At 41.4% G+C, this 60,948-nt stretch overlaps 2 protein-coding genes and 1 non-coding gene across 4 annotated transcripts; all 3 read left to right on the top strand.

Annotated features, from left to right (window-relative positions):
• The first annotated feature begins 11,219 nt into the window (after window positions 1-11,219).
• rpl21 (ribosomal protein L21) lies at window positions 11,220-19,961 on the top strand. 2 transcript variants are annotated; one of them, XM_080197392.1, is made up of 6 exons: window positions 11,220-11,326; window positions 11,956-12,034; window positions 15,333-15,394; window positions 16,678-16,790; window positions 19,101-19,251; window positions 19,831-19,961. In XM_080197392.1, the coding sequence occupies exons 2-6, from the start codon at window positions 11,968-11,970 to the stop codon at window positions 19,918-19,920; spliced, it is 483 nt and encodes a 160-aa protein (XP_080053518.1). In that variant the 5' UTR covers window positions 11,220-11,326; window positions 11,956-11,967; the 3' UTR covers window positions 19,921-19,961. The 2 variants fall into 2 exon arrangements, with proteins under 2 accessions (XP_080053518.1, XP_080053519.1); XM_080197393.1 differs by having other exon boundaries at window positions 11,272-11,296.
• On the top strand, window positions 18,002-18,132 carry LOC145349577 (small nucleolar RNA SNORA27). Its single transcript, XR_013888100.1, has one exon. It is a non-coding gene; the product is annotated as a small nucleolar RNA SNORA27 (small nucleolar RNA).
• Window positions 19,962-39,666: 19,705 nt separating the features above from the next.
• Window positions 39,667-46,417, top strand: LOC145349398 (ras-like protein family member 11A). Its single transcript, XM_080197924.1, has 4 exons — window positions 39,667-39,903; window positions 44,193-44,249; window positions 44,338-44,414; window positions 44,727-46,417. Exons 1-4 carry the CDS (start codon window positions 39,783-39,785, stop codon window positions 45,192-45,194), a joined length of 723 nt encoding a protein of 240 aa, XP_080054050.1. The 5' UTR covers window positions 39,667-39,782; the 3' UTR covers window positions 45,195-46,417.
• The last annotated feature ends 14,531 nt before the right edge of the window (window positions 46,418-60,948 follow it).

The raw sequence follows: 60,948 nt of genomic DNA on the forward strand, positions 1-60,948 counted from the left end.
TCCAACGGAGAAAGGAAAGGGAATGGCTAGCTAATAACTGACCCCAAGACTCCTGGAATGAAGGTAGCTCTTCATTTTTATTAAATGAAGATGACAAAACAGAACATCAGGAGAGGAGAATCTAGTGGTTGAGCTGGTGAAAAGTAAAAAGGCTAAAGGTGCTGTGAAAAGACAGGGAATGGTGCAGACTTGGTTAGAAAAGGAAAGGATTAAAGGAAATTATGTAAGTAAAGCAGAGTGCAGGAAGCAAGGATGGATAAAGTAGAAAAGGATGGCAGATGAGATGATGAGGATAGCAAGCCATGCTTTCCCCACAGGGGATTTAAGCATGCAGTCCTCCTGAATTGGTAACCAGTCTAGGGGCGAATCTGAAAACTTGGGATTCAGGTGAAATGTAAAAAGATGGGAATTTAAAGGGAAAGGAAGGAACAAGGACATTCTCAGTCATTAGAAAGCATGAAAGGACTTTACACTCCATTGGTGGCTATTGTCAAAAGTTGAAAGCGGGGCAGGGAGGAGAAAATGAATAAAAGATTATAACAATAAGGAGATACAAAATGGAGACGGACTACAATCGAGTGAGAAAACATTCTACCAGCTGACCCCTCACCTTGCAACATAATGGGTGAAATGAAAGTGGTGTTGTATGAGGAAACACAGCAGCTTGCTTGAAAAGAGGTGCTCATACATTTGAAATAAGTCACTGTTACCATTGGTAACAAATCTGTTCCACTTGTTAGCTTAGATTCCCTTGTAGATGATCCAATACCTGTGAAGATAGTTTGTTATGTTTTGTAGCAGTCACTGTAACAACCTGACAATTATGGGATGAATTAGACAATAGAGTCAGAGGTTTACAGCATGGAAACAGGCCCTTTGGCCCAACTGGTCCATGCCACTAAGTTAGTTACAATTCCTCATATCCTTCTATACCATCTTATCCACATAACTGTTTAAGAACATAACATAAGAACATAAGAAATAGGAGCAGGAGTAGGCCATCCAGCCCTTCGAGCCTGCCCCGCCATTCAATAAGATCATGGCTGATCTGTCGTGGCTCAGTTCCACATTCCCGCCCTCTCCCCATAACCCTTAATCCCCTCGCTTATCAAAAACCCATCAACCCATGTCTTAAAAATATTTAGCGAGGCAGCCTCCACCACCTCAATGGGCAGAGAATTCCAGAGATTCACCACCCTCTGAGTGAAGAAGTTCCTCCTCAACTCCGTTCGAAACCGCCCGCCCTTTATCTTGAGGCTGTGCCCCCTAGTCCTACTGTCCTTTCTGAGCAGGAAGAGTCTCTCCACCTCTATCCTATCCATCCCATTCATCATCTTATATGTCTCAATGAGATCTCCCCTCATTCTTCTAAACTCTAACGAGTACAAGCCTAGTTTATTCGGCCTCTCCTCATAGCTCAACCCCCTCAACTCCGGTATCAGCCTAGTAAACCTCCTCTGCACTCCCTCCAAGGCCAAAATATCCTTGCGTAAGTATGGCGACCAAAACTGCACACAGTACTCCAGCTGCGGCCTCACCAATGCCCTATACAGCCACAGCAAGACCTCCCTACTTTTATATTCAATCCCCCTCGCTATGAAGGCCAGCATCCCATTCGCCTTCCTGACCACCTGCTGCACCTGCAGGCTGGGTTTTTGCGACTCGTGCACAAGGACCCCGAGGTCCCTCTGCACCGTTGCCTGCTGCAGTTTTTCTCCACGCAAGTAATAATCCTTCCTACCAAAGTGGACCACCTCAGACTTGCCAACATTAAATTCCATTCGCCAGTTCCTGGCCCATTCGCCCAGCCTATCTAGATCCTTCTGCAGACTCTCCACACCCTCCGCACAATTTGCCGTTCCACCAATCTTGGTGTCATCAGCAAATTTCGACACCATACACTCGGTTCCCTCCTCCAGATCATCTATATAAATGGTAAATAGCTGAGGCCCCAGCACCGACCCCTGGGGCACTCCACTAGTCACCAATCGCCAATCCGAATAGCACCCGTTGACCCCCACTCTCTGCCTCCTATTTGACAACCAATCCTCTATCCACACTAACATCCTACCCCCAACTCCATGCCCCCTTACCTTCTGCAATAACCTCTTGTGAGGCACCTTGTCAAACGCCTTCTGAAAATCAAGAAAGACCACATCCACCGGCTCTCCTCTATCCACCGCCCTAGACACATCCTCATAGAACTCCAATAAATTTGTCAGACACGACTTCCCCTTAACGAAACCGTGCTGCGTCGGCTCTATCAAGCAATTCCCCTCAAGATGCCTCGCTATTTCCTCCTTGATGACGGATTCTAACATTTTACCTACAACAGACGTTAAACTAACTGGCCTATAATTCCCCGCCTTTTGCCTGGCACCCTTCTTAAACAACGGCGTAACATTAGCCGCTTTCCAATCTTCCGGCACTTCCCCGGAATCCAGCGACATTTGGAAAATAACCACCAAGGCATCCACTATCACCTCCGCCATTTCTTTCAGAACCCTCGGATGCATTCCATCCGGTCCTGGGGACTTGTCCACAATCAGTCCCTCCAGTCTGTCGAGCACCACCTCTCTAGTAACAATAATGTCATTGAGACCCTCCAGTCCTACCACCTTCCCATCGCTAACACCCGGCAAATTATTCACGTCTTCCTCCGTGAAGACCGAAACAAAAAAGTTATTCAAGACCTCAGCCATTTCCCCATCCCCTACCACTAAGTCCCCCTTCTCATCCTCTAAGGGTGCAACGTTCACCCTAGCCAGCCTCTTCTTTTTTATATATTTATAAAAACTCTTGCTATCCTTTCTTATATTAAGCGCTAGCCCAGCTTCAGTTTCTTCTACCCTTCTTTATCAACTTCTTTGTCAATCTTTGTTGACTTTTAAACCTCTCCCAATCCTCTTCTCGCCCACTACTCTTAGCTACTCTAAACGCCTCTGCTTTTAATTTAACACTTTCCTTCACCTCCTTCGTCATCCACGGCTTATTACCTCTCCTCCTACGGTCCTTTTAACCATCGGAATAAATTTCTGCTGAGCACCAAGATCTCCTTAAAGATCCTCCACTGCTCCTCAGCAGACCTACCTTCCAACACGCTCCCCCAGTCAACATTCGCCAATTCTTCTCTCATCCTACCGTACTCCCCTCTGTTCAAACAAAGGACGCGTGTCTGGGAACCCACTTTCTCCTCCTCCATCTGCACCAGAAACTCCACCATACAAAATTCTACCATCGTCCACTACTGCTTCCAGCAGCTCATTCCAGACACTCACCACTCAGTGAAAAGATTGCCTCTCTACGCCCTTTTGGATTTTTCCCCTCACCTTTACCCTATGCCATCCAGCTTTAGACTCCCCTACTTTTGGGAAAAGATGTTGACTATCTACCTTATCTATGCCCTTCATTATTTTACAGACCTCTATAAAACCCTCCTGCGCTCAGAAAAAAAAAGTCCCAGTCTATCCAGCCTCTCCTTATAGCTCAAACATCAAGTCCCAGTAACATCCTAGTAAATCTTTTCTGCACTTTTTCCTCGTTTAACAATATCCTTTCTATACTGGAGTGACACAGTATTCTAAGTGTGCCCTTACCAATGTCTTGTGCAACTTCAACAAGATGTCCCAACTCCTAAATTCAATGTTCTGACTAATGAAACCAAACATGCGGCATGGTAGCACAGTGGTTAGCATTGCTGCTTCACAGCTCCAGGGACCTGTGTTTGATTCCTGGCTTGGGTCACTGTGTGGAGTTTGCACATTCTCCTCCTGTCTGCATGGGTTTTCTCTGGTGTTCTGGTTTCCTCAGTCCAAAGAAGTGCAGGTTAGGTTGATTGGCCAAGCTAAAATTGACCCTTAGTGTCCTGAGATGCATAGATTAGAGGGGCTAGCAGGTTCATGTGTAGGGATATGGGGGTAGGGCCTGTATGGGATTGTGGTCAGTGCAGACTCGATGGGCCAAATGGCCTCTTTCTGCATTGTAGGGTTTCTATGATTCTATGCTGAATGCCTTCTTCACCACCCTGTCCACTTGTGGCTCCACTTTCAAGGGGCTATGAACCTGTACTCCTAGATCTCTGTTGTATAGCTCTTCCCAACACCCTACCATTACCAACCCCTATTCGATCTACCAAAATGCATCACCTCACATTTATCTATATTAAACTCCATCTGCCATTCATCAGCCCACTGGCCCAATCGATCAAGATGTTGTTGCAACCCTAGATAACCTTCTTCACTATCCACTATGCCACCAATCTTGGTGTCATCTGCAAACTTACTAACCATGCCTCCTAAATTCTCATTCAAATCATTAATATAAATAATAAATAATAGTGGACACAGCACTAATCCGAGGCACACCACTGGTCACAAGCCTACAGTCCGAAAAACAACCCTGTCTTACGTTGTTAAGCAAATTTTGCATCCAATTGGCCACCTCATCCTGGATCCTGAAAGATTTAACCTTATGCAACAACCTACCATGCAGTACCTTGTCAAAAAGGCCTTACTAAAGTCCATATAGACAGCATCAATTACACTGCCCTCATTTACTACCTTGGTTACCTTTCCAAAAAAAAACCTCAAATTCATGAGACATGATTTTCCACTCACAAAGCTATGCTGACTATCCCTAATCAGTCCTTCTCTTTAAATGCCTGTAGATCCTGACTCAGAATACCTTCTAACAACTTACCTGCTACAGATGTTAGGCTCACTGATCTGTAGTTCCTAGGCTTTTCCCTGCCCTTCTTAAATAAAGCCACAACATTTGCTACTCTCTAATCTTCAGGCACCTCACCTGTGGCTATTGATAATTCAAATATCTCTGCTAGCGGACACACAATTTCCCTCCCTAGCTTCCCACAGTGTCCTGGGATACATTTCATCAGGTCCTGGGGACTTGTCTACCTTGATGCACTTTAAGACTTCCAGGACTTCCTTCTTTTTAATATGTACATTCCTCAAGACATCACTATTTATTTTCCCAAGTTTCCAAATATCGATGCCTTTCTCAACAGTAACATTGATGAGAAATATTCATTTAGGATCTTGCCCATATCTCGTGGATCCACACATGAATGACCTTATTGACCTTCAAGAAGTCCTACGCTCTCTCTAGTTACTCTTTTGCCCTTTGTAAAAGCTATTTGGATGCTCCTTTGCCAAAGCAAACTCATGTCTTTTTTTGGTCTCCTGATTTCTCTCTTAACTCTACTCTGACTACCTCGCTACTCTTCAAGGGATCCACTTGATCTCAGCTGCCTATTCATGTCATATGCCTCCTTCTTCCTTTTGACCAGGGCCTCAATATCCTGAGTCATCCAGGGTTGCCTGCTTCTAACAGCCTTACCCTTCACTCAAAAGGAAATGTGCTTACCCTGAACCGTGGTCAACATTCTTTTGAAAGCCTCCCACTTACCAGATGTCCTTTTGCCTAATACCAACAAAATTGGCCTTACACCAATTTAGAATTTTAGCTTTTGGGTCAGACCTATCATTCTCCATAACTATCTTAAAACTAATGGAATTATGGCCACTGGTCCCAAAATGATCCCTCACTAACACTTTTGTCACCTGCCCTTGCTTATTTCCCTGGGGAGCCTGTAGCATAATCCTATCAAAGACATCGCTCCCTTCTTATTTCTCTGTTCTACCCAAATTAAGTGGATGAACCCTTGGATATATCCCCTCAGTACTGCCGAGGTGTTATCCCCAGTTGAAAACTCAACTCACCCTCCTCTCTACTGCCTATTCTATTTTTCCTATAGCATCTGTACCCTGGAACACTGAGTTACCAGTCCTGCTCCCCCTTAGCCATATTTCAGTAATAGCTATAATATCCCAGTACTATATACCCATCTATGCCCCGAATTCATCTGCCTTGCCTGACAAGCCTCTCGCATTGAAATAAATGCAGTTTAATCTAGATTTCTCTTGCTCTTTGCCCTGATTTCAGACCATCTGTTCTGCCATGTTTTGATTACTCTCCGTGTTTTACTTTGCCTAGTCTTACTGGACCCATTCACCGAGCTCTCCGCAATCTCTGTACTTTATACTGTGGCTCTTTTTGATTTTTGTGTTTGGTTTCACTGCCTTCTAATTTTCCCCTTGCTGCCTTTTGTTTCTGTCTCCACTTCCTGCATTGGCTCCCACACCCCTGCCATATTAGTTTAAACCCTCCCCAACAGCACTAGCAAACACCAACCAACCTTCCTCCCCAGGACATTCGCTCCACTCTTGTCAGATGTGGATCATCCGATTTGTATTGATCCCACCTCCCTCAGAACCAGTTTCAACGTCCCAGGAATTTTGGATCCCTCCCTCAAGCCACATATTTGTCTTAGCTATCCTGACATGCCTGCACTGACTAGTACATGGCACTGGTAGCAATCTTGAGATTAATACCATTGAGGTCCTACCTTTTAGTTTAACTCCTAACTCCCTAAATTCAGCTTATAGGGCCGCATCCTGTTTTTTTTAAACCACTATCATTGGTGCCTATATGCACCACAGCAGTTGGCTGTTCTCCCTCCCCCTCCAGAATGTCCTGCATCTGCTCTGAGATCCTTACACTGGGAAGGCAGCATACCCTCCTGGAGTCTCATATGTGTCCACAAAAATATCTGTTTATTCCCCTTACAGACGAGTCCCCTATTACTATGCTTTGCCACAATTTTTGCCTTCTTACACTTCCTCTGTCTGGTGGTCACCCATTCCCTATCTCTGTGACCAATTTATTTGAATTTGGCTTCCTCAGCATCATGGATGCTCCAAAGTGAATTCATCCGCAGCTCCAGAGCTGTCAAGTGGTTTAATTGGAGCTGCAATTGGACACACTTCTTGCACGTGAAGGAGCCAGGGAACCAGAAGAATCCCTAAAATTCCCATAATCGCAGAACAGAAGCATAACATGGGTCTGGAATGTCCTGCCATCACTTAACCCTTAAAATTAACTTAACAATAATGACAATGCCAAGAGAAAAAAAAGACAAGGGAAAAACTACTCACTAGTTAATCACTTACCTACTGTCTGTGATGGCACAGTTCAATTTATTTCTACTTCTCACTGGCCCTCAAACCTCCCTCATAGGTGCGCCTCTCCACTCGAAGTGGAACGCCTCTTTCCCCTCAGCACCGAATTCCCATTTGGCTTCAAATTCCCGATAGCTTACTCTGGCTGTAGTCTCTCTCCCATTGGCTTGCATAAGCTCACTGGTCGTGTGCTTACTAAAACCACTGCCTTATATACAGCTGAAGTGAGCTGAAATGACTCTCACACCAGTTTAAGTGTCCACATCTATTGAGGCTCTAATCAGGCTTCAGCTGATTGACAAATAACTGCCACCTAACTAACTGGGTCAGTTGCCTATCAACCTTTAAACTAGACTATTTAATTTAAAGAGAAACACTTAACTACTCAGCTCCAAATTCCTGATGCCCCCCACACTGGCTGAATCTCATTCTGGCTGTAGTCTCCCTCCTCCTGGCCTGCGCGAGCTCACTAGTTTATTTTGTACAATACCATTTAAATGACAACATGCGATGATTGAGTATTTCTGAAGAACCATTAGAATCAAGGTTGGACAACTCTTTATATACCATTCTTGAAGGTCTTCAAGGTCTGATATCACAGCCTACCCTGCACTAATACTCTGACAAAGCAAGGTATTTGCAGCTCAGTTTGTAAATTATAGTATGTGCGTATGGTGGGTGAACACAATATCTTTGGTGCAGGATTTCCTGACTTGTATCCCTCCGTTGGTCAGCCTCTTCTCCCAAAAGGATTCCCATTGAAACTCACATCGTGGCATTAATTGATCTATAGGTGAATAAAAGCAAGAGCAGACCAACTGCTACTATTGCTTAAGTTTATTTATTAGTGTCACAAGTAGGCTTACATTAACACAGCAATGAAGTTACTGTGAAAATCCCCTGTTACTGAAAACCTAAAATGTTGAGAAGTCTCAGATGTAGGGATGCCAGCATTGGACTGGGGTAAGCACAGTAAGAAGTCTCTCAACACTAGGTTAAAGACCAACAGGTTTATTTGACAGCACAAGCCACAAGCTTTCAGAGCACTGCCCCTTTGTCACGTGAGTGGGAGTTCTGTTCACAAACAGGGCATATATAGATACAAACTCAATTTACAAGATAAATTTACAAGACCCACCCCCACAACTTGCCTGGGCTTGCAAAATCTCACTAACTGTCCTGGCTGGAGACAATACACATCTCTTTGGTCTGTGCTTGACCTTCTCTCCCCTCAGATTGTCCGTACATTAAAGACTTGATTACCTGAAAAGACTCGCGTTCCAACCATTATCTTGTAAATTGAATTTGTATCTATGTATGCCCTGTTTGTGAACAGGACTCCTGCTCACCTGATGAAGGGGCAGTGCTCCAAAAGCTTGTGGCTTGTGCTACCAAATAAACCTGTTGGTCTTTAACCTGGTGTTGTGAGACTTCTCACTGAAAAATCTCAGCAGGTCTGCAACATTTGTGGAGAGGGAAACAGTGTTACTTTTGGAGTCCAATAAGACTCAGCCCTGGTTGTACTTCAGGGTCTAGGTTAATTTATAGAAAGTAAATGAAATCTTCAGCCTCTGCTGGAGGAGTGTTCCCAATCAAGAGGCAGGCAACTTTTAGACGAGTCTTTGGGGTTTGCTGCAGTAGCAAGTAGAGCTGCTGGGAAGCTAGCTTTTTGGAAAATCCTTAATTTAGATGATGGCGTATAGGCCCCTCTCCAGGTTTGATCTCAGTGGCCACTCTTTTTCTCTGATTCTGAAGTTTAACAGCAAGCCCCCACACCAAAGTTCTAAAAAGTGTAAGTGGCGAGAAACATAGGTACAGACCACATTTCCCTCATGTGTGCTTCATCATTCTCTCACCTGCGTATGTGGGATTTGAGTTTGTTTGAAGGTTCTGGTACATGGAATAGTGGGAAGGTGATAGCATTGCAAAACACATGAGCGAGTTGCTTTCCACTTCTAGATTTACTGGGAAATTGACGACGGTGGTGGTGGTGGGGAAAACGACACAGATAGTTTTGTGTCTATGAACATGTGACAATGATTCAGTCAAGTAGCCACTCTAAGTTGTCAGTGTGGATTGCTTCAATTCAGCAAATGAAATATTCAAACCAATTTAAAAAAAATAGTTCAGTAGGCAGCTAGGAATGTTTGCAACAAAAAAAAAACTTTAATTTTTTCCAAACCAAATTATCTGAAAATGATCAGATTACGCTATCAATTTCTTCCTGCCATACATACAGCATTGGCCCATCTTCTCTCACACCTATGAATTAGCAATTTTACTTGGACTTTGGGGATCTCCATTATGAGGGAGAGCTACATTCTGAGATACTAGCTTTGAACAACATGAAAAGCCAAGGCCTTCTCAGGCAAATGCAACTAATCCCATGGTATTATTTCAATAACAGAGAAGGTGAGTTCTCTCATGTCCAGGCCCATATTTATTCCTCACAAACATGACACAAACATTATCTCATTGCTATTTGTAGGAATTTGCTGTGTGCAAATTAGCTGCTGTATTTCCTACATTACAACAGTGACTGTAAAACGTTTTGGGAGTAGCTTGACGTGAAAGGTACGATATAAATGCAAATATCTATTTTTCTTGGGTAGAATTAGACAGGATTCAGACTGATATCTACTGGCACCTTGCAGAAATATGGTTTTTCCCTACATGGCTGTTCTGCAGTAAACACTTGGGCCAACTGCCTACAATATTCTTCTTTGAAAATACCTCTTTGAACGATGACTCCTTGTCACCTAGAACAGCAAGGTAGCATGAGAACATCACCACCTTCCAGTCACACAATCCTGACTTGGAAATACATTCCTGTTCTTTCATCATTGTTAGCAAGAAATCCTGGTACTCTAACCCTAACAGTACTGTGGGAGTATTGAGTTCACCACACAAAACTGCAGTGGTTCAAAAAAAAAGCAGCTTATCTGTTCTTTCTCAAAAGGCAACTCATGGAGATGGCCAATAAATGCTAATCGTGCCAGTGATGCCCTTAACCCAAAAAGATTTTTTTTAAAAAGTGCATGCACATTTGATAAATCAACTGTAAGGGCAAGTCGTGCTTGACTGCAATTTCTTGCACCCACAGTTGAACACTCTGTCTCATGACACTATTTATGCTTTTGCAATGAAAATTCAAAGAAAAAGACTTCTTTTGCAACATTAATAGATTCATTTTAAGAATTTGAAACAAATTTTCCTGCATTCATATGTACGCAAGTTTAATTTTACCTCTTGCATTGTTCAGTTAAACAGCTAACAGCAATTAAGGAGATAAGTAAAGATGTGATTTCCATTATTGTAAATGTTCAAGTGTTAAAGAACTGTACAGAAATCTGTCAGTATTGGAAAAATTGACACATGACAGAAAAATGTTACTTTTAATTAGAGAATCCTATTTTGAACTTTGTTGGATGACTTAGATCATCTGAAACATGTTGTAATATTAATTAACTTAGGTCTAACCAGATCCATCCCAATTAATCACCAATTCATCCCATGTCATTTGCTTCTGAAATCCTTATTTCTATCTTTATTGCCTTTCAAATAGACTATTCCAACACAATCCTCGTTAGCCTCCCACATTCCATCCGCCATGAACTTGAAGTCATCTAAAACTCTGCTACCCATATCTTAACTGGCTCCTAGTTAAAGCAGTGCCTCGATTTTGAAATTCCCGTGTTCAAATGCCTCCGTCAATTCATCTATCTTTAACCTCTGCAACCTTCTCCAAGCTTCAGACATGTACACACTCCTCCAATTTTCACCTCTGATTTTAAACCTTCCAGAACCTCTACACGTGGTGACAGTACTTTTGACTGCCTAACTCTAGAAGACACTAAATTGTCTCTAAGTCCCTCCCCTTCCTCCTACCTTTTTGACCAGGTTTTTGATCCTCTGTGCTAATATCCCTTTGGGCTTGTTTAATTATACTCCTGCCTGTAAAGTGCCTCAGCACATTGCTTCAGAAACACAACTGGGTAAACAGCCAACCTCCAGTCACGTGACCGTCAACGGTACAGGTCCTTCGAGCTATTACGCCACGCCGTTTAAAAACTGTTCGCCGAGGTCCGTGAATATTTGTGTAGTTGCTAAACGAATGCAATATTGATGAGTTAAATGGATTAACGTGGCGCTGAATGTTTGCTTTCTGCTCAGGCCCTAGGTTAGACAGTTGCTGGTGGCCATGTTAAGGTGATTGGGGTCCTGGCTCTCCCTTTTCGCCGAGCTCCGCCATCTTGCAGGTAGTGAGGCGCTGGGGCTGCGCTCCGACGGTGAGTAAAACACTGCCTCACCCGGCTCTCGGGGCTCGCACACGGCTGGCTCATAGTGTTCGCAGAAAGCGGCTTGTGACGGAATAAATTCTGTTCCGTGTTGGGTTTGTTTCTCCACACGCGTTCGAGGGCCAGGCCGCTCCTGCGCCCGCTTGTCCGCCACATGGCCACCCAGATCAAGGCCGCAGTGTTTAACGTCGTCTTAAACCGGGATTGAGACAGTGGTAGGGATGCTGCCGGGGTCTGGGGCTGCAGGTCAAATTCGGCTGGGTTTGAAGCGTTGCGAAAAGAGTTGGTTTTAAGCGATAGGCTTACAACGCGTCATCTCCACGTTTATTGATCCATTTTAATCAACGACACCGGTTGAGTGATTAGGATCTGGAATGCACCCCCTGACAGTGGTGGGAATTCGGTCCAGGTCTCTAAAAGCGATTTAAATAAGTAACTGAAATCCGGGACTGCAGGAAATCGGAGGGGGTTTGGAATAGAATGAGTTCTTTTGGCAGAGAGCCAGCTTGAAGGGCAGAATGGTTTATACTTAATCTATGAAGTAACCCCTCGCCCCCATCGTTGTATGTATACTGACGGTCATACAGGAACCTAAGTCAGTAACACTAGTTTCTCTTCAGTAAAGGTTCAAGATGACGAACACCCGGGGTAAGAGGAGGGGAACTCGATATATGTTTGCAAGACCCTTCCGGAAACATGGTAAGAATTCTTATTTTTTTAATTGCAGTCACGGATTTTTGTCAAAATTTACATTATCGATAGGGAAAGATAGCTGTTAAATTGCTGTACTAATCTGCTACTGGACTGTGAATCAGCAATCCTGTTGTTTTATTGGTAGGTTGAATTTTGGACGAATCCGTTTAATCCTATCTTTCATGTAATGAAGTTAATAGATAGTAACTGTAGATTGTGAATTTGGGCCCATAAGAACATAAGAAATAGGAGCAGGAGTAGGCCTTTGAGCCTGCCCTGCCATTCAATAAGATCATGGCTGATCTGTCGTGGCTCAGTTCCACATTCCCGCCCTCTCCCCATAACCCTTAATCCCCTCGCTGATCAAAAACCCATCAACCCGCATCTTAAAAATATTTAGCGAGGCAGCCTCCACCACTTCAACGGGCAGGGAATTCCAGAGATTCACCACCCTTTGAGTGAAGAAGTTCCTCCTCGACTCCGTTCTAAACCACCCCCTCTTTTATCTTGAGGCTGTGCCCCCTAATCCTTTCTGAGCGGGAAGAGTCTCTCCACCTCTATCCTATCCATCCCATTCATCATCATCTATGTCTCAATGAGATCTCCCCTCATTCTTCTAAACTCTAACGAGTACAAGCCATCTCTGTACTGTTCATTTTGCTATTGGAAGCAGATCAAGAAAGGGTTCCCGCATGAAGGGGTAGTTGACTATGCTTCTGTTTCTGGTGTAAGATATTAGTGTGATGGGTTGATTATAATTCCATTAATGATGTTGATATATGGATTTCTTGTGATAGCTGGTGTTCAATGACGAATGAATTCCTATGATTGTCTAAGACAAAATGAGAAAGTTATTTCACTGGCACAGAGCAAACCAGAATTGTTTATGGGGTGTGAGTGAGAACTTGAAGCTTTACTCTTTTAAAGAAAAGTACCTTATTTTGCCTTCCATGCATCACAACATTTTACAACCAATTGACTACTGCTTGGAATTGAGTATGCTGTCCTGGAGGAACTCATTCATTCTGGGCCTATGAGAAACAAGTGGATGGTGGCAAGATGTTCAATTTGGGAATGAGGAATGTCAAAGCAGGACCTAATCCATTTGGCGTGTACACTTAGCAAAGATCACTGGATTGTTCCAGGTCATTACGACTTATGCAACTTTTTAAGAAGTTGTTTCTTTCATCCATCTCATGTTCAAAACCTTAAATCTGTGTCCCCTAGTCCTTGAGCCATCAACAAATTGGAACCGTTTTTCATGGTCTACCTCAGTGGTTCCCAATGAAAAACACATTCCTTAATATTTTGAATTAAACCAAAACTAGCCTTCGTTTTCAACTCCAATTAGCCTCCTATGTGTGTGCCAGCTGGGAAAGAGCCATATGTGTGGTTTAGATTTTTGATACTAGTCAGGCCCATGTACATGTAGCTGAAGACAAAGGTCCCATGTGCCTGCACAAAAAGCAAAATTTCAAAAGGGTGCAAAAACCTTATTAGAAGTGAGATGGAGTGTTTTGGAAGAAAGAACAGGTGACGGGTCAAGGGGAATTAAAAACAAAGTTCTCAGTAAGGGAAGACAACAGAAAATAGGTATGCATGAAAGGTTTAATAGTATAGAGGTCTGCCATAACAAATGTTAGAAACCACTGGTCTACCTTGTCTAAATCTGCCATGTAATCTTGTATGCCTCTATCAAAACACCTCAATTTTCTTTGCTCCAAGGAGAACAACCCCAGCTTTGAAGCTAAAATTGCTTATGAGCCATTTTCAAAAATCCCTCCTACCCTCTCTCATGGAGCCTCTGATTCTTTCTCAAAAGGTTCTGGGCAGAATTGGACAGACTGTTCTAGTCATGGTCTAAACTAGAGTTTTCCATAGACTACGTTAATAGGATCTGGTTCTCTGATATCCTTCAGGTGAAGTAAATCTACTGTTCTAGCCTACGTGAGATTCCAGATCCACAGCAAAGTGGTTGACTCACATGGAGAGGCAGAGAAGTGCTGGCCCAGCAAACAATACTCACATCCCACAAAATTTTTTTTGAAAAAAAGCAGAATTCGGCTATTTGGCTAGTATGTTCTGCCATTCAGTAAGATTGTGGCTGGTCGGTTTTGAATTCCACGTCTCTATCTATCACCGGTAACTTGATTCCCATACCTAACTAGAATCCTACCTATCTGCTTTAAAAATATACAATGACAGTCTGCAGAAGCAGAATTTCAAATTCGCACAGCCCTCTGGGAGAAAAAAGTCACTAACTTGGTCTTAAAATTTAAGGGTCAACCTTTTAAGTGGTGGCATCTAGTTCTCGACCTGCCCACAAAAGGAAACATCTTTTCTGTGGTCACTTTAGAATAGAAGAATCATAGAATCCCTACAGTGCAGAATGAGCCATTCAGCACATTGAAACTATGCCACCAAAAATCCCACCCAGGCCCAATTCTTGTACCCCATGTATTTATCCTGCATTCTCCTGACACTAAGGGACAATCACGCGTGGCCAACCTAACCTGCACATCTGCGTGCTCTGGTCTCCTCCCATAGTCCAAAGAGGAAACCCACGTAGATGGTCACCCAAATCTGGAGTTGAATCTGGGTCCCTGGTGCTGTGGGGCAGCAGTACTAGCAACTGTGCCACCTTGTCAAAACTGAAGTACGTAAGATTCTGAACAATCAGATCACCCCTCATTAAGTCTGTCTGACACATCACTCATTCCAGGTATAAGTCTAGTTGAGTTCTGAACTGTCTCCAATGCATTTACATCCTCCTTTAAATCAGGAGACCAAAACTGCACACATTTGCAAATGTGGTCTCCCCAATTCCTTGTATAAACTGAAGATCAACATCCTGACTTTTATATTCAACTTGTCTCATAATAAAGGATAGCTTACCATTGGCCTTCTTAATTACTTGCTGTACGTGCATGCTAACTGACCAGTGCAATAGAATGCCTAGATCTTGCTGCAGCTCTGAATTCTGCAGCCATTCTCAGTTTATGTAATACTTGGCTTTTCATTCTTCCTGCCAAAGTGAACAACTTCACATTGAAACACATGATCAGTATCCAAATCTTTGCACCTAACTTTGGGGAACACCAGTGTTTACTATCCTCCAGTCAGGAAAAGAACTATTACCATGGCTTGCTGTTTTCTGTCCTTGAACTATTTTTTTTCCCATATGCCTTAACTTCATTCACAAAATTATATCATAAGCTCTTTGAATAAATGGAATATGCAACATTGACTTTATTAGATGAAAGGAATGAGTTGTTGACTTAAAATGGATTTGTTTTTGTTTTAGGGCCTGTTCCTCTTTCCACTTATTTCCGTATTTACAAGAAGGGCGATATTGTTGACATTAAGGTATTTATTAGACATGTGGCCATACATTGAGTACTTTTTGGTGAAATTATAAGTGAAAACTTGATGTTTAAGCATAAATATTAAGTTTAATGTATCTTAAAATAGGATGTTCTGTTTTGTTATTAATGTTGTGTGACTACACGAGTAGTTTTCCATACGAATGGTGGTGATTCATCCCTGAAAAGCCATAGATTTCTGCAGCTGACACCTCATTTCTCTAAGCATCTAATTAAATTAATTCATGGTCTCTATCTAATAAATCTTGTGATCAAGGGGAAGGAAATCTGCCATGCTTAACTGGCCTGGCCTGCATGTGACTCCAGATCCACAGTGTGGTTGGCTCTTAACTGCCCTTTGCAATGCCATAGTAAGCTGCTTGGTTCAAGGACAATCGGGGATGGACAACAATTGCAACATCCACATTAAAATTTTACAAATCCGTGCAATATGTTGATCACTTGTGATCAAATTCTCAATTTTAATTTTTGAACTCAAATTTCTACTCATTTTATAATATACATCTGTAGGATCTCTGCAGAAGCAGTAGTAATTGTGAAAGTAAGTTCTTTGGCACCTTGCATCGAATCTACTCATCCTGATCTAACTTCCAATATTAAGTCTGAATTTTTGGTACCCAAACTTAATTAGCAGCCTTTTGAGTGTCTTGGTCTAGTGCCATTTTGGAAATCTACATTTCTTTTCATGGTCCATATAATCCGTCTGCAGAAACCATTATGGGGTATATAGAATAGGGTTGACCCCTTTTGGAGCCATATTTGATGCTGTTAAGTGGGACTAATGCAAGTTTGGATCTTTAGACTAATCAAGTTCTGTGCATATAAGCTTCAGGTACATGTATTTTATCAAATTACTTTCTGAATAACATGGCCCCACCCTTGCCATTTTATTGCTTTACATTTTAAATGTGTTCTTTGAAGTAACGTAAAAATTGTACAGCTATTCTTTCCTCCTATTGACTTGTACATCCTGTGCTGCTTTGGGCCCACCCATTGGCTACGTCTTCCCTCTCAAATCACTTTGCCCCTTCACATCCCTCTTTGCACACCTTGCATAAAACCTATGCCTAGACTTGCAAATAACTGTATTCAATTAGAGAAGTGGGTTATCTTCAGATTGCATTTCCAAAACTGAGTGCAAGAGAAAGCTAAAAAAAATCTTCATGTCTAGTTGTGTTAGAACACTTTCCTATTTGAATTGCATTGAACCATGCTTAGAATTGATTTCAAAACTCAGTAAGGACTTAATTGTCCCTTTCCCCTCAGGGCACAGGCACTGTACAAAAGGGTATGCCCCACAAATGTTACCATGGCAAGACTGGAAGAATTTATAATGTTACACAGCATGCTGTGGGCATTATTATCAACAAGCAAGTCAAGTGAGTATAAGCAGTTAAAACTTTGCACTTGTGCTGTGCTTCAAGTATGGGAAATGGTTTGGAAACATTGTAAGAGGTCTGGTCAAGAAATGGACACCAAGCTATGAAAGGAGACATTTGGATGGCTGAGCAAACAGTGGTTTGGCAGAGATGCAATTGCCTGCAGAAAGAAAAAGCACTGGAGGTCACGATCAGGAAGTGAAGGGTTTAGAAGAGTTGCAGGGTGTTAAGAGAAAAGAAATTAGAATTGGAATAAGATTGCATTTGATTAGTGAAAGTCACTAATGGATGAGTAGCAATAATAAATGGACTTTGTATAAGATGGTACTTGCACAACAGAGCTTTGTATGAATGAAGTGTGGGAAGGCCAGCAGGAAAACATTGAAAGTCACGAGGATATCAGATGTTGACAGGCTGAGATGAGGCCAGTAGTGAGCAATTTTAGAGATGGATGTATGTGATGGTGGTCATGATGATGATTTTCATAACTCAGTTGAATAGAACAGTTGAGGTTGCAAGTGATGTAGTTCACTCTGAGATGAGTAGTGGAATGCATAGAGTTTGTGAAGACTGCAAGATCGCCATCCCGATATCAGAAGAACATGCAGCTTGTTTAATGCTTGCAGTTAGGCAAACATTGTCAAGGAATGATGGAGCTGGCTATTAGTTGGCATACATGTGAAAGTTGACTTTTTTGTATTATGCTGCCAGACAAGGGCAAAGATCTTGATAGTGGTACCAGGAAAGGAGTTAAATGCATTGCTGGTGATACTCTGGCTACACCACCTTACAATCACATCACAGCAGTGCTGTCCTCTGGCATTTCATAAAAGCATAATCAGGCAAAAGCTGAGTTGGAAACTAAACAAAAAAATGAGGGAAATACAGCATTCTATAAGGCTGGAAGAGGCAAGAGTTTTGCATGAGCTTCAAGTTTAAGAAGAGTAGCGAATGGAAGCCTTGTCAGGAGATCAATAAAATAACCAGTGACAGAAAAGTTTCAGCTGCACGTAATCATTTAGCAGGGTTGGTGGTGGGTAGTTAAATTCTGAATTGGTTCTGTGTTTCATTGGAGGGAATTACAAAACAATGACTGACATCCATGTTAACTGAAGGATTGTATCGTTTACAGTACAACAATGTGAGGCAAATGGACCAGAGTCATGGAATTGTGACTTGAGCTGTTTTGATGCTGTGTAACCAGTTTTATGCCACCCTTCTTCACTTTGCCATTAAGACATGTGGTGTCTTTATTGGTCATTAAAGTGGGGTACAGGAAAAAACCCTTTTAAAAACCCAAGCAGATCTCTATTTGACTTGGTTCCTGTCAAAGGGGATATTTAAGAATATTGGAAAAATTAAACCTTGCTGCAATGGCTTTGTCTTTACACCTAAATTGTGAAACCTTTTGATAAATCATCTTTTACAAAAGATACTTGAATTTTTATTTCAGAATTGTAATATTATGAAAGCACCATAAGGCTTAGTGAATGAGACTTTTTAGTGCTCATACATGGAGTACTTTCATTAAATGGCCTGCATTACATAAGTCATTACAGTAACATTCAGGATACTGTGCAAAAACATCAAATGAACTGAACTTTAATCGTATTTTATTGCAATCATCCAAATGGAAATGCTATCAAAAGGATGACCACTACTTCAAAAGGCAAATAAACAAGAACAGTAAGGAGTTCATTTTCATGCCTCACTGACCTTGATAAGTTAGATGCTAGGACACCAGCTGTGATGACCATTACCTTGGTTTTGGTAGATTTGCATCTTTGTGACGTACCCAATGTTTTGTTTTCAGGGTTATTGGCCACACTGATCAATGTTTTCCTGTCAAGATTGTTTTAGTTACTTTATATTGCGTTGAAGTTGATTTTTGAAAGTCACAAGTCACACATTGCCCATTTTGAGTGTATAATTGAATTGACACACCAAATATTTCCATCATATATTCTATCAAATGATAAATTCTAATATAGTACCAGATACATTTGTATCTGATCAAAGGCTTCTTCAAAATATTGACGTTTTTGTAAAATGAGTAATGCCTGCATTGAAATTTAATTTGAGAAGGCCTTGCACTGAATCGTCGCATTGGAAATTGTCACATGGGTTTATAGAAATCTAGAGCTACGTTAGTTTAAAGCTGATCAATGGATGAGACAATCTAAATGTAGTTACATTACCTTTTATAAATAAAGTCCATTTTTTTACATTGATAGACTAGAGGGCTCCAGGTGTTTGAATTTCAGATGGTTTTTAATGGTCCTGAATTCCTTGCTTTGAATTGCATCCTAGGGGCAAGATACTCGCCAAAAGAATTAATGTGCGTATTGAGCACATCAAGCATTCAAAAAGCAGAGACAGTTTTCTGCAGCGTGTGAAAGCGAATGAAGCAGCAAAGAAAGAAGCTAAAGAGAAGGGGACCTGGGTTGAGCTGAAACGCCAGGTAAAGGACTCTAGGGTGACCTCAACTTTAGGTGATCACCCAGAACACAAGTGGAATATTGTCTGTGTCAAAAGTCAGGTGCCGAAGGGCGTAGCCATCTCACATACTCATTACTGAAGTCTGTTGATTTTTATAGTTCAAAGATGTGTTTGGGAGAGTGGCAAATGAACAAAAGCTAAAATATACAACTGTCAACCTTTTTCCTTTTAAGCCTAGCTGGAATATTAACTTTCCCCAGTTTCTTTACCTTTGTTTACTGAAACACTCCACTTCAGGCACTGCACAGACAAAACAGAACTCTACTCGCAGCTAGTTTAGACCTGAGAATGTCTTTGAATAAGCACTTGGATGTTAAAGAGGGCGGGGGTGCAACAAGATGTTCATTGCTCAATAAAAATAGTTGAACAAATGGATGATTTTTGAAACAGATTGATTTACGTTTTGGATATACTAATTTTATGTCCCTGATTATCAGGATTTTTTTTGGTTTTGAGCAGAATTGATTTGTTTAAGGTCAACATGGCTAAATATCAGAATAACAATACCACTTAACTAACGTGCTGATTTTCTACTTTGCAGCCTGCTGAGCCCAGAAAGGCACACTTCGTACGAACCAAGAACAACAAGCCACAGTTGCTAGAACCAATTCCATATGAGTTCATGGCATAATTGTGATACCAAATCAAATAAATTTACTGTCAAATATTGTATTCATGTTCTGCATTCTTTGTAAAACTTGCACCCCCAACTGTTGGGGCATAAGAGTTTGTTGGAACTTTAGAGGCTATCAGTTGTACGAGCCGAACTAAAGACCAAAGCAAATGAGCACAGATGCTGGAAAATCTCATCAAGCCAGACAGCATCTGTGGAGAGAGTAGAACTAACATTGAGTTTGGATGACTGTCAGAACCAAAGGTCATATAGACTTTATTCTCTCCACAGAAGCGGTCAGTGCTGCTGAGATTTTAGCATTTTTGGCTCTTTGGGTTGCTGTGCCATTCATTAAGATCATGGCTGATGTTGTAAGTCAACATTTTGTTGCAGTATCCCTGTACCCCTTGATTTTTTTTTAAAACAAGTAGAAAAGGTATAATATTGGCACTGAATGTATTCAATGACAGCCTCCACAGACCTCTTGGGCTATGAATTCCAAGTATTCACAACTCCGAGTGAAGAGATTCCTCCTTATCTCAGCCTAAATGGCCTGCTCATTATTCTGAGACTGTCCCTTAGTTCTAGATCCCCAGCTAGTGGAAAACATTCTTGTTGCTTCACCCTATTGAGCCCCTGTGAGAATTGTTTGTATGAGATTATCATTCTTCAACTCCATAGAACAGAGGACAGTATGAATTAGTCTGACAGTCGTACTGACTCATACCTTGCAATGTCTCAGGCACTACCCTCAACAGTGCTGTCCCAGCAGCAGAACCAATCCAGCAGAAGGAATGGCATAGTGATATACAGATGCAAGTCCTCAGCAGTGACTCCAGACCCCACAAAGTCAGAAATGGGCATGGAAACCTGCTTACCACATGCCTGTTCAGAAAACCATAAGCCTTATGTCTCAACCTTTTTTAAAAGGTTCTACCTTCACTTTGATGCAAGGCATACGAACTGGACAAGCTCTGAAATTTGGGAGTAGCGTCCAAATTTATATTAGCCTTGACACCCCAATTTCTGCCTGATTAAGACTTAAATTTCTTGCAAACTGCCATCAGTTATTGAAAATGTTGTCAATCAAGTTTTTTTACATAACCGATCTCACCCCATGATGCTAGAGTTTTGGCCTTTGGTGACAATGATCAACATTTGGGCAGACTGATGCTGATAGTCACTGGTGTGGATTTAGTTCCCAAAACTTGGTGTTCCTCCCCCAAAAAAATAGCTGTTCTACTAATGAGGTTGAACGTCACCTTGAAGGTATTTAAATATTTGCTCCTCCTTGATAACAGAAACACTGCTTTCTACTTCCATGCTTAATGGAAGACCATTTACCAGAGGCACTATTACTCAGTGTTAGTGGCGTAGATGGGTCAATTTGTAAGGAGCAGCCAGAAGGGCTTGAAATAGTATGTAGATAGTCCTAACTAGGGAAGGGGCTGTACTGGACTTGCTATTAGGGAAGAGCCTGACCACCTGGTCAACATTTCAGTAGGGAACAGCTTACTCTAAGTAAGCTTACAGAAGTGGTGGAGGCTGCCTCGCTAAATATTTTTAAGAAGCGGGTTGATGGGTTCTTGATAAGAGAGGGGATTAAGGGTTATGGGGAGAGGGCGGGAAAGTGGAACTGAGCCACAACAGATCAGCCATGATCTTATTGAATGGCGGGGCAGGCTCGAAGGGCTAGATGGCCTACTCCTGCTCCTATTTCTTATGTTCTTATGTTCTTAGAACTTTATCTATAGTACCTTAAAGCTTAAAGATAAATAGTCCTCAGGTGAAGGTACTAAATTTGGGGAAGACTACAACAATATTAGTCAAAAACTGAAGAATGTAGATTGGGGGCAGATGTTTGAGAGCAAATCAATGTCTGGCACATGGGAGGCCTTCAAGTGTAAGTTGATAGGAATTCAGGACTGGCACATTCCTGTAAAGATGAAAGATAAGTATCAAAAGTTTTGGGAATCTTGGATAAGGAGAGATTGTGAGCTTAAGTTGTAAACAAACAGGAAGCATTTGCCAAGGCTGGGAAACAAACAAGGAGTCAGGAAGGCTAAAAGGAGTAACAACGTCATTGGCCAGCATGATTAAAGAAAAGCCCAAGGCTTTTTATACATATACAAAGAGACAGAAGGTAGCCAGGGAGAGGCTTGGCCTGTTCAAGAATGGGAAGGAATCTATGCATAGAGCCAGAGGAATTGGGTGAGATACTAATTGAGTATTTTGTGTTAGTATTCACAAAGAAAGGATTTGGTGGATGATGAGTCTAGGGAAAAGGTGTGTAGATAGTTTGGGTTATGTTAATCAAAAAAAGGAGGTATGGGGGGGGTCTTGAAAAACATTAAGGTAGATTTGTCCCCAGGGCCTGATATACCTCAGAATACTGAGAGGCAAAGAAGGAAAATGCTGAGGCCTTCAGAGAAATCTTTGTATCCTCACTGGCTACAGGGGAGGTCCTAGAGGATTGGAACACAAGAAGTAGGAGCAGGAGTAGGCCATTTGGAGCCTGCCCTGCCATTCAGTAAGATCATGGCTGATCTGAAGTGGATCAGTTCCACTGTTATTGGAGAATAACCAGTGTTCCTTTGTTTGAAAAAGGTGGCATGGATAATCTAGGTAATTACAGGCCAATGAGCCTTACATCAGTATTGGGAAATTATCAGAGAGGATTCAAGACAGGATTTATTCCCACTTGAAAATAAGTGGATGTATTAGTAAGAGGCAACATGGTTAGTGAAGGGGAGGTTACGTCTCACTAACTTGATCAAGTTTTGAGGAAGTAACGAAGATGATTGAGGATAAGACAGTGAATGCTGTCTACATGGACTTCAGTAAGGCATTTGAATGGGAGTTCTCGTTCATTTCTCATCTCTTTAGTATATGAACATTTGAGCCCCGTGCAACTCTCCCGTTGATGCCTAAAACACAATTAATTTAGTCATACAATAAAGTTCTGTTTAAATGGAATTCTAGAGTGACAACGAGTTATGAAGTATTGATTTAACACAAGATAACTATTCCAATATACAAATTTGTGGAAGTCATGTCCGATCTTCAGCCCTTTTCATCAGCTAATCTGAACCCTTGAGTGGGGCTTGCGATATGAATAGAAACTAGTGTAATGCATCTGACCTGTCACCACCGTCTTTCCTTGCACCATCATCCGTTTTTTTAAAAATTTAAATCATTCCTATCTATCACAGAAAACTTCCTCTCCTTTACCTAGCTCTGCGTTTGCTTAAGACCTGTAGCATTTTGCAGTCTGAGAAAAGATCACACTTGAAACGTTGACCCTGTTACTCTCCGTACAGATTTGACCTGAGTATTTTCCAATATTTGTTTGTCGTTCACATTTCCAACACCTGCAGTATTTGCTGAAGCGGTGTTAAAAACTGGATAAGAGCAAATTACTGCGGATGCTGGAATCTGAAACCAAAAGAGAAAACGCTGGAAAATCTCAATAGGTCTGGCAGCATCTTATCAAAACGTGATCTGAACTCGAAACGTCAATTCTTTTCTCTCTTTGCAGATGCTGCCAGACCTGCTGAGATTTTCCAGCGTTTTCTCTTTTGGTTTGCTGAAATCGTTATGTGTGTATGGAGAGGGTAACAACAGGCTGTTTAGCCACACTGAAAGACTGTTCTTGGTGCTATCTGGTCATTTCATTCAGCTCCGTGTTTCCCGCTAGTTCGGAGTGTTTTGTGCAGATATATTTTAACTCAGAGTTGCTGTCAGATTTACAATTAAAGACAACGTGTGCTCGACGAATGCATATTCTTCAAAATGTCAGTGAAAATAATTAAAAACGTATTCAATGTTACATTGCTGTGGATAGGAAAACAACAGAGGACCCCTTACCATCCGATGAGCATCTTTCCCAATGGCTGCGGTAACAGTTCTGATCTCTGTTGGAAGCAGACACTTTGAACGATCACTTAAACTGATCACATTCAAATCAATACGTTTTCGCTTCTCTGACAGGGTGCATTTCCTTACTCATCCCAGGTTAATTAATTAATTAATTACATTCTGCCGCTCGTAACCAAATCCCCGAGCAATCCGATTATTAACATTTTTGATTTCATTTCATTAGCCTTTTTCAGAAAGCAAATAATATGAAGCCACATGCCTACACATACACGAATGCACTGAAAACTGCTGCTATCGCTGAGTAATCGCCAAAGGGAAGACACATCGTTGGAGTAAATTTCAAAAGGATGCATTACATGATTTCCAAAGTCTTGAACTGTGTTACGCACCGCATCTTAACAATTTATACAATCGATTATTCGTCACTAAATGAGGAAATTGATTCTGACCGTAAATACGCCCACATTCATGCGTAGGATTTGCAATTGCCTGCAGATTTTTTAAAAAATCTTATTGGCTGAATATGAGTTTTAAAAAATTCAAGGTTTGCCCACCTGATGCATTCCTGGATGTAGTGCGTAGTCAGCAAGTTCTCGATTTTAAACTTAGCTGTGAAGCGGAAGGGTTTTATGTTTCAGACCGAAAATTAAAACAACCATCATCACATTCCTTCCCTTGCCCCCTATGTACGCTGAACGGCATGTTCTGTCTGTATAGCGCGTAAGAAACAATACATTTCCCTGCGCCCAATATGTGTGACGATAATACATCAAATTTTAAAAAAAACATTGAAACAAAAAACCATTTGCAATCCGATCAACGTAATCTATTGATAGTGATCTCACGTTTGGTGAAAATAGTAAATGAGTTGTCTTCCTTTCTCTCTTAAATGTGCACAATTGTATTTTCTTTCCCAATGGGCCAGTTTAATACATATGGATTATTGGGAATTCATATTGTCTAACCATTTATCAAAAATGCTTTATCTGATACTGTCATCATGTTCCTCTTTGAAGACAGCTGTTATCAGATACCAATCCTTTCACTAAAAATATATCTTCATTTCAATTTGATGAGCGCAGTCATTGTTAAGGAAATGAAATCAAATCTACAGTGCTGCTATCACCCATATCTATAAAATAGTACCATCTATGTGTTCAGAAATGATCAGCAATTAATTCCCTACCCCAAACTAAGGTTGATCTCTGATTTTGTTTCCGTATACTGCTGTCTACCTGATGCTGGTAACTTGTACTCGGGTAAGGTTTACAAGCCACCTGCTACTGAAAAGGTAGTTTTCATAAGCAGTCCAAACTTCACATTAAGGTGCTCTTGCACCTGCTGTGTCTAGGTTAGCATATCCAGGTTTAACAATCACAGGATATGGTTTATTGGAGATAATCTGGGCTAGAGTGTTCTCCTGTCTCTCCCAAAGGTGCAAAATACCATGCTGACACAATGCATATAGGTTAAATCTACATGGTTACCTTTACCTGTTAATTTAATAACACAGGTAAACCAAATATTACAAGTCATTCAATCAAGGCAACACAATTAGAATCCATTTGAAAAAGGCATAGCTCTTCAGAATGTATTTCTACAAAATTTATACATTTTCATAACAAACTGTTCCACATGAATGGTGCGAATTTCCACTTTGCCCATTTAGAACTAAAGTTTAGTCCGCTGAGTCCTGACTTTTGCCATGGGATGTTTTCATGTCATAGCCATTTCCCTGGGAGATATATATATAGTAAGCTGAGTATTTCAATGATAATGCCCAACTCCTCATTACTGCTCTTCTCTAAATGGCTCAGTATCAGTTCAATACATTCTAGTGTCAATCTATATATGTCGGTTAATATTAAAAGTAATTTTTCCAACTATTAAACCATTTTGAACAGTTTCTGCACAAAAACCTTGAAGCAAATAAAAAATGTCTTGTTTGAAATAAATGTTTCCCAGGATTTGACAATTTAACCGATTATATTGATTAGATACTGATGCCATTTAAGAATCTAGTCCTGTCAAAGATAAGGCTAGCTGAAATACCAATTTAAAATCAGATTTCCCTTAAATTATATACATCACATAAAATAGAATACAGAAATATCTCTCTCTTGTCACACAGGCCATTGGGCAAGAAGCATATTGAAGCTTTAACAAGAACTATATTTGTCTCCAATGTCAATGTGACAGTATAACATGAAGAAGAGTAAAGAATTGTCTGATAATCCATTTAAACAGGCATTTTCTTGGATTTTAGCAAATGGCTTCATCAGGGGCCAAGTTGCTAAAGGCACAAAGCCAAACTCTGCCAAAGCTGAGTTAGTCTGTTACAGCCAGGGTTAGAGCTTGTACACACTAATTAACATTTATTGCTGGAGTTAGATTAAAACAAGATTTGGCTATTATGTGATGTCCTTTCAGATTAGTTGGCTACTCATTGTTCAGGCTCACAATGGAAGAGCGGACATTCAAATGAGGTGCCAGTTAAACTCCAAGCAAAACTTCAGAAAAACAGCGTATAAATGAAGAACAGAAGTAGGCCTTACACCCTCTCTTCTGCCATTCAACAAGACCATAGTTGATCTGAACTCCACTTTCCTTAGTCTTGATAACCTTTAATTCCATTGTCGATGAATAACCTATCTAAATTAGCCTTAAAAATATTCAATGACGCTGCCTCCACCACTCTCAGGAAGAACACACTCATGAAATAAGAACAGAAAAAGCTGGAAGAACTCAGCAGATCTGGCAGCATCTATGGAGAGAGAAACAGTTAACATTTCGAGTCCTTATGACTCTTCATCAAAATTAAAGAGAGAGAAATGTAATGGATTTTATATTGTAGTAGAGTAGAAAGTCAATGATAGTTGGGAACTAGAAGAGATTGCAACACAAATGCATAGGGCTCGAGATAGAGGAAGTATTAATGGCAGTTTGAAGGGCTAAAGGAGAAATCAGAGACTGAACGTGTACTACCTAATCCAATTAGAGACTGATCACCCACAGTCTAAACTAATCAGAGTCCAGGAATGCCACTGATTAAGAGGATGGGCTATGTGTCAGAATGGATTAAAAAGCAGTAAGGCACATGGAGTGTGAAGATGAAGAATTTAGGAGGAGAGGCTGCATGCCTGCCATGAGCAGAAGAAGAAAAACAGAAGTATTAACCCACACATCAACTGCGTCCAAGGCCAAACTGGGAGGGCAGACCTGCATGTTCAGTATTACTTGTTATTACTTAATAAAGGTGTCCTGAAATTATGTTACCAGGCTTTCTCTGATTGTTCAAATAGTCAACGTCTCAAAAGGACAAATTAATATTAAGTCACAGAACTAGAGTTTAAACATGCAAAAACTTACAACCCCTCAGTTGCTTTGGGCCATCACCATTTCTAGATTTTTACCATTTAGAGAGTACCTATTATATTCTATATTTAAAGTGGACTATTACATATGTGCCTACATTGAAACCCATCTGAAACAATTTTGTCCTTTCAGTTAATGTGTCTATATCTCTTTGTAGTTTTATTCTTTCATCCACATTGCTTACATTACCATCCAACTGTGTGTATTTGGCAAATTTCAATATATGTCTTTTCATTCTGTCATCTACACTCTTAATAAATATGATGAATAGTTGAGGTTCCTAACACAGTTATATTGTCTAAAAGCTATGGAATGCCCTCACTAAACCTTTCCATCACCCTCACTTACTTTAAAACTGCATTTAAAACATACTCCTTTGACCCAGACCCTTCTAACATCTCCTTCTTTGGCCTGACATCAATTTTTGTCTGATTACACTTAAAGATGTTTTCTCCATGAGGAAGTGCAATATAAATGCAAGCTGTTTCTGCACTTTCGTTTATATTGCCAGTATTTTACTGTCATAAAAATTTTACGGGGAAGTGTTTGCATAAAATGCCTAATTTGCAATGAGTGATATAAACAACTTTAACATGTCATATCAGATGATTCACTATTGTAGTTCTGTTTAATTTCAGTATGGTCTACTTAAGTTGGGGAGGGGGGTGGCAAACATAAGTGCACGCAATCTGCATGTTGTATTACTAATCTGTTTCAGGATTTATTCATGAGGTGCTTTAAAATAATTGAAAGTTGATACAAAATAAGTGTAACTGTGTGTGAGATAATTTTGAAGGTCAATTGCTGTCTAATAAATATGCCTTATTATTTATGTTCTTTTTGATTTGTTCTTGGGCAAAGCCAGTAATTATCACTCATCCCCAATTGAGAACATGGTGGTGAGCTGCCTTCTTGAACAGCTGCAGTGCATTTAGGGTAGGTACACCCACAGTGCAGCTAGAAAGGGATTTCAAGGATTTTGACCCAATATCAGTGAAGGAAAGATGATATAGTACCAAGTCAGGATGGTGAGTGACTTAGAGTGAAACTTGCAGGTGGTGATGGTGCTTCCATGCATCCGTTACCCTTGTTCTTCCAGATTCTGATGGTGCTGTTGAAGAGTCCTGGCAAGTAGCTACAGTGTATCTTGTATATGGAACACATTGTTGATGGAGAGAGTGTTTGTTTAAGGTGGTAAATAGGGTGCCGATCAAGCAGGCTGCTTTGTTCTGGAAGGTGTTGAGCTTCTTGGATGTTGTAGGAGTTGCACTCATCCAGGCAAATTAATGTTCCATCAACTCCTGACTTGCACTCTGAGATGGCAGACAAATCTTGGTGAGTAAAGAAGTGAGTTACTCAATGTCAAATTTTGAACCTCTCAGCAGCTCTTATAGTCACAGTATCTATAAGGCAAATACAGTTAAGGTTCTGGTCAATGGTAATGCCCAAGATGCATGATGGAGGATTTAATGATGGTAATGTTGCAGAATGTCAAAGGAAGATTGTTAGATTCTCTTTTGTTGGAGATGATCATTTATTACCTGGCACTTGTGTGATGTGAATGTAACTTGCCATTTATCATCCTAAGCCTAAATATTATCTAGGTCTTGCTGCAAGTCTCACAGGTTTCAATTTAGAGACCCAGTAAACATCGGCAGTGAAATTAGTGATTTTATTGCAACAATACTTCTTTAAATAAACATCCCATGCCTTTTCACTCTTCTCATGCATCTCCTCAAGCCTTACCTATTTCATTCTTTTATCACCACATCCCATTCCTAAGATGTGCACACAACCATAAATAATTGATAAAAGATTAACAAACTATAGTTTTGAGTAACTTACCTAAGGTGAGTAGGTAAATCCTGAAGGATCCTATGTACACCCTAAACAAATGAAGGAAACAATCCCCCTCACCTGTTCCATCTCCCTTCCCATCTCCAATTCCACTGCTCTCTGAAAGTCTTTGACCTGCTCCTGTGTCATCCTCTCATCTCCCTCCCTTTTCTGATGTCTCTGTCACTCTCATGCCATGCCCCCATCCAATATTTTCTCCCACATGTCATGCCATCTCCTCCTCACCCACTCCCTCATTCCCCCGTTGTCCCCTGTTCTTCCTCTTCATCCCCTTCCAAGTTGTCACCATCCCCATGCCATCTGTTTAAGTCACAGGTAGATAGATTTCTGACCAATAAGGGAATTATTGGGGAGCAGGTGGGTAAGTGGAACCACTATCAGATCAGCCATGATCTTATTAAATGGCAGGGTAGGCTCGAGGGGCTAGATGGCCTACTCCTGCTCCTATTTCTTATGTTCTTATGTTCTTATCTTCACTCTCCACTTGTTGTCACCTGCTATGATCCAGGCTAGAAACGCCAATGTTTTTTATCAAGGTAGCCTAGACCCTAATTTTTTACCTTTGAATTTGGCATGGCTGAGCATGAGGTGTTTCACTGCAGATATGATTCAAGTGATCCACTAGGAAGCTTTTATCAAACAAAGTTTATTTAAGAACACAGTTAACATATAGTTTAAAAAAAGCAGCATAATTTTTACCAGTCACAAGAAACAACCTTGAGATGGTATAAACCTTAACAGCTAGCAATGATATTATAAGCACTTTGGAGATAGTGACCAGAATTTGGTGACCTCCATTATTGCAATGGAGAGAGATAGCGTCACATGGCAAAGCAAAGTTTATAATTGGGGCAGGGGTAAATATGATGCGATTAGGCAAGAATTAGGGAGCATAAGATGGAACAGAAACTGTCAGGTATGGGCACAAACGAAAAGTGGAGCTTGTTCAAGGAACAAATACTGCGTATCTTTGATAGGTATATCCCTGTCAGGCAGGGAGAAAATGGATGAGTGAGGGAACCGTGGTTCACAAAGGAGGTTGAATGTCTTGTCAAGAGGAAAAAGTAAGCGTACGTATGGATGAAAAAACAAGGTTCAGTTGGGTCGCTTGAGGGTTACAAGGTAGCTAGGAATGAGTTAAAAAAGGGCTTAGGAGAGCTAGGAGGGGGCATGAGAATTCCTTGGCAGGTCAGATAAAGGAAAACCCCAAGGCTTTTTATTCTTATGTGAGAAATAAAAGAATAACCAGGGTGAGGTTAGGCCAGTCAAGGATAGTAACAAACCTAGTACAAGGAACTTGTGCATGGAGACAGAAGGGATAGGTGAGGCATTGAATGAATACTTTTCTTCAGTGTTCACTATGGAGAGGGGTCATGTTTTTGAGGATGAGAGTGTGATATAGGCTGATAGGATGGAGGAGGTAGATGATCTGAGGGAAGATGTATTAGCAATTTTGAAAAACCTGAGAGTCGATAAGTCCCCTGGCCCAGATGGGATACATCCTAGGATACTTTGGGAGGTAAGGGATGAGTTTGCGGCGCCTTTAGCTTTGATTTTTGGGTCCTCACTGTCCACGAGGATTGTGCCAGAGGACTGGAGAGTAGTGAAAGTTGTTCTTCTCTTCAAGAAAGGAAGTTGAATGACCCTGGTAATTATAGGCCAGTTAGTCTTCGGTGGTTGGTAAGTTAATGGAAAGGATCCTGGGGAACAGGATTTATGACCATTTGGAAAGATGCAGCTTAATCCGGAATAGTCAGCACAGTTTCATGAGGGGTAAGTCCTGTCTCACAAATTTGATTGAATTCTTTGAGGACATAACTAAGTGAGTAGACAAAGATAGAGCAGTTGATGTCATATACATGGATTTTAGTAAGACGTTTGATAAGGTTCCCCATGGTAGGCTCATGAAGAAAGTAAGGATGTGTGGGATAGAATGAAATTTGGCCGATTGGATAAGTAACTGGCTGTCTCATAGAAGATAGAGGGTTGTGGTGGAGGGAAAATTTTCAGACTGGAGGCTAGCTACCAGTGGTGTACCACAGGGATCAGTGCTGGGTCCTCTGCTATTTGTGATTTTTATCAATGACTTGGAAGAGGGGCTGAAGAGTGGGTTAGTAAATTTGCTGCTGACACTAAGATTGGTGGAGTAGTGGATGAGGTGGAGGGCTCTTGTAGGCTGCAAAGAGACATTGATAGGATGCAGAGCTGAGCAGAAAAGTGGCAGATGGAGTTTAACCCTGATAAGTGAGAGGTTATTCATTTTGATAGGACAAACTTGAATGCAGATTACAGGGTCAACAGCAGGGTTCTGAGGAATGTGGAGGAACAGAGAGATCTTGGTATTTACATCCACAGGTCTCTGCAGGTTGCCACTCAAGTGGATAGCGCTGTGAAGAAGGCTTATAGTGTGTTAGCATTTATTAACAGGGGGTTTGAGTTTAAGAGTCATGGCGTTATGCTGCAACAATACAGGACCTTGGTGAGGCCACATTTGGAATATTGTGTCCAGTTCTGGTCACCTCACTATAAGAAGGATGTGGAAGCATTGGAGAGAGTGGAGAGGAGATTTACCAGGATGCTGCCTGGTTTGAAAAGTAGGTCTAATGAGGAAAGGTTGAGGGAGCTGGGATTTCCCTCTTTAGAGCAGAGGAGGATGAGAGGCGACTTAATAAAGGTTTATAAGATGATGAGGGCGATAGATAGAGTGGACGTGCAGAGATTATTTCCTCAGGTGGATGTAGCTGTTACTAGGAGGCGTAGCTATAAGGTTCATGGTGGGAGAAATAAAAGGGATGTCCAAGGTAGATTCTTTACTCAGAGAGAGGTTGGGGTGTGGAATAGACTACCTGCTGTGATAGTGGAGATGGACACTTTAGAAACTTTCAAGCAGTTATTGGATAGGCACATGGAACACACCAGACTGATAGGGAGTGGGATAGCTTGATCTTGGGTTCGGACATAGCTCGCAGAACATCAAAGGGCCTGTACTGTGCTGTACTGTTCTATGTTCTGCGCTCTAAACAACACCCACAAACATATACTACTTTCTAAGCTTGGCACAAAAAGCAAGTATGCTCACGTGATGCTGGTTTTTGCAGCTTTCCAACATTGCCTGTGAATTCTTCTTTTGAATATTGGATCAAATTTCTGAGACTTGCCAGTCCTGAATTTGCAGCGCACCTCTGGAGAGAGAGGGAGACAGACACACTACCTTCTTCAGTAGCTTCTAACAGCAACTTACAGAGAGCAAAATTTTGAACTCCAAAGAGAGGGGGAAAAAAGCCACTGCTTTCTGTCTCACATCCAAATAGCATCTGAGAAAATTGAAACTAAAACCCTGCACCTTTCTATGGGGAAAAAACCTGTCTTCAGGCAGCACCTGACCTGTCAATCATGCTCCATCCAGGAAAAAGGTTCATAAAACCCCAGGATACTGCATTAGTCCAGATTAAAAATAAACAGGATGACCATTATATTGCTTCAGTAACAATTAGAGGGCATGGATACAGACAGTGAGGCAACAGTAAAACACCAGCGTTTATTTGAACAACCTGTAGAAAAATATGAGTAAAATACATTTCTTAAAGGCACAATATCATCACACATCTCCCTCCACCCTTTCATTTCCCACCACCCATGCAGTCATATACCCCTTCGCCTTCCTGATGGGCATCAGTAAGCAGAACGAGGGGACAGCCAGAGTCTGGGGTCTATATAGGAAACTGGGAAATGATGGGGGCTGGGAAATTTGATGGTTGGGGAAAGGTGGGGGCTTGGGCTAATGCCCCAAGCTTTCCACTAGGACTAGAAAAGTTAGAAATGTACTAGGTGGCTTAAACAGGGAAGGTTGGAAAAAGAACAAAAAAGGGAAGGTCTGTGATAGAGCACAAGTTAGGAGATGTCAAATGACAAAAAAGGGTGGTGAACAGAGCCAAAGGGAATAGCAATGGGATAAGTAAGGAAACAAGAGACATGTTAAGAGAAGGCATGAATAGCCGTTACCATCGAAAAGCAAAGACTATAGAAAGACAAGAAAGAATTAGACCAAAGCAAGCAAGTTTCAAGTGCAGACTTGATGGGCCAAATAGCCCCCTTCTGCACTGCAGGGGTTCTACATATGCCCAAAATTATAACAATATTCCACCTACAACAGAAAAACAGTCTTGCACAAGTTCAATGTTATTTCTTCATTTTTGTATTCGAAGCATCCAGGCACAAAAGCCAAATGTTGCATTATCTTTCAGATGATTAGATATACCTCTTGGGGCTAAAGGGATCAAAGGATATGAGGGAAGGGGGGATCTGGATGTTGATTTAGATGGTCAGCCATGATCAAAATGAATGACAGAAAAGGCTTGAAGGGCTGAATGGCCTACTCCTGCTTCCAATTTCCGATGTTTCTATGTCTAAGTCTCTTGTCATTTTTAATGAACTGTATATTTTCGCACCAGCTTCTGTGCTCCTACTCCAAATTACAATTATACAGTTTGAGGTTGATTTTTTTCTTAGTCTTACTCCTAAACGGTATTGTTTCATGTTATTCTAATCTGTTCAATGTCTGTTTGTTCATCCTGCCAGCCTATCTCCTCCTGCAATGTTTGAAAATTCTTTTCATAGTTTGGCAATTTTATGTCATCAGCAAATCTTGTTCCCTCAATTTTTAAACCCAGATTATTGACATATATCAAAGAAATAATAATACTTCGAACAAATTTCAGTGGAACACCAGTCTGAGAAGCTTTATTTTGCTTTTATGCCTCAATTCTTACCTTGGAAATATTTTTACGTTCATGTGATATAGTCTCCTTAATTTCCTGAGCTACTATTTGTTTCATAAATCCTCTTGTAAAGTTTATTAGTCACAAGTGAAACTTACATTAACACTGCAATGAAGTTACTGTGAAATTCCCTGAATTGCCATATTCTGGTGCCTGTTTGGGTACACTGAAGGAGAATTTAGCATGACCAATGCACCTAACCAGCACGTCTTTCAAACAGTGGGAGGAAACCGGAGCATCCGGAGGAAACCCATGCAGACACGGGAAGAATGTGCAGACTCTGCACAAATAGTGACACAAGCCAGGAATCAAATCCAGATCTTTGGCACTAACTACTGTGCCATCGTGCTGCCCCACTGTGATGTCTTATCGAATATTTCTTAGGAAAATCCATTTGGAATATAGGTAATGTGTTTCCTTTATCTGTTACCTATTATTATTAATTCTATGAGTTTGATCAAATATATTTTGTTTTTATATATGTGTGCAACCCCGACTAAATCAGTTTCTTCAGGCATTGATCAATTTCATTATATACCACCGACACGAAGGATTTTGTGTTTTCATTTTCTAACAGCACATTGGATAAGCCACCCACGATTTTCCATCCACTAATATTTAAAGCTCAGGAGATTTAAGTGAGATACAGTAATTAAAACACTCTCACTTCATTTCTGCAGCAACAAGTGAACTTGTAAATTCACTGCTGCTCATTTGACCAAATTGGCCCTGAATTAAAATGGAGGCCACTGTTTTGAAATAGACAAGGATAGAATGTGTTCAAAAATGTTAGCAGGGAAGTGAAGGTTAGAGATGGGGTGGTCATTGGAGAAGATGGATGGGTCAAGGATAAACCTTTAGAAGAGGAAAGTGATAATGGAACTTTGGAAAAGGAAAAGGACAGAAGTTGAAAGAGAGCCATTAATAATATTTGTCAAAAGATCAGTTATTGACTGATAGGGTATTGAATTGGCAAAAAGTGGCTCTCATGGAAATTACTCAATTGGGGGAGGTGATGGGAGGGAAACTGTATGCTGATGATGGGCTGTGTGCATGGGAACTGTGGGAGACAGAGTGTAATGAAGGCAGAGACTCTCTCATAAATAATCTTCATCTTTATCTTTAAATTTGGGACTTTCCTCCAAATAAGGCAACTCAGTTCCCTCCCAATCAATTGTTTTTTTCTCCTCTCTATTCATAAAATCATAGAATCCCTACAGTGCAGAACAGCCCATCGAACCTGCACTGGCTCTCTGACAGTGCATCTTACCCAGGTCCCCTTGCCTACCCAATCCCCACAGCCCTGCACATTTCCCATGGCAAATCCATCTAACCTACACATTCTTGGGTTGCTGGAGTCAGTTCTGCTCTTTCAATCACTTGTACTTCTTTTTCTACCCATCTTATCCTTTCTGCAACCACCTCAGATATACACATGCTGTCTGAATCTTGTGCCTTTAATTTCTTTAAATTTTCTCAAAAAATCTCATCTTGTATCAAGTTAATATTCACTTCAGCTATTTAACTATCTTTTATTTCCAATTTTGCCAGTGGTTCTCTTCTTTCTTGTATATTGCTTTTTCCCTCACCCTTTTACGCTGTTCCTTTTAAAATACTGTTCTTTTGTAACATAGTGGGGGTGGGTAATCTTGCGAGAATTTATCAGTATTGGTTCCGGCGAGAAAAATGGAGCAATTCGCGCTGACCCTGTGGCATAATTTCTGCCTGAATCTTGAGCCTCATTGACAAAAGTTTTTGTGGCCGTGCCTGCAGTGGCCTCCCTCTGATTTGCCCACCATGGCTGAACTTAATTGCCGTGATGTGGGTATGCCGGCGTTGGACTGGCGTAAACACAGTAAAAAGTCTGACAACACCAGGTTTTAGTCCAACCTATTTATTTGATAATATACTCACAAGCTTTCGAGGGACAGCCTCTTCGTCAGGTGAATGGAGAGTTCTGGCCTCAGACAGAGCATACTAAACTGTCTGTGCTTTATATGCTCTGTCTGAGGCCAGAACTCTCCATTCACCTGACGAAGAGGGTGTCCCTCGAAAGCTTGTGAGTATATTATCAAATAAATAGGTTGGACTAAAACCTGGTGTTGTCAGACTTTTTACTGAACTTAATTGCGCCAGTCACTGGGGCTCCATATAAATGGCTCCCCAGCATTTGTTCCACAGTGACTGCAGAGGATGGCAGCCAGGAAGTCCACACCACGTTTCTCAGAAGGTGCCCACACCAGACTTCTTGATTGAGTGCAGTAGAGGCATAAGAACGCTACCCTGATCCAGGAGAAGGATTCCCATCAAGGTCACCATCCCGTCTGAGATGCAGTGGCAACCCTAGAGAGTGCAAGCTCATTGCAGAAGAGGACAGGGCAGCAGTGCCACAAGATGATGAATGATCTTCTGCGCTCTGCCAAGGTAATTCAGCCTGATGCAGCCTTTTTTGGGACACCCTTGTACACCCCTCCCACCTCCACCTTTATCTCTCACCCAGCCATCTTGGCCTTTGCCAACACTTGCAAGGAAGTTCTCCTTCCCCCTCCCCCCCAAATCACCATATTCCCTTCTATTCAGTGCCGTGCTTCTCACATTCCAGCTGCCACTCAATATCCACACTTGCCACACTTATCACCATCTTAAATGTCAACACTCCCACTTACACTCTCCCTAGCTGTGTCATGGCAGGACAAAGTCAGCCACAATAAGCATGAGCAAGCACGCCCAGCTGGAGTAATGCAGGAGCTTAGAATCCTCACACCATTCAAGGAGAGAGCCCTCGAGCTGGCCGGGGAGGAGGAAGAGTGCACTTGTGCCAATGGTGAATTGGGGGAAGCAGACAAACGTGAGAATCCTTAAGATATGCTGTCATTTCTCAAGCATCAAGTGAATAACCCACGTTGCCTCCTTTATCCCGTGTAATGCACTAAAGCCATCTCCCTTCTCATGCAGGTAAAGTAGCTGAACAGGTCAGACCATCCTCATGCCACTGGACCTACTGGACCTGAGCAACTCCAAGGGAGGCATCACACACTGATGTCTAGGGCAATCTTTCACTTTGCCTTTAGAATACAATTCTGTTGTCCTTGTTGGGACCAAGGCTGCAATGAGGGCCCTGGCAAAACCTAAACTGAGCATCACTGAGCAGGTTATTGCTGAGTACATTCTGCTTGATGGAATTGTTGATGAGCCTTTCTATCACTTTGTTGATGATTGAGAGTGGATGATGGGGCAATAATTTGTCAGGTTGGGTCTGTCCTGCTTTTAGTGGACAGAATATTTTGTACCAAATTTCTACGTCATCGTATAGATGCCGGTGTTCTAGCTGTACTAGAACAGCTTGAGGCGCAAGGCTAATTCTGCAGCATACATCTTCAATACCCCAATTGCAGTATCCTGTGCATTCACTCATTTTTTTGATATCACATGGAGTGTCAGATGGGGACTTCAGGAGGAGGCCGAGATGAATCATCCATTCGATATTTACAGCTGAACTGATACTAATGTTTCAGCCTTGTCTTTTACATCGAGGGCGAGGGTGTTTCTGAAGTGGTGAAGCGTCTTACATCCATTGGTTACTTAATTGTACACCACTGTTCATGACTGGATGTGGTATGACTGTAGAGCTTTGATCTGATTTGTGGGGGTGCATAGCTCTTGTCTATAACATGCTGCTTCCACTGTTCAGCATGCATATTGTTCTTGTATTATAGCTTCACCTTCATCTTTTCCTCAGTCAATTCTAGTCCAGTTTTATTCATATTCTCCATTTCTAAACAATTTGTTATAACTGAGTAGCTTGCTGAGTAACCATTTCAGAGGGCAGTTAAGTATCAACAACATTGCTGTGTGTCTGAAGTCACATTAAGGTCAGATCAAAGAGACAGATTTTCTCTGAATGACATTAGTGAACCAGATTTTATCACAATCTGGTAGTTTCATAGAAATCATAGAATACCTATAGTGCAGAAGGAGACTATTTGACCTATCAGGTCTGCACTGACTCTCTGGCAGAGAATCCTACCCACACCCTATTTATCCCAGTAATCCCCCTAGCCCACATATCCTGGGAGACTAAGGGGCAATTTAGCATGGCCAATCCACCTAACCTATGCATCTTTGGACTGTGGGAGGAAACCGGAACACCCAGAGGAAACCCACACAGACATGGGGAGAACGTGCAGACTCCACACGGACAGTCATCCAAGGCCGGATTCGAACCCGGGTCTCTGAAGCCGTGAGGCAGCAGTGCTAACCACTGTGCCACCCTGCAGCATCCTCATGTGGCAGGATTTTTTGGATGGCAGGGTCTCACTGTAACCATGCAGCCATTAATTTCTCCGAGGAGCATCAATTGGTTGGAGACAGGATCTCCATTCCTCACAAAAGCCCTGCCTCAGAGAATTTCCAACAAATCTGATTTGCCAGGAGCTCTGTATTCGCAGCAATGCTCGTGGCAGGAAGGGCCAGAATTGGGACAGCAAACCACCCCCAGGAGCTAGTTGCAGGGCCCAGGAAGAAGTAAGAGGGTGGTGGGGGTGGAGGTGGGGGTCTAATGGGAAGGACAAGTGATGCCCTGGAGAGGGAGGGGGAACAGGCGCTGATGGAGTGGGGTTGAAGCTTTGGGGAGGGGAGGTGCAGCCTAGAGGGAATGGAGTAGAGGGAGCACCTGTGGGGGGCAGATCTTTGAGAGGGGAAACCCGATGTGGAAAGGGGGCATTTGAGGATGGCACGCATTCCTGCCTGAGGCCTGAGCAGGTTGACCTGCTGGTCTCTGGGCTTCTCCACCAGCCTCCAAACCAAGGCCAAGTGTGCCTGGGGCACGCCTGCCCCTGCAAAATTACTGACAGCTCAGGGGCAGGCAGGAGAGTTGGGGGCAGGGGGCAAGAAGGTTTTACCCAGGGAAACTTTACAGCCCTCCCTCAGCTGCAAATCTGCTGATGGGAGACTGGAAATTGCTGCCCATTCCAGTCATTGTTACTGAGACCAACTTCTTAAATTCCAGATGGATTAATTAACTAAGTTTAATTTGCTCTGGGTGCTGGAATCGGAACCAAAAACAGAAGCAGAAATGGAAAATGCTGGAAAATCTCAGTAGGTCTGACAGCATCTGTGGAGATGTGTGAGGAAGATCCAGACTTGGAACGCTCAGTAGGATTTTACGGCCTCGCTCGAGTGAGATTGGAAATTCCCGCCTGGAGTCGATGGAGACTTCTGTTGTTGGACCCTTGCCCGCTCCGATTCTGGGCGGGCAAGGTGGTAGAGTTACAGCCAGATGCTGTCACACCTGCTGAGAAGTATAGACGGAGTCAATAGATGGGAGGCTGGTTTGCGTGAGGGACCAGACATGTGAGGGACCAGAAAGGATGCTTTCTATGAATCTGAGCTCATACCTCTAGATGGAATGAGCCAGGTGTCCAGGTGAGTGGTCCAGTAAATAACTAGGTCCATACCCCCTCCCTAGTGGCTAGTATGGGCCTGTGCCAAGCCAGGCTGAATGGTACTCTGCTATGCCTTAACCACATCAGTCTGGCCCATGTCATTCAGAACTGCTCCATGGCGGCCGGCACAAAAAAAGCGTTTTTTTTTCCAAAACTGGAGGAAGGAATGGTTATGGTTGAATAAAGCAGAGTGAAAATGAAAACGTTTGTTACTGTCGGCGCTTTCAGGCAGCTTAAAATACCCCCTTTAACCCTGGCCGTTGTGAGGATGTTGCTGCGGGCGGACGTATTCAGACCATTTGCGTTGCTGTGTTCGTCAGTGGCTCCACATTGGTGTGTGTGAGCGGTGGGAGGAGGCTCGCCCACCACAATCAGTATATGAAGTGGGAGCAGAGACCGGAGTCCAAACACATAGTAAGGCCGGACAGGGACTGGCTGCGTGATCAGCAATCACACTGCTTGAATTTCTTGCTTTCACTTTGGCCGGAGTCGGATCAGCCCTCTATCTGCAATTCCCTGGAGGCAGTCACAGATTGGCAAAGGACCGATGCGTCTTTATAATATGTCGACGAACTTACTGTTAGTTCCAATCCCCGAATCATGCGATAGTGTGATGAACAGGGATATCAAGATCGCGGTTTTAGGATCCAGCACTGTAGGGAAAACAGGTAAGGCATGTTTATACTGGGAAACGCTTACCAAACTGCCCATTGTATGGATGAACAGTATTCTCAGGACATTTATATTGGGATTTTCACCTAGAAAGTTGCATTTGACTAAGCTCTGCAATCTCGCCAGATAGATACAAATATTTGATGGACTTGGTTTACCATCGAAGCTTTCAAATATGAACATTTCAAATACGAGGCATTAAAATATAATTTCTGTATTGAGCATTTCATGATAAAATTTAAGTAGCACTTTCCGGCAATTTTATATTGCTTTAACGCTCACAAGTAACAAAGTCCACATACTGGGAAACAGCCACAGTCCTTTCATTCAGAAATGTAGGATCAAATTCAGATGGAATAGGATTCTTCCTGGTGCCCGGGAATAGCGTTTGGACATTGTGGGTAAGAGCGGTTTTCCACTTGGGAGTGTGCTGTGTCTCCCAGCCTGGCTGTCTCTTTTTTTCTATTCATTATACGTTTTGGAGAGCCGGTGCAGACATGATGGGCCAAATGGCCTTCTGCATAACAATTCTGTGATATTTGAAGGCTGTCATTTGTTTCCTGGAGGAAGCTTGGGTCCATTGAAAAGGTAGTTTTGAGGACGGACTCTGAAATTCACACTCAGAATAGGATAGAGTGACTCATTTTCACTGCCAACTATCAAAACTATAGAAGAATTGTGTGTTAGAACTGGGTGGCAACAAAACAATAATAGCAACTTGCATTTACGTAGCGCCGTTAACGTAGTGAAACGCCCTAAGAAACTAATCAGAAAATCTGACAGCAAACAGATACTAAGACTGGTGATCAAAGACTTGGCCAAGGAGAGAGAGTGAGAGAGAGAGACCCACTGTTACACAGAATCTTCCACAATTTCAGGACATATACACAGTAGTTAGCACTGCTGCCTTACAGTGCTAGGGACCTGGGTTCAGTTCCAGCCTTGGGTAACTGTGTGTGTGTGTTTCCTCTGGGTACTTGGGTTTCCTGCCACAGTCCAAAAATGTGCAGGTTAGATGGATTGGCCATGCTAAATTGCCACTTAGTGCCCAAGACGGGTGGGTTGGGAGGATTAGGATTAGGGGATAGGACCTGGTTGAAATGCTCTGTTAGGAAGTTGGTGCACACTAGATGGGCTGAATGGCCTCCTTCTGCATTGCAGGGATTTTATGATTCATTGCCAGTGAAGTACTTTAAAGGCGTAGTCACTGTTGGCTGCCAGTTTGACATTACAATCAGCACAGAGAGCAGAATCCCTAAATCAGCAATGAGCTAATGATCTGTTATTAGTGAGACCCATTGGGTATTGGCCAGTGCATGGGGGTAATCCCATACAACATACAAAGTAACTTTTATACTGCTTTGACAGCAGTAGTGTTCAGTCCAATGCACAGAGATCTAATTTGCTGTGAATGCTATTTTTATTTGGCTCATTTTTACTCGCCATTTATTCTGTTTCTTTGAAGTAGTTAATTCACTTATTGGGCAGGAATCAGTTTTTTGTAAAATGTGTATGCACTATGAATGTGCATACACAAATACCAAATGAGCCCAGTTATTAAAACATGGGAATTATTCTATGTGCAAAGGTCAAGGTAAGTGACGAGAACGATATGAAGGCAAAGTGGTTAGCACTGCTGCTTCACAATGCTAGGGACCCAGGTTCAATCCCAGCCTTGGGTCACTGTCTGTGGAAAGTTTGCACATTCTCCCCATGTCTGTGCGTGTTTCCTCCGGTTACTCTGGTTTCCTTCCACAGTCCAAATATATATAGGCTACATTGATTGTCCATGCTAAATTGACACGTGTCAGAGGATTAACAGGGTAAACATGTGGGGTAGTGGCAATAAGGCCCGGGTAGGATTGTGGTCAAAGTAGACTTGATGGGCCAAATGGCCTCCTTTTGCACTGTAGGGATTCGATGATTAGACATCATGATGGAATAATGCCACCTATTGGGAACTGGCTTGTGATCTTTTTAATTAAACATGTGGATGTTGGGGTTCAGGACTGTATCTATGGAAATCATAATTAGGATCTTGGCCAAATTAAAGACCATCTGGAGTTGTAGAATTCAGATCTCTTTAATATTCATAAAATATTTTCACTTTCATAATTGGCATGCTAACTCAATCCTCCATTTGCTGCATTAAATAATAGGACTAAATAGTTGAATGGAGAACTTGTATGAAAGAGGTTGGCAGAGTCCACCTAAGCAGTTGTTAGTGTACGGGAGTCAATAACACAACTGCTTGTGGTATCAGTATTCATCATCTGCTTCACTTTCAAACACAACAGCGATACAGTGGAAAATGGAAGCACCAGCTGGAATAGGAGTAAGGGGGTGCTTTTCAGTAGTTAAGATTGAATTGCATTGCAAGAATAACATCGAGCGAAGTCTCAATGCCAAATTGTATCTCGTGTGTTTTTAACAAGTTGGCATTATTCATGCTGTCTGCGGGTATAAATTTAGTGAAGGAAAATGTTCCATTCCTCACATGGTCTTTGCTGGCTTTGAGGTACTCCCATATATATCAAAAGGTTTGCAATAAAGCTGGACGCAAGCACACATGAAATAACCTGAATAGTGATCAGTTTTAATAAATACATCTATTGTGTATATTCAGCGTCTGGTAGAATTCCTTTTTAAAGTATTTTTGGCAGAGTTAAGAAAAGTCATTAAGCTTTGATAGCAAGTTTGACAAATGCACAATCTTCATCTTGGCTATTGTATATTTGTGTATACATATTCAATGTGCATGAGTAAGCCAAGACAATGCATAAACATAAACTGTAAAATTTTCATTTAATATTAACAGCCGCTTGAGCCTTTTTTGCCTTGGCTTTAAAATACTCGTGCAGTTTGCTGAAAATAAATGTTTGCTATTTGCATTGTACTGAATGAGCTAATTACAAGGCTAATTTTTAAAAAACTGCTTTTCAAAACTGCATATTTGTTTTCTGTTTGGTGTAATTGCTGGACAGTCTTGCTACTGAAGATTACCCTTATTATTTAAGAGTGAGTAATGGCTCATGAGTTTGTTGTCTTTTTCCTTCCCAGTTTCCTGACAGATAAAATAGAAATAACATAGGATATACAGGAATACAATAAATCACTGGGGTCTGTCCTGGTGAATCCTAAAGCTAAATGTTGCCCTAGTTAATAATTAGGAACAATCAGAAAAGACTGAGATTTGAAATCATTAATGTGACTTCTGATTTATTTTAATAGAAATTTTGACAGAAATTTAATGGAAATTTTTAAAAGAAATTTTGCTGTGTTCTTTTACTCCTCAGCTGGAACTGGTATATCTTCAAACTTCAAATCTATGTTAGTTTAACAGTAACTTCCTGTTTAGACTAAAGCCACTTGCAGTTAAAGAATTATCAACAGAGATCAAGTGAACTAGATCAGTGATCTCCAACCTTAATACTGCAAGTCAACGGCTGAACTCCTTCACAAAACCTGATGTGATTATAGTTGCATTATTTTATTAAAGGAGCTATGTAAGTGCGTGCTGTAGTTATAAACGGCTATGTATAACTTTTACATATGAAAACACATTTCTCCTTTTATTACAGTGATTCTAGCCTCAAACTCCTTGAAATAAATAAAGAATTTAAAGTGTCTCTATAGCTGGATTCAAACATTCCACTACCCTTTGTAACTGCCCAAATAATTAAAACAGAAATATGTAAAAAAAAAGTGCATAAAGAAGCAGGCCTATCAAATGTTTACACACTGCATTAGTAATAAAGCAAAGCAGATCACATTGTGCTACACTTAAAGACTTTGTGGTTATATGTAATTTTTTTGCATTATGATGAGTTTTACCAAATGTCCCATATTTGACCAAATTGTGGAGACGGGCCATGTAGGTTTGATCTCTGGCTGTTCCTCTTCTTCCCAACAAATTCATTTTAAATTATTTTGTTAGTTTTGACCCTTTGTAACGCCACTGGCTTAATGGTGAAAAGATCCAGCAACGACACTGGTAATCACAATGGCTATCATTAGTGAATCTGATAAGTTTCTCCAAGGATTACACCAACTGGAACTGGCAGAAAACCCGTATCAAAACTGCTTTTGTTTTAAAAGAGGCTGATACAGGGCTGCTGAATTAATTTGTTTTTAACTTTGTTTTTTTTTGTTAATTGCTGAATACAGAAGCAGCCGCATATCTCTGAGGCATTCGATGAACAATTATCATTTCTCAAATGCAAATGAAGGAATGGCTGCAATTGTAGAGGCATTGAAATAATGTTTCCTTTTTGTTTCTTTCCAGCATTGATTGTTCGGTTCTTAACGAAGAGGTTTATTGGGGATTATGAAGCAAATACAGGTGTGTATTTCTTAAACTACTCTACCAGAATTGAACACTCAAAGTGAATGGGTAATAATTTCTAACAACCATTATTTTTATCTCACAGGAAATCTTTATTCAAGACAAGTTCATATTGAAGGGGAACAGCTTTCACTGCAAGTGCAAGACACACCTTGTGTCCAGGTATTGTTTAAAATCTGACTATTACATTTTTTTGGGAATGTTGAATAAGAATGTGAGAATATGAGGAAAAATAGATCATATTACTTGGTGTCAATAATGGATAAGCATTCCTGAAGCCATTTTTAGTGTTTGCAATTTATTTGGATAATAACTAACAAGAAAGGTAATTTAATCAACCTTCCATTTTGATTTGAAACCTTTCTAAAAACTGTAAGATAATATTATTCAGTTATAGAACAGCAATTTTTATTTGGCTTTAAATTTAATTATCTAAAGATGGGCTGTTCTTTTTTGAATTTCTTTTGTTTTTAGGTTCAAGGCGAATGTGCATGTTTTCCTGACCTTGTCTCCAGGTGTATTCATTGGGCTGAGGGCTTCATCTTGGTATATTCAATAACAGACTACAACAGTTACAAACTGATTCGTCCCTTGTACCAGAACATCCGCAAAATGTACCCTGACACAAAGGCCCCTGTGATCATTGTTGCCAACAAGAGTGATCTATTGCATGCCAGACAAGTTCAGACCAATGATGGAATCCAATTAGCAAATGAACTTGGTACAACGTTCTTAGAAATCTCCACCAGAGAAAACTATGAGGATGTATACGATGTTTTTCAGCATGTCTACAAAGAAGTGAGCAAACTGCATATGAACAATAATGGAGAAAAACGCAGAGGATCAATTATTCCACGACCAAAGTCACCAAACATGCAAGATTTAAAACGACGCTTCAAGCAGGCTCTTTCTTCCAAAGTGAAATCTGGAGCCACTTTATGAAGCTGACATTAAAAGTATCCAGCCCAATGAATGGCAAACAGAATTTTACAAACTTTATACCTCCAGCAAGATTATACAAGTAGCTTTAAATGAGGATGGAATAATGTCAGGTTTTGTAAGATTGACTTTGAGGTAGGGTTTACTTGAGGAAAGGTAAATATCTCATTACTTTCCAAAACTCATGTAATCCCTGATAACAATGTAGCTATTCATTGTTTGTTAGTAACTTGTGTTGGAAATAGTAAGAATAGCACTTCCAATGTTGCTAGTAATTACTTTTCAGAAGGTGTAGAAGAGTCTTCATTGTAGAGCACTAATCTACTAATTCTTGCAGTAACTCGTGAGGGGAACAATCATTTATGTTGAAAGTATGGTATAAACTTGGGGGAATGGCACAGTCACAAAAATTTAAAAAGCAGCCAAAGATTGAAGGAGACTGGAGTGTAATTATGGCAGGTTTCACAGGATTTGGATACCTGGTGCAAGACGTCACAACAGTCTCTGTTGCCATTATGAAATTGTAATTAGCCACTGAAATTTTATAATTGTTTTAAAAGAGAATTTGTGGATTCTGTTTGAGAATGCAATTTTTGCCATTCCATTTAAGGATTTTGATAAAATATTCAAAACATTACAGCCACTCATTTATGTGTAATGAGTTTTACTGATTGCAGCACTGCTTGTTGGAGATAATACCATTTTATACAAGCAGTGATTAGTTATTCTTGTGACTAAATAGAAACTGTGTTCATTTCTATATTGGTATAAAGATCTTTGTACAAAAGTTTCTAGATTTATTCTTGTACTAATTAATGAACATTTGGGAAGTTCAGTAATTCTCAGTACTATTGTTTGTTTTTCGTCTAATCACAAAACCAAAAGCAATTTACTTAATGACTTGCAGTACAATTCCAGTATTTTCTAATTTGATAATTGGTCAAAAGTACAAGTTAGGTTTCAAGTAATGTGGTCATCCCTTGTTGTGCTTGACATCAGACAGTCACTTATTTCTTACAAATGTTCATTACGTGGAGAGCCTCATCCAGAGAAGTTACTGCAGGAGCCTTAACTTGTGGTTTAAAATATAAATGCTCAATTCAAATGCATTTGTTTCACAGATTAACTGATAAAATTAATGATCTGGTAAAAGATTGTAAGTGTCATGGAAAATAAAAAAAAACTGAAACAGATCAATGTAGAATTTGTATTTGGTATATTCAGTGCTAAGAACCGTGGCAACATTAGAAATAGAAGCAGGAGTGGACTATATGCTCTGCCATTGAATACAACTATGGCCAATCGCAACTCCATTTTCCTGACCACTCCCTTGATCCTCTGAGACCCAAATTTTGTCTATCACAGTCTTAAGTATATTCAATGGTGGACAATCTACAAACCTGTGGGGTACAGAATTCCGAACATTCACAACTCTTTGAATAAAGAAATTGCAACTCAGTTCTAAATGATTGGCTTTAACCTTGAGACTGTGCCCCCTTATTCTGGATTTCCCCAACCAGGAGAAACACCCCCTTAGAATATACACCTCTTAAGCCTCTTCACACTTGCATGTTTCAATAGGATCCTCTCATTCTGCTAAACTCCAGACAGTATAGGTCCAGTTTGCTCTCTATCCCATTCATCCTAGGGACTAATCTAGTGACCCTTTAGTCATCATCTCCAATGCAAGCAAATCCTTCCTTAAATATGGAGACTAAAACTGCACACACTCCTCCAAGTATGGTCTCACTAAAGATCTGCACAACAATGGCAACTGGCTTGTAGTTCTGTGCTCCCTCTCCCTCTGGAGTTCCAATCTCTTGGGACTGTTTCAGAATCCAAGGAATTTTGGAAAATCATAACCAACGCATCCACTATCTCTGCAGTTACCATTTTTAGAATCCTAGGATTTACAACATTAGGTCCTGGGATTTACTCCCTTAAGTTTCTCACTTTTCCTATGCTGATATTAATTACCTTAAGTTCCTCATTCTTATTATCCCCCTGGTTGACCTCTACTACTTGAATGTAATTTGTTTTTTACTGTGAAGAAATGTTTTGTAGGAAACTTGGCAATAATTAAAGTTCTTAAAAATTACTTTAACATAGTGCTGTAAGCAAACCAGAGGAGTATTTTGTTTCTCATGAATTAAATCACACCATTGTTTGGTTAATTACAATAAAATCAGCTGTTCAGTAGCTGATCAATAGCTTAAATCAAAAAGATTTAAGACAAATGTGAAACATTTCTGAAATGTGGGTGGCACAGTGTTTAGCATTGATGCCTCACAGCTCCAGGAACCCACGCTCGATTCCTGGCTTGGGCCATTCCATGTGCGTATTCTGCGTGGGTTTCCTCCCACAATCAAAGATGTGCTGGTTAGGTGCATTGGCCATATTAAATACTGTGTACCCAACCAAGTGCCAGAGTGTGGCAACTAGGGAATTTTCACAGTAACTTCATTTGCAGTGTTTACGTAAGCCTACTTGTGACACCAATAAATAATCTTTAAACAGTCATGAGGGAAAAATCAATTAAAATATCACAATGTTCTTAACACAGTAATTACCTATAAATATCTTCTCCCAATACCTTCTGTAATTATGACAAAAACATTTGCTTTTCTTCTGCAAAAGTCAAACCGCACTATATTCAGCTATCAAATAACATGCAAGTCCATAAAATAGACCAGGCATCAGTCACATGCATCTCCCAATCTTTTCCATTATCATGGAAAAGCCTAAAGATTTGTCAAGAGAAGTAATACATGTTTTCATTTTTGGGTACAAAGGGTTAATCATTATATTCCACTTTGTGGTTTCAAGTGATTATTTTAACAATAAACATCATTGTGCTCTAAATAAACCCATTTGAGTGGTATAGCTACATCATGGTTATAAATAATGCCTTTTTGGTGCAAGGAACAGATCATGTTGTTGTGATCACTATTGTTTCTAATATAGCTGAGATGATTTATTTTGAATGTGCTTTAGAAACATTTTTAATATCCCAGGTATCAATAGCTGACAAGGTGTCTTAATCTTATTCATTTTGTTAAAGTTTGTTTTAAAGAATACTTATTGACAAAATTACTGTTAAAAAATCTTTATCTCAAGATTTGTTATCAATCCATCCTTCTACATTTATTTGTAAATGTCCTCTTTTATATTCAAAGTGGAAAGGTGCTGTTTTCCATTAAATTACTGTAATTCATCATTTTTACATTTTCTTTCTGAACACGCTTAGGTTGGTCATATATATGCTGGAAATACAAAGATTAAATCAAAGATGTAAAAAATGTGATAATTCAAATTTAGTTCCATATTCATTTAGATATTTTTTCATGGGATGTGAATGTTCCTGGTAAGGTCATCGTTTGTTCAAGTTCCTAATTGCCCTTGAACTGAGTGGCTTACTAGGCCTTTTCAGAGGGCAGTTAGAGGAAAGCATATTGCTGAGCACCTGGAGTCACATGTAGGTGAGACCAGGTAAGGATGGGAGATTTCTTTCTGTAAAGGTCATATGACCATAAGAAGTATGAACAGGAGTAGGCTGTTCAGACTCTTGAGCCTGCTCCGCCATTGAACAGGATCATGGCTGATCCGACATTGCACATGTCCACTTTCCTGCCCTTTTCCTATAACCCTTGATTCCCTTACTGATCAAAAATTTATCTCGACCTGAAATATACACCAGGATTAATGAACCATTTGAGTTTTTTTAAAACAACAATTGATAATAGTTGGTACGAACACCATTATTGATAAAAGCTTTATAGTTCAGATTTATTTGTTGAACTTTTTAAACTCTACCAGCTGCTCTGGTGGGATTTAAACCCATGTCTCCAAAGAATAAGCCTCTGGATTACTAGTCTAGTGTTAGTGCCATCACACCACCATCCCCACATGTGATTGATATTCTATTGATAAATTCAATCCATGCATTTTATATATACACATTATGCATTCCACCAGCAACACACATAGAAATTTGTCATGTTTCATGTTTAAAAATGCCAAATCTTTGTCTTGTAGCTCCCAATAGCTTTCATTTTAGGATTCATTTGAAAGGTTCTTCAGGGTGAAAAAAGATTTTGTTGGGAAGTTTTCAACCTGCTATTTCTAGTCCTTAAAGTGGAAATCTAGGGCTGTTTGTAGTTTAACGGATATTGATTTTGATTGTCAGCCATGACCAAAATGAATAGCAGAGCAGGTTTGAAATTCTTAATGGCCTACCCCTGCTTCTATTTTCTATGTATGTAATCTGTGTGCTCCAGGATCGAAAAGAGGCAAAAAAACCCTGTCTGATTTCAAGCTGATGAATTAATTTTACTGTTCATGATATTAAATGAAACTCATTTTCAGGCTGCAACTTCTATTTCATGTCCAATTTTGACATATCTCCCTGTTAACTGTTGCATGGTCAATTGACTAAATAAATTCACTAACATTTTCCATGAAGTGACATGTAAACGTTCTAATGTAGTTCATGTCAGCTCAAAGGCTCATAAATCACTGGTGACAAATTACCTCGGAAATGATTCTTGTGGTATAAATATTTATAAGCACTTCAGTATGATATTATAAATCATGTCACAATATATTGGTTTCATATTCATATTAGCCGCTGGTACTTAAAATGCAATGAAATACATTTACAAGAATATTTCTACAATTTTGAAAATATTACTTGCATCTAAAATATTAATTTAAAAGAGGAGTGTGGGTACATTCTGCTATAAAGCAAATATTGATCTGTTTAGAAAGGTACACATCAGATGTTTATGCTGACTGAGAGGCTGTAGAGGTTTGTGAATAATAGGCCAGTTAAATGAATAAATACATACTGACATTTGCAAAATCAGATTAGGATATTATGCTTTTGTGTACTATGTATTTTTTAACAAATTCCACAGTAATTAAAGTTTTGGAAAATGCATTTATATAGCACCTTTAACCTTCAAATCTCTCAAAATACTCTCCATAATGATTTTCTGTTTTTAGTGGTGAAGTGATTTGTCAGTGCTGGAAGCCAGAGTATCCAACTTTTCAAAGTAATGGTTGTATTCCTGTGCAACAATTAATGAGTGGGCTGGATATGGTTTCTGTATCTCACTTTTGAGCCAAGATGAATCATGAACATTGGCATTTGCTGGCTGAGTAAGCCACTTTTGTTATCTTTATTTATTATTGGTTTATACATTTATTCACTTTTTTAATTGGGAGCTGCTCAGTGGGCTGTTTAAATTATGAAGTAGATCGGATCTATTTCATAGGCTGAAAGTTGGCCACTCTCAATATGGGCAAATGGGGCTGCCATTTTGTACTGGCAACATCCCACAATCAGACAGATGGTCAAATTATCTGTTCAGTATTGGTTGAGGAGACCAGAAGAGCCTTAGGTATAAGTCAAGACATATTTGAAATCTACCCTAAAATAAAAATATGAGTCCACTTGTGACAAAGTGACATTATTGGTGAACAGAATGCTACCAATCACAGGAAGAACTATTTATACTTAACAAACTTCATTGGTCATATCGAATTTTACCAGCAAGGAAGGGTTATAGATTTGAACATGACAACCCTTCTTCATCACTGTGCTGTGGTGAACAAAACTTCCCGTTTTTGTGATTCTCCGCTGTTGATATTCTTTTCACTAAAATTTAGTTGAATACATTTTTAATTGTACATTAATTCTTCTAGCTGGGAAAAAGCATATTTTGCTCTCAAGACTTCGGTTCACGAGCGTGTCTTACTGTCCCAAGGGCAATTAGGAATGGGTAATACTGGCCTGGCCGGTGATGTATGAAGACCACGGATAGAATGAAAAAGAGTAGAAAAAGTTTCTGAATTACCCCAGTTTCCTCATATATTTTTACTTTGCATCCATTGAATGTAAAAGATACAGCAGTGATATTGCAAAGCATTTGTTTATTTTATGCAGTAGCAGCAAAATGAATATTGTGACCAAGAAGAAGCCACCATAATTCTTCAGCCTAATTTTCAGTCAGTTATAATGATAGTAATTACTGATGCCGGAAGACAAACCCTCAGGGTTTATCTTCAGATCAGCTTATTACTCACTTAAAGATTATTTGTTTAAATAAGTATTTTTCTCTCATTAGCTTCCCCTCCCCTTAAATCATGATATCTTTTTGAATCATAGAATCCCTACAGTGCAGAAAGAGGCCCTTCGGCCCATTGAGCCTGCACCAACCACAATCCCACCCAGGCCCTATTCCTGTAACCCTCATATTTACCCTACTAATTCCCCCTGACACCAGGGTTAATTTAGCATAACCAATCAACCTAACCTGCACATCTTTGAACTGTGGGAGGAAACCCACGCAGACACAGGGAGAATGTGCAAACTCCATACAGACAGTGACCCAAGGCTGGAATTAAACCCAGGTCCCTGGAACTGTGAGGCAGCAGTGCTAACCACTGTGCCACCGTGCCACCCAGAAAAAGAGTTGGGAAAATTCCCCTTATAAATTCCTCCATCGTTATACTGCCTTTTTGGTCAAGGTTTCATTTAAATTATGCAAGGGAGAGAGCTCCTGTCGCCATGATTACCATGGATGAGTGAAATTTCCTGGCTTATAGACCTGAAGACATTGTCACCAGGATGCAAATTGTAAACACGGTCTGCTCTGAAATGTTTCCGATTGTATTGTTCCCAGAGGGGTTTGGTTTAGTTGTGTTCAAATAAACCTTCCAAAAATTGAACACAAATCTCTTAATCCTTTCTGTGTGGAAATATCTTTCTCGCTGCTGTTTCATAGATAAAAGGGAGCCAGGTGAAAGAGAGAACTCCAAAAATAATCTTCCTTTGTATGAACAATGTTTTGGATCTCACTGAGGCTGAATGCTGTATGTACACTTGTAATTGCACACCTGATATAATGAAAAGATGCCACACTTGTCAGTATTGCTCAAATGCACCTGGAACTGATGTATTTTCGCGAGCTATTGTGCTCGATGGATTGATTCTGGCAAAAATGCATGGAATGTTTCTCAGAAGCCTAGTGAGCCATGAGGGTGACTGTCCACACCTGATTTAGAAGCAGTTCAGCTCCATCTCTAACAATGTTAATCTGCTCTATGGGAACATTCGACAATAAGGTTTCTCATGCGACAAATTGTGGAAATGATGCCAGAGAGAAAAAAAAAATTGTGCAAAGCCAACAATGTTTTATTTTAAAATATGGAGGCCTAGGAAATAGCTGATCAGAACTGGGCACAGAGAATTTCCTCTACACCAGACTGAACAAACATATATTGGGTTTCAGTCTTTAGTAAGCTACAAATGCCCACTTGTTGCTCTGACGCGACCCTCGTGTAAGTCTTTCTTTTTATTCTTTCATGGGATGTGGCATCACTGGCTGGGCCAGCATTTGTTGCCCATCCCTAATTGCCCCTTGAACTGAGTGGTTTTCTGGGCCATTTCAGATGCCAGTTAAAAATCAACCACATTGCTGTGCATCTGGAGTCACATGTAAGCCAGACTGGATAAGGATGGGAGATTTCCTTCCCTAAAGGGCATAGAGAACCAAATGGTTTTTTTACGACAATGGTTTCATCATCATCATTAGATTTTTAATTCCAGATTTTTTAAATTGAATTCAAATTTCACCATCTGTTATGGTGGGATCCGAATCTGGGTCCCCAGAGCATTACCCTGGGTTTCTGGATTACCAGTCCAGTGACAATACCACTACGCCACTTCCTCCTAGGAGAGGAGGAGGAATTAGGAAGAAGCAATTGTGTACGGGATATTGGAAAGGACAAGGATAAATATAATTTCACATTTTTAAAGTTTTAAAATGAATTTAACATGTATGTCATGCCACTGTCAGAGTGTGGTAATGGAAGGGGAAGATGACAATGAAATGAAAGAAATGTAGAGGCCTGAGTGTGTGGGTAGGTGTAGAGCAGTAAAGTGAATGTGCTGCTGCCCAAGGTAGGAGTGAAGAGACTGGCACAGCTTATTGCTGTGTGCTTTGTCTACAGTACTTGGGAACAGATGCAGAGCAAATTGCACATTTTAAACACACTGGTAAAGGAGAACAACCCGACAATACCAATGCTGAGTAGAAATTAAACATTTACAACACACGAAGGCCACTCAGCCCACCATGTCTGAGTTGGTCGAAAAAGAGTCACACAGCCTAACTCCACTTTCCAAATCTTGGTCGCAGCCTTTTAGGTAACTGTATTACAAGTACATATCCAAGTATTTTTTCAAATACAATGAAGGTTACTGTCTCAACCACTCAGACAATGAATTCCAAACCACCACCCCCCACCCATCCACCCACCCACCCCCACACCCACCCCTCTCCCGTCCCCCACCATTCTTTCATAGAGAATAATTGCAACTCCCCTTTTTGCCAATTTGTTTAAATTTATGAGCCCTTGTTTTATGACCCCTATGCTAATGAAATACTTTCTATCCATGCTGTAGGTCTCTCATAATTTTGAACAAATCAATTTTTAACAACTCTTACCCTCTTAGTAGAAAAGAGCACTGATTATTTTTGGTAACATGCTCTTAAATCTCATTTGTACCTTCTATTCTTGCATGGCATATGTGTGTGGGTATGCCTGGCAAGGTCAGCATTTGTTGCCCATCCTTAATTGCTCTTGAACTGAATGGCTGTTTCATGTCAACAATCTTACTATGGGCCTGGAGTCACATGTAAGCCAGACCAAGTAAGGATGGCAGATTTCTTTCCTCAAAGGACATTAGTGAACCAGATGGATTTTTACAACAATCAATGTTAGTTTCAATTCCAAATTTATTAACTGAGTTCAAATTCCATCAGCTGCCATGATGGGATTTGAACCCATATCCCCAGAGCATGGACCTCTGGATGACTGCTACTGTTATGGACAGGGTGAGCAATAACAGCTGAAATCCCTACCCTCTATCCTTTTTGAGAGGAAGATATATTTGTGGCTTCTATCCCTTGGGTACAGGATAGTTTGAATAACCCCGTGCCTATCGCCATCAGATGAAATATATTTCAGGCTGCTCAGACAGGCAAGAGAGGAAATAGTAGAGATTCTGACTGTGCCATGGTAGGTCCTGCCATGGGGAATGTGGGGCCCAGCCAAAAGTACATTGAGTTTCAGTGGGAGCAGACAATCCCGGAAGAGGGTGGGGCTGGAAAATCCCCACAGAATCTCTACTCTTTCTCTGAGCAGCTTAAGATATATTTCAACCAATGGTTTGAGATTCCATGCCACAAAGTGTAATCCATTATCTTATTCCATTTTCGCTGTCACCTATTCTTGCACCTTCATGAAAATTACCATTGGGTTCCTTGCACGTTATGCATCTCCTACCACGAGAGAATATACTTTCAGAATGCAACACACAACTGAATGTCTTTCACGCCTTCCAAGGACATCACACCCTAGCTGAATGATGCACTGTCAGTCAGACTGGGCTGTGCTGTATACATCTATTGACGTGGATGAATTCATTTAGTTTCCGGTATCTTGAAACTACTTTGCTGTTTGGTTAACAGATGGCTCATCACGTGCATAATCTGAGCTGCAGAAAGACCTTTTTAATGAAGCATAGGTGACACATCTCTGACATACTCAAATAGATTTCAAAGGGTCTATGGCTCTGTATGTTTCCGTAGCACTGTCTCAGAAGCAGAAAGATCTGCCTCATTGTACCATTGAACCATAGAATTCCTACAGTGCAGAAAGAGGCCATTCGGCCCATTGACTCTCCCAAAGAACATCTTACCCAGGCCCATCTCATCCCCGTAACACCGTACATTTGGCATGGCTAATCCACCCAACCTACACATGTTTGGACACTAAGAGGTAATTTAGCAGGGTCAATCCACCTAACTTGCATATCTTTGCATGGTACGAGGAAACCAGAGTACCCAGAGAAAGCACTCAAAGGCAAGGGGAGAATGTGCAAACTCCACACAGACAGTCATCTGAGGCCAGAATTAAACGTGGGTCCCTGGCGCTATGAGGTTGCAGTGCTAACCACTGCATTCCTGTATTTCTGTTGAATCTCTCTACAGATACCTGAGGGCAATGAATTCCCAAGGCAATGTCCATCCTCCAAGTTTCAAGGCTGAACTATTAATAGGTACTCATAGAATTCCTACAGTGCAGAAGGAGGCCATTCAGCCCATTGTGTTTGCACTGATTCTCTGACAGACCATCTTATCCTTGCTGTAACCCCTTAACCCCACACATTTACTCCACCAACCCCCCTAACCTATACATCTTTGGACACTAAATGGCAAGTTAGCATGGCCAATTCACCTAACCTGCACATTTTTGGACTGTGGGAGGAAACCAGAGAACCTGGAGGAAACCCATGTTGGCACGGGAAAAATGTGCAAGCTCCACACAGACAGTCACCCAAGGTCGAAATTGAACCCGGGTTCCTGGCACTGTGAGGCAGCTGTGCTAACCATTGTGCCACCCTGCCGTCCACAGTAACTGGAGAGTTATGCCCTCTGCAATTATAGGAGATGATAAAGAGAAGCCAGAAAAAGTATTTAAAAATACTAAACAATAGTTCAGGTTGATAGACAAAATTCGGCTAATTGCCTGTGACCAAAGTTGCCATCAAATGAGAATATCTATCACTGCCAAAATTATCCAACACGTCTTTGAGAGAATTCAATCCCAAGTCTAGGGTGTGTGACTCAAACTGCATTTGTTATTGAGCTCCTGAAGCTAAGACATCACCTGTCTCAGGTAAAGTCTATGAATGAGAACCAGGGAAGCCTTGACTTTGCTGACATCAGCTCAATGGGACTCTTGAGTAGAGGCAGCCCAATCATAAAAGCCTGGCTTGCGTAACCTTTCTATTGAATAGTATCACCTTCGTGCCAGTCACACACTTGTGCAACTCATACTGTGGCCAGGATTTTTGTTCCAGCCATTCATGCCCCGCTGCCGCTGCAAGCGAGGACGGACAATTTGGCGCTCAGCCAAATCGCTGTTCACTACAGCGGGACCAGAAAATCCCGCTGGCGTGAACGGCCGGAAGATTCTGTCCACAAGCTCTCCACCAGCGTGTTTACTACATCAGAGAGCAAAGAAAGCTATATATTCCCTTTTAGAAATGAATTACAAGTTGTATTCACTTGGTTGTTAAGTCATCCAAACTGCACGCAGTGTAATAAAACAAAAAAAAGGTAGAATAAGCTCAGAGGGTGGAATTTTACCGGCATGTCTGCCTGAGGTTTGTACAATCCCGCCAGAGGCCAATGGGGAAAGCTGTTCTCCAAGCCTCGCCCAGCCCCGGAATCGGGGAGAGAGTGCCGGTAAAATTCTGGACAGAGTTTCTCTTTCCAGAGATGCTGTCAGGCCTGCTGCGTTGATTCAGCACTTTCTGGTTTCATTTCAGATCGTCAGCATCTACAGTATTTTGCTTATTTTGCACACAGAGTAAGCTGTCAAGGTGATGAGGTGCACTGGACAGGACTGACTGTGCTCATCACAGATATCCAAGACATTCTGGGTTAGTGGCGTAATGTTTCAAGAATGTTTGGAATGCACACTGTTGCCTCAAATAGAAATTGAATATTTTTGAAACAGTTCTACGCCTTTCAGGGTAAAAGGGAAGTGAACCTTATCACAGTAGTGAATTAAAATTTCAACTATGTATTTTTAGCTTTCATACATCATGCTTAATTTAAATTTGGAACTGAACAGAACGAACTCGGATCCAAATGCTGATTTCATATTTTGAAATCCAAATTCAATTTTTTTCATGATCTCAGTGGAGTCAGCATTGGATCTTATTTGCCACTTGCTATTCACTGCAATTACCTGGATTGGCAAAAGATTAGGGAGCAAATCTTTCTGTTCCTGTCACCTGGATAAATTGCAAAATTGGAAAGTTATGTTAGGAGAAATCATGTGACTGAAAGGAAACTCGCCCCCACTCTACCCCCTGACATTCTGACTTTTTAAACTTCGGGTGGAAACTTGAGCAAGTAGCTTCCTTCACTGTATTCCCTCCATGCACTGTGCAATGTACCAGTAAGAAACCTCACAACATCCGGTTAAAGTCCAACAGGTTTATTTAGTAGCACGAGCTTTCGGAGCTCTGCCCCTTCACCCACCTGATGAAGGAGCAGTGCTCCGAAAGCTCATGCTACCAGATAAACCTGTTGGACTTTAATCTGGAGTTGTGAGACTTCTTTCTGTGCCCAATCCAATCCAACGCCGGCATCTCCATTTCATGGCTACCAGTTACCAGGAACAGGAAAATCTGCCTCTTCCCAGAGAATGGTTCAAACATTAGCAATCCCTCAGCAAATTTGCTGGATTATTTTCCACAACTTCGGCAAAAGATGGGTGCAAACCATGGATAAATGGGATTTTTCTGTGCGGTGGACCTTGATGACTCTAAATCAAATAAAAGGGTTTTCTGCCAATCTATCAAAGGTCCAGCAATCCCGAGGAAATTGTCAGTGCAGATTTGCACAGGTTTTCCCTCAAAGGGGTGTATTTTGTACATAAAATCACACCGCCAGCGGGTCCTGCCTAAAGTAGCGGGGCCTGAAGGCACCTGGAAGGGATGGGGCTCTCGGTGTCCCTATATTGGAGGGTCTCTCTTGTGGGGGAGGGGTGAGGCCTGTGACCGGGTGGAGGTGGTGGTCAAGTCATCCTCATGCCTGTGCGGTGTTGGAGGTGGGAGAGGGAGTACTAAAACATTTAGTGGTGGGGTGGGGTTGCCACTCTGTGATGAAGGATTGGGGCTGCCCCTCTTTTCTGTGGCACTAATAATGTGCATGGTGGGGGTGGAGAGGGGTGCTGGCACTGTACTCTGAGATCAAGACGCCCTGGAAAGATGTAGCTCCGATACCTGTGAAGCTTAGCTTGCCAGTATATTTCACATGGGGCATTTTTTTAAACTAAAGTGCATTTGAATCCCACCTGGTTAGTGCTGCCAACGTCAGCTGGAAATGCACCATTTTCCCACTGGCGGCAACACTTTAATTTCTTTCAGGAGGATCACAGTCAACGTAGACCTATATTTTAGTGCAACACCAAGAGAGAGATGTAGGCCAGGATTTTCTGGCCGCAGGCACCAAAACTGGAAATTGCTGCCCGAGGTCAATGGATTAAATAGTCCACCAAATTTTCTATCTCGCCCTCTACAATTCCCGCAGAGGGGGCAGTAGAGAAACAGCCCCATAATGTTAACAGTTTGTCTTTTAAATAACTGTCTGCCTGTATAATGATATAAAAAACTACCATATTCAAAAAACAGCTAGACATTGTCCAGGACGCTATTTCATCCTCCAATAAGAAACAGATTAATTGCTCATTCCACTTAATTGTTTTTTGCACAAATTGTGACCTTCGCCTAAGCAATAGCAATGACTACACTTCCACTATGAGTGTGCTTCATAGAGGAGTAAAATATTATGTAAGTACAATTCCTTTCAACTCTTTTCTTCCCCTGAAGAATAAGACATTTGTTCTATCTATTGCTCAAAGTCCCCCAGTCATTTTAGAATCAATTGAAATGGGATAACAGACTGAGGAAACATTCTCAGCTCTTGCCAGAAAGTTATGTGTCAACGGTGGCTCAGTGAGTAACTCTCTTTCCTGAATCTGCAGTTCTCAAGTCCCACTCAAGGGGCCTGATTTTACCATTGCATTGTGCCCGTTTTCGGGCGCTCAAACGTGGTAAAGTCGGATGTGAGGCCATTAACGTGATCCGTGCCAGTGTTCACGCAGATAGCCACTTTACCGAAACCCGGGAATAGCCGTGATCCGCTTCGTGCCTGAAATGGGCGCAATTGCAATTTGCATGCATTTCAATTGAATTAATGAACTGCCCGCCCAACTTTATCAGCACTTCCCCCTTTACTGCGGCTTTCATCGATCTGTAATTGTGCAGAAATGACCCTGCTGAATAAAAGCCTGGATTGGGCGCTCCAGCTGCTGAAGACCGAGTTCAGAGCTTCCAACTGCTCTCTGACTCAGATCGGTGGTGGGGGAGGAGAGATTTGGGGAGGGGAGGGAGAGTGGGGAGGATGCCAGATTGTTGTCTGGTTGCGGGGAGAGAGGAGGCGGAGGTGGGTCAGATGTGTCTCTGGTGGGATGGTGGGGAGGGAGGCCCCATCGTTTGCTGGTAGTGGTGTTGGGTGGGGGGGGAGCTGATCATTGTCTGCTGGGGAGGGAGAAGGAGGCGGGTCAAATGTTCCTCTGGGGTGGGAGGATGAGTGAGGCCAGACCATTCTCTGGGGGGTGGGAGGAGTGAGGCCAGACCATTCTCTGGGGGGTGGGAGGAGTGAGGCCAGACCATTCTCGGGGCGGGGGGGGGTGGGGGGGGAGGCGGGGTGGTGGTGGTGGCAGTGAGGCCAGATCGTTGATTGGGGGGGGGGGGAGCTGATCATTGCCTGAGGGGAGGGAGGAGGAGGTGGGTCAGATTTTCCTCCTGGTGGGGGGGAGGGTTAGGCCAAATGGAGGGAGGCGAGTAAGATATATCTCTGGTGGGGGAAGGAGGCCCGATTGCTCACTGTTGGGCGGGGGGGGGTGCGGGGGTGGATAGATCTCTGGAGGGGGGCATGGGGGGTCCGATACCACTCTGCAGGCGATCGGTGGGGGAGGGGATGGAGGTAGGGATTGCGATCGATCTGGTAGTGAGGCAGGTGGGTGGATAGGGGGGACAGTGATGTGTGTTGGGGTGATGTCTGAGGAGGTGGGGGTGATGTGTGGGGGCCATTGCTCCCGGGCTGCTTTCTCCACTTTCCGTGGTCCGGGAGCGATCTGACACAAACACACTTTTTCAAATTCTTCTCAATTGTGCATGCGCAGTTCAGAGCTCTGATCAGACCAGCAGTGTTTCAGGCATGCTAAGCCCCATCCACATTGCGATTTTTTTCAGGCTGATTGCCTATGGAGGTGCCTGACAGCAGATTTCTAAGTCAGACCTGAATTACACTCAGATTCAGCACTTAGAATGAAGAGGGTAAAATCAGGCCCAAGGAGTTGAGCACAGAAATCATGGCTAACCCTGCAGTGTGTTGAGCCTCTCAGTAGTAAAAGTTAGATGCATGTCCAACTTCTTCACAAACTCACTTTATCCTCTTTTACAACTCCACACACCCACACCCACCACCCAGTGCCACCTGTAACTCCATTATATATCCCAGTCAGTACTATTAACATACAAATTAGGTCTAAAGTGGAAGGTTGCAGTTAATCCATTCCTAACATAGCGCAGCAGTGAGGGAGTGCTACACTGTCAGAGATACTATCTTTCAGATGAGAAGTTAAACCACAGCCCTGTTTAGCCTCTCAGCTGGCTGCAAATGATCCTGCACTATTTTGAAGAAGTGCAGAGGAATTATTCCTGGTCAATGTGTTTGTCCCCCACCCATCATCATAAAAGCGGATTTTTATTATATTGCTGTTATGCTGCACACAGATTTATCTACTGTGTGTAAAATAAAGAGTTAGCATCAAGAGAAGCTCATACCAATGTAAATGCTTATGGAACTATGATGCAACATTATAAAATTAAGTAATTGAGCAGAAGTGCAACCTCCTGTTGAGGACTGAGATGTATATATATGTGGAAATAAACAAGAATGATTCTCATGAATAACAGTCCATGGTAGCATTCTTTGGGTAACAGGCAAACCCTAAAGAATCCTCACCTAGACCCTGAACTCAACTGAAATACTATGCTTCTTAAATGACAACAGTGAACACTCCTCAAAAAAGTATTCATAGA

The sequence above is a fragment of the Carcharhinus amblyrhynchos genome, chromosome 10 (genome assembly GCF_965287045.1).
Source record: "Carcharhinus amblyrhynchos chromosome 10, sCarAmb.v2.hapA, whole genome shotgun sequence".
NCBI classification, from domain to species: Eukaryota; Metazoa; Chordata; class Chondrichthyes; order Carcharhiniformes; family Carcharhinidae; genus Carcharhinus; species Carcharhinus amblyrhynchos.

Bases quoted from the DNA above. Each gene is read 5' to 3' on its own strand.
- rpl21 (XM_080197392.1), top strand. From the start codon at position 11,968: ATGACGAACACCCGGGGTAAGAGGAGGGGAACTCGATATATGTTTGCA. The intron at 12,035-15,332 runs GTAAGAATTCTT...TTTTTGTTTTAG, and splicing joins AAGACCCTTCCGGAAACATG to GGCCTGTTCCTCTTTCCACT. The intron at 16,791-19,100 runs GTGAGTATAAGC...ATTGCATCCTAG, and splicing joins ATTATCAACAAGCAAGTCAA to GGGCAAGATACTCGCCAAAA.
- LOC145349398 (XM_080197924.1), top strand. From the start codon at position 39,783: ATGCGTCTTTATAATATGTCGACGAACTTACTGTTAGTTCCAATCCCC. The intron at 39,904-44,192 runs GTAAGGCATGTT...GTTTCTTTCCAG, and splicing joins CAGCACTGTAGGGAAAACAG to CATTGATTGTTCGGTTCTTA. The intron at 44,250-44,337 runs GTGTGTATTTCT...TTTATCTCACAG, and splicing joins GGATTATGAAGCAAATACAG to GAAATCTTTATTCAAGACAA.